The 70,625-nt window shown below is 39.7% G+C and overlaps 5 protein-coding genes and 2 long non-coding RNA genes across 7 annotated transcripts; 2 read left to right on the top strand and 5 right to left on the bottom strand.

Annotated features, from left to right (window-relative positions):
- The first annotated feature begins 7,532 nt into the window (after positions 1 to 7,532).
- wbp2 (WW domain binding protein 2) lies at positions 7,533 to 14,170 on the top strand. The gene is made up of 8 exons (XM_041973325.1): positions 7,533 to 7,783; positions 8,780 to 8,888; positions 9,003 to 9,138; positions 10,560 to 10,652; positions 10,837 to 10,983; positions 11,086 to 11,208; positions 12,728 to 12,804; positions 12,891 to 14,170. Exons 1-8 carry the CDS (start codon positions 7,725 to 7,727, stop codon positions 12,936 to 12,938), a joined length of 792 nt encoding a protein of 263 aa, XP_041829259.1. The 5' UTR covers positions 7,533 to 7,724; the 3' UTR covers positions 12,939 to 14,170.
- A 2,212-nt stretch (positions 14,171 to 16,382) lies between these two features.
- Positions 16,383 to 24,467, bottom strand: trim65 (tripartite motif containing 65). The gene is made up of 8 exons (XM_041973316.1): positions 24,284 to 24,467; positions 23,410 to 23,861; positions 23,168 to 23,263; positions 22,693 to 22,923; positions 20,884 to 21,052; positions 20,691 to 20,780; positions 20,383 to 20,600; positions 16,383 to 17,775 (listed from the first exon to the last, which is right to left on the bottom strand). The coding sequence occupies exons 2-8, from the start codon at positions 23,836 to 23,838 to the stop codon at positions 17,467 to 17,469; spliced, it is 1,542 nt and encodes a 513-aa protein (XP_041829250.1). The 5' UTR covers positions 23,839 to 23,861; positions 24,284 to 24,467; the 3' UTR covers positions 16,383 to 17,466.
- A 136-nt stretch (positions 24,468 to 24,603) lies between these two features.
- mrpl38 (mitochondrial ribosomal protein L38) lies at positions 24,604 to 28,383 on the top strand. The gene is made up of 9 exons (XM_041973321.1): positions 24,604 to 24,721; positions 25,649 to 25,837; positions 25,945 to 26,076; positions 26,165 to 26,370; positions 26,473 to 26,545; positions 26,655 to 26,700; positions 26,835 to 26,993; positions 27,923 to 28,059; positions 28,142 to 28,383. Exons 1-9 carry the CDS (start codon positions 24,637 to 24,639, stop codon positions 28,276 to 28,278), a joined length of 1,164 nt encoding a protein of 387 aa, XP_041829255.1. The 5' UTR covers positions 24,604 to 24,636; the 3' UTR covers positions 28,279 to 28,383.
- A 2,362-nt stretch (positions 28,384 to 30,745) lies between these two features.
- fdxr (ferredoxin reductase) lies at positions 30,746 to 45,101 on the bottom strand. The gene is made up of 12 exons (XM_041973317.1): positions 44,668 to 45,101; positions 44,194 to 44,297; positions 41,086 to 41,181; positions 39,470 to 39,592; positions 39,271 to 39,384; positions 38,995 to 39,096; positions 38,164 to 38,271; positions 37,432 to 37,516; positions 35,541 to 35,740; positions 35,289 to 35,460; positions 35,034 to 35,207; positions 30,746 to 31,717 (listed from the first exon to the last, which is right to left on the bottom strand). Exons 1-12 carry the CDS (start codon positions 44,759 to 44,761, stop codon positions 31,587 to 31,589), a joined length of 1,503 nt encoding a protein of 500 aa, XP_041829251.1. The 5' UTR covers positions 44,762 to 45,101; the 3' UTR covers positions 30,746 to 31,586.
- Positions 45,102 to 45,414: 313 nt separating this feature from the next.
- On the bottom strand, positions 45,415 to 47,434 carry LOC121632136. The gene is made up of 4 exons (XM_041973326.1): positions 47,250 to 47,434; positions 46,269 to 46,634; positions 46,054 to 46,178; positions 45,415 to 45,973 (listed from the first exon to the last, which is right to left on the bottom strand). The coding sequence occupies exons 1-4, from the start codon at positions 47,323 to 47,325 to the stop codon at positions 45,830 to 45,832; spliced, it is 711 nt and encodes a 236-aa protein (XP_041829260.1). The 5' UTR covers positions 47,326 to 47,434; the 3' UTR covers positions 45,415 to 45,829.
- Positions 47,435 to 52,026: 4,592 nt separating this feature from the next.
- Positions 52,027 to 57,376, bottom strand: LOC121632146. Its single transcript, XR_006008887.1, has 3 exons — positions 57,284 to 57,376; positions 53,893 to 53,984; positions 52,027 to 53,805 (listed from the first exon to the last, which is right to left on the bottom strand). It is a non-coding gene; the product is annotated as an uncharacterized LOC121632146 (long non-coding RNA).
- Positions 57,377 to 58,079: 703 nt separating this feature from the next.
- On the bottom strand, positions 58,080 to 61,647 carry LOC121632140. The gene is made up of 4 exons (XR_006008881.1): positions 61,568 to 61,647; positions 59,786 to 59,877; positions 59,384 to 59,686; positions 58,080 to 59,289 (listed from the first exon to the last, which is right to left on the bottom strand). It is a non-coding gene; the product is annotated as an uncharacterized LOC121632140 (long non-coding RNA).
- Positions 61,648 to 70,625: the final 8,978 nt, after the last annotated feature.

Genomic DNA, 70,625 nt, shown 5'->3' with positions numbered 1-70,625 from the left:
ATGAGATTTAGAAAGTGTAGTGTGAGGATGATGTTCGTTTGCTTGTGGAATTTTTAAAATAGTTACAACACAGGACAGCCTGGAATATAAAGCCATCCCAAGTTCGTCCTGATCACCAGGTGACCTTCCTTCAGTCCTAACACAAAGGTTCTCCTGTATTCTCACTAGGGTGAACAAATACACCCTTATACCACCTCAAGTATATAAGGGGAACACACCACTGAGACTTTACATCATGCAGGTCAGACTCAATTTAGGTCTGTGATATGTGTCTTGAAAAGCTGTCTGCATTCAAACAAGGTAGAGTTGGATTAAATGCTTTATTGATTGGACGCTGACGTGCCGTTGGTGGCCGTCGTCATCATCATGTCGCCGGCTGACGTGCCGTTGGTGGCCGTCGTCATCATCATGTCGCCGGCAGACGTGCCGTTGGTGGCCGTCGTCATCATCATGTCGCCGGCAGACGTGCCGTTGGTGGCCGTCGTCATCATCATGTCGCCGGCAGACGTGCCGTTGGTGGCCGTCGTCATCATCATGTCGCCGGCAGACGTGCCGTTGGTGGCCGTCGTCATCATCATGTCGCCGGCAGACGTGCCGTTGGTGGCCGTCGTCATCATCATGTCGCCGGCAGACGTGCCGTTGGTGGCCGTCGTCATCATCATGTCGCCGGCAGACGTGCCGTTGGTGGCCGTCGTCATCATCATGTCGCCGGCAGACGTGCCGTTGGTGGCCGTCGTCATCATCATGTCGCCGGCAGACGTGCCGTTGGTGGCCGTCGTCATCATCATGTCGCCGGCAGACGTGCCGTTGGTGGCCGTCGTCATCATCATGTCGCCGGCAGACGTGCCGTTGGTGGCCGTCGTCATCATCATGTCGCCGGCAGACGTGCCGTTGGTGGCCGTCGTCATCATCATGTCGCCGGCAGACGTGCCGTTGGTGGCCGTCGTCATCATCATGTCGCCGGCAGACGTGCCGTTGGTGGCCGTCGTCATCATCATGTCGCCGGCAGACGTGCCGTTGGTGGCCGTCGTCATCATCATGTCGCCGGCAGACGTGCCGTTGGTGGCCGTCGTCATCATCATGTCGCCGGCAGACGTGCCGTTGGTGGCCGTCGTCATCATCATGTCGCCGGCAGACGTGCCGTTGGTGGCCGTCGTCATCATCATGTCGCCGGCAGACGTGCCGTTGGTGGCCGTCGTCATCATCATGTCGCCGGCAGACGTGCCGTTGGTGGCCGTCGTCATCATCATGTCGCCGGCAGACGTGCCGTTGGTGGCCGTCGTCATCATCATGTCGCCGGCAGACGTGCCGTTGGTGGCCGTCGTCATCATCATGTCGCCGGCAGACGTGCCGTTGGTGGCCGTCGTCATCATCATGTCGCCGGCAGACGTGCCGTTGGTGGCCGTCGTCATCATCATGTCGCCGGCAGACGTGCCGTTGGTGGCCGTCGTCATCATCATGTCGCCGGCAGACGTGCCGTTGGTGGCCGTCGTCATCATCATGTCGCCGGCAGACGTGCCGTTGGTGGCCGTCGTCATCATCATGTCGCCGGCAGACGTGCCGTTGGTGGCCGTCGTCATCATCATGTCGCCGGCAGACGTGCCGTTGGTGGCCGTCGTCATCATCATGTCGCCGGCAGACGTGCCGTTGGTGGCCGTCGTCATCATCATGTCGCCGGCAGACGAGCCGTGGGTGGCCGTCGTCTTCATCATGTCGCCGGCAGACGTGCCGTTGGTGGCCGTCGTCATCATCATGTCGCCGGCAGACGTGCCGTTGGTGGCCGTCGTCATCATCATGTCGCCGGCAGACGTGCCGTTGGTGGCCGTCGTCATCATCATGTCGCCGGCAGACGTGCCGTTGGTGGCCGTCGTCATCATCATGTCGCCGGCAGACGTGCCGTTGGTGGCCGTCGTCATCATCATGTCGCCGGCAGACGTGCCGTTGGTGGCCGTCGTCATCATCATGTCGCCGGCAGACGTGCCGTTGGTGGCCGTCGTCATCATCATGTCGCCGGCAGACGTGCCGTTGGTGGCCGTCGTCATCATCATGTCGCCGGCAGACGTGCCGTTGGTGGCCGTCGTCATCATCATGTCGCCGGCAGACGTGCCGTTGGTGGCCGTCGTCATCATCATGTCGCCGGCAGACGTGCCGTTGGTGGCCGTCGTCATCATCATGTCGCCGGCAGACGTGCCGTTGGTGGCCGTCGTCATCATCATGTCGCCGGCAGACGTGCCGTTGGTGGCCGTCGTCATCATCATGTCGCCGGCAGACGTGCCGTTGGTGGCCGTCGTCATCATCATGTCGCCGGCTGACGTGCCGTTGGTGGCCGTCGTCATCATCATGTCGCCGGCAGACGTGCCGTTGGTGGCCGTCGTCATCATCATGTCGCCGGCAGACGTGCCGTTGGTGGCCGTCGTCATCATCATGTCGCCGGCAGACGTGCCGTTGGTGGCCGTCGTCGTCATCATGTCGCCGGCAGACGTGCCGTTGGTGGCCGTCGTCGTCATCATGTCGCCGGCAGACGTGCCGTTGGTGGCCGTCGTCGTCGTCATCATGTCGCCGGCAGACGTGCCGTTGGTGGCCGTCGTCGTCATCATGTCGCCGGCAGACGTGCCGTTGGTGGCCGTCGTCGTCATCATGTCGCCGGCAGACGTGCCGTTGGTGGCCGTCGTCATCATGCCGCCGGCAGACGTGCCGTTGGTGGCCGTCGTCGTCATCATGTCGCCGGCAGACGTGCCGTTGGTGGCCGTCGTCATCATCATGTCGCCGGCAGACGTGCCGTTGGTGGCCGTCGTCATCATGTCCCCGGAATCATGCCAACCAATTCCGCTCTCCAATTTTACAGCTTGGTCATGAGCCTTAAAACCAAATGGCATCTCAGCTTCCACTTCATTGGTTTCCAACAGCACTAAAAGAAATGTTCCAAGTAGTTCCAGTCACAATACAAATGAAGCTCTGATTAAATACATTTATATTGTAGGACAGGCTGCTCACTTCTAGTATTCTGCTTCCACATGGAATCCAATGACTGGAGGAAGGCAATTGTCTTCTTTAGAGAAATCTCATTAGGAGAGAGGACTGCCATACAAGAAGAGCATACTGTTAGATCACAAATGGTTGTTAAGGAACAGGGAGGTTTGAACATTCTTACTCATTTTGGTCTTCTGCACTTCATTTAATCCAGTCTCATCAACTGGCATAGGTGACCCTGTAAACATTCCAATGTCAGCAGTTGTTTGGTGACCTAACATATTACAGGACCCATGTATACTGAACATTAGCTGCACTGTAGAGAGTTTAGTCACAATTTTAACCAACCTCAAGCTACACAAAGACCCCTCCTTTATTTACTTTTCTATAAGCTGCAGACTACTTCACAATTAATTTAAAAGGAAACATATAATACCATACAAACCTTTCCCAAACCAGCTGATCAACACACAACTAACCAGAAACTGAACAACCGCCATCTTTCCAGTAACCAACTAACAGGGAAAAGGGCATCTGAAGTTTAAATAATGCTCAGGTTTCAGGTGCCACAGCTGTTGTTCATCAGCTTTAATTGCTCATCTTTTCCAAAGAGTTAGTGGCTCATTGAACTTCAAACCTTCCTCTAACCACAATGAAATCATAATAATCACCCTTCAGATTTACTTTTCATGGTATTAATTTCCTTTTCAAAGCATGTCTTGCATTAAAGTAATCTTATTTTAGGTTTTGAAACTATCTTAGATTTGAAATAAAAGTCATGAAATGAGAGGGGAACTTTTTCTTTTTTAATTGTGTGTCAGAGGTAACGATTTCAATTAAGAGAAGGGCAGCTGCACGAAATTTACAAGGCCAGACCTGAGAAAACTGGGAAACAAATCAATCTTTTCTGATTTCCAGGACTGAACAACAAGTTCATTTAGAAGCTAATTTAGCTAGACTTATCTTGTTTTGGAAAGTTGTGTCACCTTTCAAAAACTTAAAAAGTCAAAATACTTATAGACCATAAAAGGTCAGTTAGCAGGTTGAACCCTAACCCCTTTAGCTGAACAGTGCTGGAGATAATCTTAAAAATGCACAAGTAATAAAGAACAGATACTTCTTCCCACAGTATTAAAATAGGCAGGTACTAATTTCCCACTTTCCTAATGAATCAGGTACTGTTCCATACATTTTCTTTGTGCCTTTCTCTTCAGGGTCTTCTCCTGCGTGTTCTTTGATGGATTAAAATATGACAGACTACTTCTCTCCGTTAACTAATTTATTAATTACAATTGATATGAGAAATGTGCAAATACAGAATTCTGGATTCCTATTATCTGTCCCCTGGACTAATACAATATGGAGTCTGCTGCTGTTACAGTCAGAACTCCCTCTAACTGATTCTGGAATCCTTTATATAGGTCTGATTATACACAGTTTTGCTGACTAATGCTGCAGTTGCAGAAGTCTGGTTGGCTGCAGTCACAGGTCGACCACATGCAGATCTCTACAGCCTTCCTTGTGACCCCCATCTGCTTGTGTCCTAAAAAACAGGAAGAAGAAGACAATACACAGACTAGAAGATTTCCTCTGGACTCCGGTTAACTTAGACATTTCCTTTAAGTGTAACATTTCACATGTTGTTTTACCAGCCGAAACAATTAATCAGCCCCCACATGTTCTTCTCACTCACCCCATATGAAGAGTCTCATTGTTCCTTAAACACACTAGCACACTGTTAGTAAGTATATGAGCTTAAAGATAAGAGATATTTAATATGATTAACAGAGTAAGAATATAAATTAAAATAAGTAGCACACTTAAGTAATTCCTTGATGAGTATCCTAATAAATTTATTTACAACAATGACCTCATTGTGATACTTATTTATTCTAGACAGGTGGTGACGACTTGTGGAAACACATCTCTATCTAACTCCTTTAAAAATTCACAACTCCTTTGATTCGAAAAATTAACCTCTAAATTTGTTTAAACGAACTAATTTTTAAAACCTAATTTGCATTTTAAATAGTCATTTTTCATGCAAAATGTCCAAATTTCCTAAAAATGTTTTATCACTTTGCTCAGTTCATTCTGCCAGTTTAGTTAAAGACAGTATAAGAAAGAACTAGCCATGGTAGATACTCGATCATTTACGTTTGTCCTAAAACTCCACTGGTGTTCATATATACAGCCAAAGGTAAAGACATGATCAAATGTGTATATTCTAAGCATTTTAGATGAACCCAGTTCGTTGTTTCTGTATGTACACAAGAGTAGTAACTTGTCCGACACCACTGTGAACCTCCAGCTTCTTTATTGTAACGCCTCTTTGTTTCTTTCTGGATTAGTCACAGCTTGTTCAGTGCTACTTCCTCCACCTTGTCATCCTTGAGCACCACATCCTCAACATCAGTCATCTCCTCCAGTATTTTGGTCTGGGTTGATTCAGCTGTATCAGTCTGTCTTGAGATGGAGCCGTCAGATGGAAGATGCTGAGTGTGAATTTGATGCACATTTCTCCAGCGTCACCCATCTCCCAGCATTAACTTGTATGATACTGGTCATGGATGTCGTGATTCCTGGAGCCCACTTATGGCAAAAACCAAAGTTCTTAGTCAAAACTACATTTCTCAATGTGAACCACTCTCCCTTTGCTTTTTCGTCTTGGTGTTTGATTTAAATGTTTGTAGTTTAAAGAGTCACTCTGTTGCTGAACAAAACCCTTGCTAACTTAGCTTAGAAAGATCCCGGACATTTTTTTCTCCATTATTTTGAAAATTTGCACCCTACGCTATGTGGCTGGTAGACATCCATCCCTTTTGAATGTGTCTATATCTGTCCAAAAAGCAGTTTTTTTTCTCACGAATGGACCTGCATAACCCATGCAACAGTGATTTCTAGGAATTAATTTAGGCCAGTCCCAAGGGAACAGTTGTAGGAACATTTCTGTCCTCCTGACAGACACCCTGTGGAGATCATGATCATGCTGTGGAGATCACCCTGATCATGGTCGTTGGGGGAGCCCCTGCACTGCAGCCCTGGGTTAAGTGTTAGCCCCACCCTGATCTGATGTAGGCGGTTGTGGTGGTGGCCCCCTCTATGGTCACTGGTGAGCTGTCTCCTGGTGTGGATAGATCCCCAAGATCTATATCTTATATTGTGTTTTCATTTTGATGTTTCACTTAAAGAGACAGAAACTACAAGTGAGAGTTTATGTTTATGCAAAGAGGGGCGTGGAAGGGTTGGGCGTTTTATTTGTGTGCAGTGTGGGTGTGAGTGGGATGATGTGTGGGAAAAAGAGAGTATGATCAGGTGTTTGAACTTTGATGTTTTATACTTGAGTGTGTGATGGTTTGTGTCTTTCCTTTATATATATATATATATATATATATATATATATATATATATATATATATATATATATATATATATATATATACACATACTGTAATTCCCACATGAAACATGCTATATGCATCAAATTATACATGTATGACGACAATCTGATCATGAACACATCTACATTTTTTTTTACCACTTGCAATTGCCCTGTCCTCTGGTGAAGTCATATTTTTTCTCAAAGACCCTTTCTCTGATCTTTGAGTCCAAATGTGGTCAGATAGCACCAAACAAGTTGATGGTTTCTGGTGAAAATTGTTGCTCTGCGCTGCAGGGCGTGTCCCTGATGGATGGTGAATTTCAGTACAACGCTGTGATGTCATAAATTTCAATAAATCACTCACCCGACAGATTTCCTGTCTAGGTCTTAGCCTTGCCACTTTCAACATGAGGTTTTTTTTTTAACACTGTGGTGTCCTGCTTCTCAGTGATTGACCCAACATAGTTGAAAATGCGGCCTATTACATTTATTTACATGCATGCAACATCTCAAAGCCTTTTCTGAGGAGAGAAGAGAGGCCCCTGTTAAAATTCTCCCAGTGAACCAGTGATCTACTTGCTGTGAGGCAACGGTGCACATCACCATACCATCGTGCAGAAAGAACTTGTTAATCATTCATGAAATTTCAATACAAAAGATCATAGAAAACTAAAACACAACAAAACCCCACAAACCACGACATTACCTTTGTTATTATTATTATTATTGTTGTTGTTGTTGTTTGTTTGTTTGTTTGTTTGTCTGTTTTGTTTTTGCAGATATTTTACTATTTTTTGTTAGTTGGTTTTGTTTTTTTGTTTTACAGATATTGTCTAAAAAGAAATCTAACTGTGCTGTAATGGAAAGTTAATCCTTTTTTAAGGCAAAACTATGAGCCATCTTGTATTGTGGAACTTACCATTACTACCATTTTTATAAGTACTCACAGCTTAAACCCCTCAGTTTGGTATAGAACCCAGTAGAAACTTCTGGCACAGTAACGCTTACATCACACATTATTTTACACCAATCACTTAATCCCATCTCTTCCAGGGCATATTAAATACTGGTTTACGTGCATGCCATTACACTGTCAGTGAGTTAAAGTAAATAGGCGATCCTTCTTACATACAAAACAAAATTATTTTAGTTAACGTTTCTAAGCAGTCGTGACGTCATGTTGTGGGCGTTTCTGACTCGTGGCGGAAGGGCAGGTGCAGCTCCAGAGACACAGCAGCGTTTTCATAACAACCGTTACCAACGAGAAGAGAGAAGCTAGTGAAGCTTTTGAAAAGCCTGTAGATTACGTTTTTCCAGATAGCGTAACTCACCCTGTGTTCATTACTGTGAGAGCGACTGGGGGGCCGTCGCCATGACTCTGAACCATAACCACTCGGAGTCCGGCGGAGTCATCATTAACAACAGCGAAAGGTAACGTTAGCTGGTGTTAGGCTAGCAGCTAATGGTTACACTCATCCACACCAACCATTGTATCAAAGTCATTTTAACATATTGTGGCCCTGACCGATAATTAAATGTTTATTTAACAGCAGTAGTGCACATTTGAAAATATTTACCAGAGTAATACACGCAAACGCACACACCAGGCTGCTAACTGTTATTATTCTAACTTTTACCATCAGATTATCCAACACGTCTGTCAAAAAATGTGTTTTGCTGACTACACAATGAAACCCGTTTATTACATTAGATAATTCAACTAAGCCCTGTTTGGTACATGACACAGAAACCGACTTAATAATCGCGAGACAACAATAACAACACCTGAATGCGTTTTGTTTTTAATTTAACTAATAATTGCCTCGCGTGGTACAGGACCGATTCAGTCTCATAGCCCAAACATGGCCTTCAACCTATTATATCATCACCGCCGACTCACAATTCATGCTTCACGGGAGATACTAGATAAATTAATCGTGAAGGTATTATATGTATAATTTGCTCCATCTTTGAGGATGTTATTTATTGTGAGTGTAGCAGGAGATTAGCATGTGGTGCATTGCTTTGCTGTGCTGCTGCACAGATTCCACCATGCGCGCAGTGGCCTGCTCCTTCATAAAATGTTTTGTTTAGTTTCATCCACAGTTTTTGGAAACTCTCACGAGAGATTCTTCTAGAACAGTCAGCAGAGAAATAATAAACCCTGTGAATCAGTTGTAAGCTCTGTCACTAGATGGCAAGAAAGTCTAATCCTTTTACTATACTGAGAGCAAGTGATGAGCCATGTTTAGCTTCTGGACAGTTGCACAATAACCCAATGATCTCATTTTTAAGCTGTTAAGTCAAGGATTATAAAAGTGGGGCTTGAGTAAATTGTTTTGTTTAACAATATTTTGTATAAATCTTGCTTATTTTCAGGTCTGCCATGTTTAGTGTTATATTTTAACAGTATTTTTCTGTCACCAGTGTGCTGATGAGCTATGACAATGTGGAGATCACCTTCTGTGATGCGGAGAGCCTGCCTGAAGCTTTCAAAAAGAGCAAGAAGGGCAGCGTTTACCTGACTCCGTACAGGGTAAGCGAGGGGAGTCAGGTGTCTGCAGAGCTCGGGTTAAGTTGTGTCTTTAAGGCTTTGAAGAGGAAAGTTCTGAATGTTGAGATGATGTTAACTGCTGCTGATTTATCCCAGGTGATCTTCTTGGCTAAAGGACGGGATGCGCTGCAGTCTTTTATGATGCCCTTCTACCTGATAAAGGGCTGTGAGATCAAACAACCTGTTTTGGGGGCCAATTACATTAAGGGCAGTGTAAATGCAGAGCCTGGAGGTAGGTGTTTGTGTGTCATTTAGTCTGTGGCAGCACATGGACATGCAGTCTTCTGTGTATTATATTATATTATATTATATTATATTATATTATATTATATTATATTATATTCAGCTTTATTTGTATAGCTCCACTTCACAACAATGTCATTTCAGGGCACTTTACAGACTAATCAATTTGAGCCAGTTGGTAATAAATAACAGCCAAATTAAGGAAAACCAAGAGATCGAGAGTATTGAATCTTGACTTTGATCCAATCCCCCATCCTGAGCATGCAAGAGGCAATAGTGGAAAGGAAAAACTCAGTTTTAACAGGAACAAAATACCTCTGGCAGAACCTGGGCAGTCATCTGCCTTGACCGGTTGAGGTGCAGAGGACAGGAAAGAGAGACCAACAGACACTGCAACTTTTAGCTAGGAAGACCTCCTGAGAGAGGGGACGATGCCATTGCTGTCATATGTTTATAGATAAGAAGGATAGAGATGAAAAGGAAGTACTCACTGCATCATGGGACGTCCCTCAGCAGTCTAAGCCCATAGCAGCATAACTAAAGGATGGCTAACCACCCCTAACTATAAGATTTATCAAAAAAGGAAGGTTTTAAGCCTGATCTTAAAGGTAGAGAGGGGGACTGCCTCCCAAACCTAAACTGGGAACTGGTTACATGAGAGAGAGACCTGATAGCCGAAGGTTCTGCCTCCCATTGTACTCTTAGAGATTCTGGGAACCACAAGTAGACCTGCAGTCTGAAAGCTGGAACTATGAGAGCTTTGATATATATTGGTGTCTGGTCATGGAGAGCTTTATATGTGAGGTGAAGAATTCATTTTTTTTATCCTAGATTTAACAGGGAGCATTATATTATTACAATTTAATTTTATTCTACATCATGTTATCATTAACCAACTGTTCATTTTAACATATATAATAGTGTATTGTAGTGTATTACACTGTATAATATAATACACCACTTATTATGATTATTATAATTAATACTGTTTACACCATATACTTTATTACATCATTATTACATAGTGTACTGCACTAGTACATGATATACTATAAAATATATTACACTATTGCTATGGAATATAGATTATACATGTCATACTACTGCACTATACTATATCAAACTTTATATTTCTATCACGTTACTTTCTTATCTTTAATTTACTGTTTATATTTACACTTTTTTTTTTACCATAACTTTGTGTGTTTTGCCCAAATTTCATAGCTGCTTGTTTTTACTAACCCGCTTCTTGTTGTTTTTTTGTCTTTTGTTGTTTTACTTACCATATATCATGAAACCTGAAAACTACTCTGTGTGCCACAAATTTCTTCTCAGGGACAAATGGATTAAATTGAACATGTTTTTTTTTTGTTTGTTTGGTTTCTTGCGTGTGTGTAATATCTCTTATAGGTGGTTGGGAAGGCAGTGCAACATTCAAGCTCATCTTTGCAGCTGGAGGAGCCATAGAGTTCGGCCAGTACATGATGCAGGTTGCATCCCAGGGTATGGTAACAAAGCAGACAAAGAAGAAGAAGATAAAAAAAGTAAAACTGGAAATTAGATTTGGCTTAAAACAAATCCTAGATATTTTTTTATTTTTAGGTCATATTGCCCAGCTCTAAGCCAAACTGCTGTTGTTTCACAGACCTCTTAATTGACCATCTAATGCTTAGCTTATACATTTCAGCATCTAGAGGACAGCCTGTGACCCCTGGCTTTGGTGGATGCCCCTACATGGCTAACGGGGCCTACGCTTACCCTCCTCCCCCTGCCAATGGCATGTACCCTGCAGGACCTCCACCCAGCTATTCCTACCCCAACCCTCCTCCTGCAGGTAAAGACAATCAGAACTGTTATTGTGTCATCAGCTGAAACTTTGTTTAAACCCCCCCTGAAAATGTGGTCTTCTTTGCATCTCTCTGCTGCTCCTATCCAGGTGGATTTTACCCCAGCCCTCCAGCGTTTGATGCCTCTGCAGGCTACGTACCACCTCCTCCTTATTCTGCTCCTCTGGGTCAGCAACCACCACATGACCCGGACCTCCCCTCCTCAGCAGCAGGTCAGTCTCAGACACAGAGGCTCCAACAGATATAATAATAATAATAATAATAATAATAAATTGACTGTGTGCTTGTTCTCAGTTTCTTCACAAAATATTCGTTCAATGTGAAAAAAATAGACGTTATTTATCTTTTTAAGTTGCAAAATTTCTGCTACATTTAATCTTCTTAATAGTCTTTAGCTGCTGGTGTAACTATATATAGTGAATTTAATTGTAGATGGTTGTAGTAATTTGTGTTTCACCTGTAATCGTGCTGCTATGGATGTGCAATACCAACAGTTCTAAGTTCGATACAATACCATTAGTTTATTGTCCTTTTTAATCAGTATTGATGCCAATACTTTTTGCCCCTTAAAGGAAGATCGCACAATTGTATAGTGTGCTTTACAATCTTTGTATTAAGGGTAATATGAAATTTAAAAAAGATAAAAAAAACATGGATATAAATACTTGGAAGAAATTCTGTTTTTTGAGTAAATGAGTAAATTAAATATAACATTAAATTTAATTATTTAAAATGATTATAAAATAATTAGACTACAAATTAATATGAATTAATTACATTTCTTATATAGAAATAACACAGAATTAGAGTAACCAGTAAAATATATTTAAAACACGTCGTCATCATCATCATCATCATCATAACATCTGATAGGCTACTGTAGTCATGTGACGTGGAAGAAATGCACCAGCTGGTTTAACATGTGATTTTAGTGCCTAAAACTCTCAGAAGTGAAAAACCAACAGCATGTTTTGTATGAGCAAAGTGTAACGACATTTTTAAAAAACTATCAAATCCAGTTTTAAAGGGCAGATATTGATTCCAGAGTATGGATACGCCCGTGCCGACATGCAGCGATGCTTCCTATAATCAGGGCCAGCCAATCATTCGTTAGACCGTTTGTCAGTGGTGTCACATAGTTTTACACCATCAGCATGAAATGTGAGTAAAATTAAAACATGAGTGACGGTTTCTTCCGCCTTGAGGTCCTGACTGTCTTCCAGGTCCCTCTGCAGTGATCACGTGTTGCTCACATAACTGAGCTGACTCAGCATGTCAGCTACACACACACCTGAATACACAAAGAAAAACAACAAAAAAATGAAAACAATAAAATATATATACTAAAATAGGCCATTAGTAAGATGCTCCTTTCCTCATGATAATCAGGTCTTGGCGTTCATTAATGATTAGTCAGTGAGGAGCTAAATTTTCCACACTGCAAAAAGGACATTGATGCCAAACTATTTTGCCAGTAAGTTATAATTAGACAGGATGGTCTTTTGGTGTAACATCACCGCTTCGAGGTCCAAGCAGTTAGCAGTCAATGACTCAAACGTAATTTCTGCATTATGTCAAAGGCAGCTTTAATATGTTGGCTCAGAAGTCAGATTTTAGCTGGATGTTTCAGCAGGATAATGATCCTCACACTGTTAGCAAACAGCAAATATCCCAGTTTAACATGGTCCGTGTTTCATTAAAGACCTTTTCACGTCTTTCTGTCCTTCCCAGCGGAGGCCAAAGCAGCCGAGGCAGCAGCGAGCGCCAGCAGCGTCACTCTGCCTCCCACACATGTGTACCTGCCACAGGTAAGTTCCCAACACATCTGTCTGAACCACACATGAAGGTTTATTTAAATCCTGAGCTGATTTAGTCATATTTAATCTCTCTTCAGGACAAGCCTCCTCCCTACTCCCCTCCGGAGGACAAGAAGAACCAGTAGACCTGCTTGATATAGTCCTCATCCTAGTCTCCTCTACTATCATGTCATTAACTGGACATCAAAAGGGTCGAAGTATTTTCTTTTTCCAGTTTTCTTAACACATTCTCTCTTTCTTTTCTTTCTCAGAACTCATCCTCCATTTTTTTCTTATTGCTTTCTTGCCTCGTTCTCTTTACCTTTTGCATTCATGTTAATGCAATTGTCTTGTCATTCATTTCCGAAGCACCTTTACTTGATGGAAAGGAGCAGAGAACAAGTGTTAATAGTCTTTTAGAAAGGCCAAAGTGGTTAGGATTTATGGGCTTTTTGTCTGAATCTGACAGCTGGTTTAGTATTTATTGCCTTTCAAGTGTCCCAAGAATCATACCGCCACCTTAAACTATAGATTCAGCAACTTCTAATTTTCTATCACTATTAAATAAGACTGGATCTGATGATGATAGTTTGCTAACCTGTAAGCTGAAAGCAGTTGTTTATTTTTCTATTATTTGTGTGTACAGGCTTTTAACTATGTAGACTTTTAAAAGGAGATATTTTCTCAAGAACACGGACCTAAAGGGAGAAATAGGTTTTGTGTATGGAGCAGATTTCCGCTTTGACATACTTTAGTGGGTGAGACAACCACAAAGATTAGAGCGGCGTCCAGCCCCAGCACCGAGTCCCTGATCCTGGATTAGATCAGAGAGCGACCGGGGCCAGAAGGGACCAACTGCCAGGAGGGATTAATCTTTACAGTGTGCAAGAGCAGAGCAGTCACCAAAAATGATGTCACTTCCTGTTTTGTCATACTCCTATAGGCTTCAGGAAAACACATGGTCAGACTCACCGCCAGCCCGCTTCACCTTTCACCCCTCCAACATCCATTTGGACCATTGTAGATAGAAACAGAAGCATTCGAGGACTTTCTCACTTTGTAATTTGTGTGCTTGTGATCTTGACTCAGCAGTTTCAGGTCTGATCTGAGAAGCTCAGTATCTGATCGTCTACTCTTCCTCTGTGGTCACTAATCTATTTATTGTATCTGTAACACATCCCTGGCTGATTCTCTGCTATGCATCGGGCTCCCGTTTGCTCTGTCATGGCTGTATGTACAATAAACAAAGCTCTGTATTTATTTCAAACTAATTTATTGAATAATTTGTGTAAAATGGCTCAAGAGGGGAAAAAAAGCATGATCTCAACTGATGCATGTATGCATTAGATTGGATTTTAATAAATGGCTTTTGACTGGTGGAACAGAATTGTCCTTATTTCTATGCTCGGCATCGTTGACGGGTGTTAAATGTCCACACCGACACGTACTCCGCCATCAGCAGAAATGAGCAACGTGCCAGGAAACGTGCTCGTCTTCTCCCTACCAGTCAGTAGTCCTTGTCTGCACTGTTTGGACCAGTTGTGCAAATCCACAGCAGTTTTCCCAATGATGCAGCCTCAACATGCCAAAGTTCACAATTATGCTCAAAGTGCTCAAAATCTAGGTTTATATATATATATATATATATATATATGTATATATATATAAATAAGGAAAATGGCCATAAACACATATTCCAGCAAAACAATGTCCACATCTCAGGCTAATGACTCCAGTCTTAATGATTTGTGTGTTCATGCTGATAATTTGCCTGATGAGAAGTACTGATCTGTCCCTTTTCATCCCTTTAACCCCTTGATGCCTGGTGTTGCAAATTTGCTACAAATTACATCATTATTTTTATCAATTTACTTAACTGCATTTTATTCAAGTCTTTTTCTTTATTTTACTGTGTTTTATACCATTACAAATGTAGGCATTAAGGGGTTAATTTCAGGGAAACATTTTTTATAAAAAATCATTTAAAAATAATTCAGACCTTCATGACATCTTAAAGCAAAACAATTCATACATGTTTAGAAAAGGGTTACATTAAAAAAGTCTAGTTTAATCATCACCACCTCAATGATTCTCAGTGTCTACGTGGCCCAACAGATGAAATATAAATTAATACAGTCAGTTCAGTGTTTCTCACATAATGTGATCATACTTTCAGTGGTTTGGTGTGGTACCGTTATAATGTCTTCAATCATTTACGTGGCAACAGAAGAATACCTGTCAGCTGTCTCCATTGTCTCACTGGTCAGACTGGTTGAGTTTCCACCACATTTAAGTTTATACTTTTATCAGTAATAAAGTGAAATTGTGTTTCTGTCTCTGTGCTTTAAGGAGAAAGGAGCTGCACATGAAACACCTGGTCGTGTATAAAAACTATTCAGGCTTGGTTTCTAGGTGTTTTTTTTCTGGAAGGTTCTGAAAAAGGTCTTAACCTTCGTTAGTGTTCATAGAGGGCGTTATTCCTGTCTGCTGGTCCGGTTTGTGCATTAGACAAGGAGTGGCTGATATACTGTGTGTGTGGAAGAAAAGGTCAGAGGTTTTGTCAAAGCTCTGGAGTAGTAGATTGTACTACTTTGGATTGTAAAAAGTAAAACGTGAGCGGATGTTGGATATATCTGGGACGTATGGGTAAAAACATATTGAAGGAAATCAAGCAGTTTCAGACCAAATTTAATGCGACCAGATAAATATCAACCACTAACTGCCTCAGGTTATTCAGCTTTAACTGATTGCAGTTAAGAAGCTGAATACTGACCAATATCAGTGTTAGGCTGAATATCTGTACAGATATCCCCAATGATGAAACTGTGTCAAGCCCACTTGCTAGTACCAGGCTGGACCCCTTTTCCTCCAGACCTGCTTTAATTCTTGGTGTGATAGATCCAACAAGGTGGTGGAAACATTCAGCGCAGAGGTTTTGCTCCATATTGACGTGACAGCATCACACAGTTGCTGCAGGTTTGTCGGCTGCATCCATGATGAGAATCTCCCGTTCCACCACATCCCAAAGCTGCTCTACTGGACTGAGATCTGGTGGCTGTGGAGGTCGTTGGAGTCCAGTGAACTCATCATCATGTTCTAGAAAGCAGCTGGAGATGATCTGAGCTTTGTGACATGGTGCATTATCCTGCTGGAAGTAGCATCAGAAGATGCCACACTGTGGTCATAAAGGGATGGACATGGTCAGCAACAATACTCAGGTAGGTAGGTTGGTACTGAGGAGCCCAAAGTGGGCCAAGAAAATATCCCCCACACCATTACACCACAAGCAGCCTGAATTGTTGATTCAAGGAAGGATGGATCCATGTTTTCATGTTTCTCCAAAATTTTGAGCCTAGCATCTGAATGTGGCAGATGAAATGGAAATTTGGTTATCTGACTTCCTGTTGTCTTTCTACCATCTCCAACCAGTCTGCCCATTCTCCTCTGACCTCTGACATCAACAAGACATTCTGGTCCAGACAACTGATGCTCACTGGATATTTTCTCTTCTAGAGATGGTTGTGTGTGAAAATCCCAGTAGATCAAATGTTTCAAAGTCACTTAAATCCTCTTTCTTCCTCATTCTGAAGCTCAGTTTGAACTTCAGCAAGTCGTCTTCACCATATTTACATGACTAGATGCACTGAGTTGCTGCCATGTGATTGGCTGATTAGATATTTGTGTAAAGCGAGCGGTTGGTGGGTGTATGTTGCAACAATATCCAACAGACCAAAGTCATTAAAATGGAGCAGTGGTCTTTTTGTCTTGGACTTCTGCAGATGAAGCAGGAATTTGAAAAGCACAGAGAGGTCTGAAGATGTAAGAACATAATTATTCACTCTTACATGCACTCATACAGAGTAAATAAAGGAAGTGATGAATGACTAGCTCAGACTTGCAAAGAATGCATGTTATCAATGTGACTGAAATTCTGCATCTGTGTGATAAGGGTGAAGCAGAAACAGAAAAACAACAATCAAAAAATGTAGGTGAAAGAGCAACACGTGGTGGTTGTGTACCACATAAACATCTCAGCTCACTCGTAGCGATGCTTAAAGTCAGCTGGAGTCAGGCACAGTCAAATCTGACCTACGTGCAACTGAAGTTGGCAGCGTACACCCTCATCCCCTCATGAAATTTTTAAGACCATCTAAATTTACCACACTCCAACGAAAATACTTCAGTAGTGTAAGATATAAGTGTTAGTTGTAGTCCTGTGCTCACGCGTCAACCAAACACACTCATACCAGAGCTCTTCACTTTTATGGCATCATCTGTAAATCTAAAAAAAAACATTTTGAAAAGTGGCATTAATTATTAGCAACATGTTCTCCAGCATGGGAGGAGATGAACTTTTTGTAATTTAGGATTTCTTTTTAATCGTACTTTTTGCTTGTAAGCCCAACAACCCGTTTTTAAAGTTTTTAGAAGGTGAAACAAACCAGATGAAAATGGTGTGAACTTGAGCTGTAGTCAAGGAGGAGAGCTGAAGTTGTGGGGAAAGGAAAGTCTACCAGACTCAGCTCCTGTTTTTAACTATTCAGGAAGGCAGCTGTTGTATCAGAGGAAGAAAAAAAGATGAAAGCTTCCTACAGGGAGAAAGGGATTCTCTGTGCTGAGTCAGCTTGTGGCCATGATTCATATTGCTTCCTGTGACTAAACTCCCTACATAGCTCATGTGGAGCAGAGGGTGATGCAGACTCCCTCTCCTATCCAGCAGGCGGGGAACAGCTCTTGGGTAAAGGCGTAGTGGAAGGAGTGGAGCCTGGTCTGCCCGTCTCCGTAGTAGGTGAGCGTCCCAGCTTCGTAGTCCAGCAGCATGCCGATGCGGCTGTGATGGGAGTGGCCGGCCAGCGTCTCCCGCCGCCCGTTGTGCCAGGCGCAGAGCTGGTGCTCGTCCAGCTGCAGGCTCCACGATAGTTCGTTCATACCCACCATGCATCTCTTTCCCTTCTCCTTCCTGGGGATAGTCTCGTAGGTTACCTGGTGAGAAGCAGAGTGTGGATGTAAAAATGGGGGAAATGAACATTTGTCACCTGTTTTGTCATGAGCTGGTCAAAGGTATACAACTCCTGTTTCTGTTTCTACTTTTGCTCCACTAACTCAAAACAAAAATGATGCTAATGTTTAGCTAACGTAACACTGAAATGAAATATTATCGTGTTATTTGCTATTATGTTATCATGTACGACTCCGGTTGGTCTTGCAGCGTAACGTGACGTGTTCACTGAATGTTATATTATACAGATGAGGGGAAAAAAACTAAATATGTCTTTTGTGATGGATAGCATTGCTATTACAACATAATCAACCCAGCATGATGTTCATGGCTTTTAGTTGTTGATGTGCAACAGTCATAGTTTGTAGAAAAAAGGTTATTTAATTCTAGATATGTGTTCTTGTTTCTGTATTTCCACTATTCCAGTTTCATTTATGTGTCAAACAGCAGCTATTCTGCTAAAGGACAGCTGGAAGCCAAAGCTAGCTAGATTTTTGTCTGTGTTTCTAAATTTCTCTACTCAGGTTAAAAAGAAATGTTCAAAACCATTTTCACAATTTAGTTTCCAGAAAGAAGCCTCCCAAGCCCAGGTAGAGGTCCTGTAGCATTTTCCATCTGTTTTCTTTGAGATAAGAGTCTGAGAGTTCATGTGAAGTGTCACGTCCCCAGGCCTCTGGCCTGAGACCGTGTTTCATGCAAAGCCGGCTGAACAGGAACATTTCGACCATTGGCTGTCAAGCCGGTTAACAGCCTCTGCACCATCCTCCTCTGTGATTGGCTGCTTCTTCCTCCGTCTGCAGACCAACCCTCCTTCGTCAGGATTGGACGCTGCCACTCCCGCACTTCCTGCCTCGAGACCTATCCAAGAACACCTGGATCTTTAAAAGACTGAATGAGGCTGCATTCGTGGCAGCTGTGATCCATTGAGACCCACAGTTTGCCTTGGGATTGTCGGAGACGCTGGTCTGTAGTAGTATTGTTTAAAGCCGTTAGATTTCCCTTTTTTGGTAGTTTGGATACACGATTGTGTAATTTTGTAGAGAGTTGAGAAGAGACACTCTCATAATTGAATAGCTGATTTAAGTTTGTATTGTTAACTAGTCTCAATAGGAGAGCTTTTTGTTTGTGTTTTGGGAGATAAGACATTTAGTTTGTTAAGCTGATTGTTTTGGTTGTTTTCTATTAGCTCTACATTTGTTGTGTTAAGTTGTAATTTGTTAACCTTGAAATAAGGACACCTTTTGTTATTTGTTTTGTTAATTGTGTGGATAACTGAAAACCGGACTAATAATACCTAGGACATTTTGGTTTATTTATTTTTGTGTATATAGAGATTGTTATTTGCCTGGGGTTTTGAATAAATACTGGTATATCTTTTAGTTTGAGTCCGGTGGGTTTTTTGTTATTGACCCCGCTTCCCCTAGTTCTAAAAGGGGTCATAACATGAAGGATTTATTTATTCTTTACAGAACAGAGGGGATAAAGTTGGAATGAGACTTCTTGGTTACTTGACATTTTTATATTATTTTGTTGGGTTGGCATGAAAACGTAGAAATACATATAACTTAAAGACAGATAAGAAGAGCTTATGTGGTTTTACATGTTATAGTGCTGGGAGGATGTCTGTATTTCCCTCCTGTACCAGCTCCCTCTGCAACCTGATCTTGGATAAACGGAAGGAAAATGGACGAACCTGCCATTGGAAAATGGTTTGGATGTATCTATTTCGATCTAGTCAGCTACAGATGGTTACATCAGTACTGTATAATTCTTAAAACACAAACATGTATAAAATTAGATCTGTCTGGTTAGGTGGCTCTAGCCCTGTTAATGAAAGTTATCTAGACAGTGGTTTGGCTAACTAATGGAACCATTAAATTATAAAGTAAACAGTTATTTTACAGTCAAGTTACTTAGCACCAGAAAGTATAGTGTCATATTATTTTAATTCAAGTATACCTCATTGAACCGAACTGCCAACAAAGTTTGATCAGTGGCATCAAATGTGTGTATCTGCAATGCTAGCAGCTGAAGAATCAGCGTTGGGGAAATTTCTTCGTTTGCACTGCAGGTTTCTCTTCTCTGACTTTTCTCCCTCACTGTGCAGCACATTTCCAGAACAGCTTATTAGCAGGTAGCTTTTTAGATACTTGTGTTTTGTACGGCAACACTTTGACTTGAACAGCTGACCAACAGAAACAGACTGAGCACTTTTGAGACAAAATATGCTTCAGCATTTTAAAGTAAAAGAATAATAATGTGTTTTTTCTGTGCATAAAAGCATGTAAACATATTTGGGGACAACATTAAAGGCAAAATAAGTAGCATTGACACCTAGTGTTTCAAATCAGAACTGCAGTCGAAAGAGAAAAACATGGAGAGCGTCCGTTCCAATTTACTCTACTAATACATCCACACATTAATTTAATGAGTGCCGAAAAATAAATAAAGCTTCCTTTTATCCCTCGCAGCAAATGAGAACATTTTAAATTATTTTTAAGGAATAAATCCTAATTATTCAGCCTTTAAAATATAATTATGCTCCAGTTCATGACTTTAGTTTAGACTCAACCACAATAAGCGGTCATTACCCCAAGGTAGGCCCACGGTTTGGACACCTCCAGCTCCCAGTAGTGCCGTCCATGGGTGAAGCCCTGAAAGCAGAGCACCTGCCAGGTGTGATCAAAGCGGGTTTCATGGGCAGGCACAGGACGTGGTCCAGAGGTCAGGTGCTCCGCCCTCCGATACTCCTGGGACAGAAACAGGTGTTCGTTGGCTGTGCGGGGGTCAAAGGTCAGAGAGCATCGGTCTGTAAGGAAGAGTCAGAAAGATCTCAGAGATCTACCAAATCAAAATTTGATATATTATAAAAATTCATAAAATATCTTGCAGGACTCACAAGCACCGAGGCCTTCTTTCCCACCAGGATGGCATGGAGCAGCAGGACTGGGAACCACAGCTAGAACTGGTCTCTTATCCTGAGGAGAGCCTGGAAAACCACAACCAACATGAGATTACATTATGGGTGTTTATAACGTGGATAAATTGCTGGCAAACTTGCTACAGAGAAAACACTCTCAGAGGCAGATTACCGTCTTGGTCCTGACCCACAGCTGAACTCACAGCCTTCTCCAGGTCCTCAGAAACCAGCTTGGAGACTCGGGACAGGACATCTGTGACGCAGTTTAATCGATCCTGCAAGTTTGGCGAGATGTCGGTGGGAATTTCCTTGAAACGTGGAACTTCTATAAGTGTTGATTCCTGTGAAGATATAAGCATTTAGGAGATGTGAATAAAAAAGGTAAATGTCAATGATAATTAGAAAAAGCTGAAAGGAAGTAGTTATGGACCATTAAACACATAGTATATTTTACTATATTACTATATTTGTTTTATTAGATATCAGCTCTGAGTCCTGTCATCTGCAGAAATACTCTGATTACTCTGCAGATGTGGGGAGTATCAGTGATGGAAAAGAAGCTGAGTACAGAGAACTGGTCAGTTGACTTGTAAGATGGTGCAGAAACAATCACTCATCTTGAACACAAACAAAAAAGGTGTTTGTGGATTTTTGTATAAACATGACTAATAAAAAACACTGTTTACATCCTGGGAGAAGAGGTGGGGGTAGTGGAATACAAGTGCCTTGCAGTTCAACAGAAACCACCTACAAGAAGGGACAGAGCAGACTCTACTTCTTAAGGAAGCTGAGATCATTCAATGTCTGCACCAGGAATGTTGCATATCTTCCATAAGTCTGATGTGGAGACTTCAACCAGCTTTGCAGCATCTGCTGGGGCAGCAGCATCAGAACCAGAGCTGCTGGACCTGATTGTCCAGAGAAAAATGCCACACATAATGGACAATAATTCTTCACACCCTCTGCACCAATGTTTCTCAGTCCTGGTCCTCAGGCCCCCTGCCCTGCATTTTCTACATGTTTCTGTGCTTTACCACGCCGCACTGAAATTAATGGCTCATTAGCAGGCTTGCAAAGAAGTTGACGAGCAGTCAATCAGGTGTGCTGGAGTTGGAAACCTCTAAAACATGCAGGGCAGGGGGTCCTGATGACCTGGATTGAGAAACAGTTTTATATTTGGGGGGGGGGGGGGGGGGGGGGGGGCTGTACTACAACATTATAATTTCCTTCAGGGGAATAATCAAGTGTTTCTAATTTCATTTAATCATGAGGTCACTGAAAGATGCTAGAAGGAACTTGTAAAGTGTTAGAAAAGGAAACTGTCTCTGCTACGAGAATGTCCCTTATGACTGAAGTCATAATTAAAGCTATTGCTATCAAACTATAATTGCTCCAAAAATAAACTACAAAAAAGTCCTTAGTTTGTCCTGACTGTTGTTCCATGTAGGTTTAGGTCAGCTTCAGCTACACACACTACTAACAGAAAGTTATCGATATTCAGCTTTTTGTATGTCAGAATGAACCTAAAATGTACTTTAAACTTTACAGCGGAACTTAATTAGACTTTTTCTAAACTTTTAAATGCATATTGTACAACTGTTTAATGTAAAGTACGTGTTGTATAACATGCTGTTCTCCAACAAAGTGATTACCACAAAAAGGTCTACATTTTATGTTGTGGTACACCTGGAACTTGACAACATGCCAACAGTCAGGTGTGTTGCAGCAGGTAAACATCTAAAACCTGCAGGACTGTAACTCTCGAGGACTGGCGGTGGACGTCCCTGCTTAACACTCACCAACCTTAAAAGGTATGGTCAATTCAAATCTCAAAGTGTCCAACAAAAATCTGCTTTTAGGGGCTCTTTGTGGTGAGACACCTGCCAAATCCTTTTTTTTTTCACAAGTTCGAGTCTGATTTCAGGAATGAACTCCACAAAAGCAAAGCATTTAAATATTAGCCTTTGTCAGAGGTACAAACCCTGATGAGGTCTGTGTCAGCGAGGTTATGTAGAGCTGCTATTTGCTCATGGCTCTCTCTGAGTTTCTGGGAATATTCTTCAAGTTGGGCTAGCCGTGCCTCCGCCTCCCCAATGACCACCTCCTTCTGCTCCTCCATGAAGTGTTCTGTTGCCTCCTGCTTCTCAGCCAGGATTTTTATCAGGGTGGAGAATTTGACGTTCACCCAGGCTGAAGTCTGTTCAAGAGTCACCTGTTGATGGAAAATATTCAATCAATGTCTGCTTTGTGGTTAATGGCGTTCTAGTAGAATGTCGTGATCCTTTGGGTTACCCACACAACATCTAGAGCGATCATAAACACTTCTGATCTCTGATTATAAAAAACAAATAAGTTGTGAGAGATATTAAGCAGTCTTTAAGTCACCTTTCAGATACGAAAAGAAAACTAACCTTTTTTAAACTTTCGTTCTTTCACATTAAAAAAATAGGAGTCACCTTAGCTTGACTGATGTTCTCAGCCAAGTCATTTATATTTTTCTGTGTCTCTTCAAGGAGTTTCCCCACTTCATTACTCTTTCTCTCCAGTAGTAGCTAAAAAAGAGAACACAATGGACTGAGTGTAGTGCCTATTTTAACATGTAATTGCACAACTATTACCACTTTACTACAGTTGGGGTAAAGTAAGAAGTGCTCTGATTCTATACTAAGCAGTCTGTAGTATTGTTGTGTTAATATACCTCTTGTGTTTCCCTCTCATGCTCCAACAAGACTTTGTCATGGTTTACACACTCAGAGATGGCACATTCACAGCACACAGACATTTTGTCCTGCCTGCAGTAATAAACCAGAGGCTTCTTATGTCGATCACACAGCAACATGGCTCTCGCCCCATCAACTCCCCTCACCAAAGACTCCCTACAGGACATGCTGGTGCTGTTTGCAGCTTCAGTCAGGACCGACAGGGACACATTACGCTTGAGAATGGGCCTTGTTTTAAACTCCTCATTGCAAATGGGGCAATGAGGGCCGATGTCAGACTTGCTCTTGGTGTCCCAGTGAATAGTGATGCAGTTTTTACAGAAGGTGTGACCACAGGGGATGGTTACTGGGATTTTAAAGCGTTCCAGGCATATAGCACAGATTAAATTTGAATTCTGAGACTCCATATTTGACGAGAAAGCACACACATCTGCAAGAAAAGAAACATGTATAAACAAGCAGTTTTTTTTTTGTTTTTTTTTACTATTTTTAATATGACAGTACAACAGAGATATTACAAACACAATAGCAAGCACTAACACTCTGAAATTGAACAGTGTAACTGGCTTCTTAGACTGTCATATTTCATTCAATTGACAGCTGTAAGACCAGAAAACAATACACAACGCTATGTCCAGGTGGCAACATGAGCCACATTAACTTAGCCAAGTGGAAGGGAACGCTAACGTTAGCGACCGTTAGCCTTCATTTAAATCATTTCATTAGCTAGTATTTTTTGGGACAAAACTATCTACAATATTAAAACAGTCGCGTAATTTAGGCCGAAATAAAAATTATTCGAATATCCACAACTAAGATATAACACACAGATAATACAATAGATGTTCTTACCACTTTAGCAGACACATCCGTGGACAGTATGAATGTGGTGAATACAGGAGATCGTTCTCTGATGACGACACACGTAAAAATGATGCGTTCAAGTGCTGTCCAGAAAGTAAAGGATGGACAATATTACGTTACATTATGCATTTACGTTGTCAAACGTGTTGGATTCACAAGCTCACCTCTGATATTGTATCTGATAATCAGATTTTTTTTAGTTTTGTCAAAATATTTGCTTGAAAAAGAAAGTTTATTCTTTTGATAATTTGCGAACACTGCTGCGATTTCACGGCGTTTAGATTCATTTGACTACTCTCAGCTACCGTAGCTACCAGGAAAAAAAGGCAAACCCCTCCAAGATGGCGCTGCGCACGGTTTGCTCTACTACCTTGCGAATTTGGCAAGATTTAGGGGTCAGTAATGCGAGGACGTTAGTGACAACAGGTAATTTAAGAGTTTGCTGCCTCTTATTATATTTACAGTTAGAAAATTAATGCTTGGTCTTCTTTCTCATAAAAACGTCACGTATCAGATTTTTAGCTTGAAGCAAATCCCCGGTGGTACATGCTGTACTGCTCCTCCTCAATATGACAAACTTTTATTTAATGTTCGTGTCGCTTTAAAATGAAGAAAAAAGTTTGTAATGTATACTTCAAACTAACAGCGGCGTTATTATTAGAATGATTATTTTAAGCAAATAAACAGGTGACATCAATCAAATACCAACTTCAGTAATCATTTGTCATCAGCAGTCACTGTAACAGAAGTCAGACAGGAAGAATGCATGGTTTAAATATTATAATTCCTAATTCAAGAACATCTTAAAATAAGGTAAAAGGGAAAGTACATTTTTCCAACACAGGAGTCCTTGTCAGTTCAATGACTGCAAGGTGTCCAGGTCCTTTAGCTGTAAAACAGTCCCAAATTATCAACCCCCCACCACTGTGCTTGGTATGAGGTGTTTCTCCTAATTTATATGATTGGTTTTATAATTTATTTTTAATTTCATTTATATGTTGTGTTTTGACCGAACATGGTGCTGTTAATGAAATGATTTTGTTTAGCAACATCTGGCAGCTACAGTATGTACCCTTTTAATTCCTGTTGAAGCAGTAAAATTGTACTTTGTAATTAACACACTTCTACATCTTTATTTTTTGTTAAATGATTGACAAGCTGTGATGTGTCATGTGTTGTTGTTTACATTAGGTTGTATTTAACTAATGTTCAAATTTTTTTTATAATGTTCTGATGTGTAGAATTGAAAGAGAATATCATCTCTTTTTCACACAACTTTTGGTATAACTGAATGATTTTATGGATTACATAACATTATTTGTGATGTAACTTTATTGCTTTCTGCCTTCCCAGCCATCCTCTGTAAACGGGTACCTCCACTGGGTCCCATGCCCAATGAGGACATTGACGTTGCAAAGCTGGAGTCATTAGAGATGTATCGTAGCTACACCCGTTACTTCAAACAAGCTGAAGAAGCCAAGAAGAAATCTGTGTGGTGGAAGACTTACAGAAGCTACATGGAAAACGCTGATCCTGAGCATGGTGAGGACTAAAAACTCATGGTGCTTTGCCAGCAGGTTCCGGTGACATGGAGAGGGTCTTAACATGTGCAAGCTGACTTCATCAATGAAATCTTGTTGTGTTCGAAGGTGTTGAGCGAGTGGACATCGGACTTCCGTACTATCAACTTCACACGATCAAAAATGTGAAGGAGAGGAAGCAGGTGATGGAGGAGAATAAGAGGAATGTTGAGTTGGAGAGGGCTTCTCGTCTGCGCACCTGTAAGCACACCAGTGCTGCCAGTGAAACGTCTTTATTAACTTATCATTCAGTGACTGTGGTTGACACTTGTCTTTTTTTCCCCACCAGTGAAGATCTCCCTGGATCGAGTGCAGGAAACGTGGGAGAAGAGCAGCGCCCCCTTTCACATAAGAAGACTGGCAGACCACTACGGGGTCTTCAAAGATCTCTTCCCAAATGCTTATTTTCTACCTCAAGTCATGATCCACATCAGTCATGGCCAGGAAAACAGTGGACAACATGTGTATTATGGGAATCAGCTGACACCTACTGAAGTATGTCGAAGAAACAAAGAAGAACTTCCTGAAATGTCTGTTTGTGTTTTCAACCCATCTTAAAAATCTTCTCTAGACTGCATCTTTTTCTTTTATCTCCAGGCAGCATCTACTCCAAACATTAGCTTCGATGCGGAGGAAGGGTCACTGTGGACCCTCCTGCTCACCTCTCCAGGTCAGCACTAGACTGTGATAACGAGGGTCTCTGTTTCAGGAACAAGTAACCAGTAGATTCACTTTTACAGATATTTCATCCATTTTAAAAAACATCTTTTTTTTCCCAGACGAGCATCTGCTGGATAATGAGGCAGAGTACGTCCACTGGCTCGTGTAAGTACTTAAATCAAGATTAAATTTCCTGCTATCCACATTATCTTCAAAATATGCAGCAATCAATGTAAAACTAAATAAATGGATGGAATTCTGTCAGAAACAAAGGTGTTGAACAGCCTGTAAATCTGTAGGGGCAACATCCCAGCCGGAGCAGTGCAGGCAGGACAGGAGCTGTGTCACTACCTGCCCCCCTTCCCCGCCAGAGGAACAGGCTTCCACCGTTACATTTACATCCTCTTCAAGCAGGAGGGCGCCATCGACTTCCAGGAAGACATCAGGCCGTCGCCATGGTGAGCAGCAGGGGTTAAATCAGGAGTTTGATCACAATATCCCAAATTCTGTTACTTCCTAAATCCATACATAATTTTAAGCTTGAGTAAATATAAAAATATAGTAAACATGAAATACATATTGAGTAAATATAGTTAATAGAAAGAATATCAAATTTGAAGTCTTAGTTCTGGCCTGCTAGTCAGTCAGTGTGACATTTACAGCTTAGAAAGAGCCCATCATGCTGAAGTGATTTCAGATAAATTACCACACATTCTCCAACACTGACTGATTCTACTCTCTAGTATATATATTTTTCTCATTTGTGGAGTCAGAAGATATCTGGTAATGTTCTCCATCCAAACTCTTTCCATAGGTCTGAGCTTGAAGGACAGAACTGGGATTTCCACGTATTTGTCCAGTCTTCATTAGTTAATGTCACCTTGGCCACTTTCTCCCATTTTAATCTGATATAAACAATCCGCAAAGGTTGAAATGAACTGAAAGGGATTGAAACCTCTATGGGTTGCAGTTTATAGGGGTTGGAACTGAGTACACTGATGCAGCTATTTGTAAATCATGTTAATGCTACTTTATATTTTACGAGTGCAAAGATGGCAGGCTTAATGTTACGTTTGAGAAATTTGACACTCTTGAAAAACGCAGGCTACAGAAATGTTTGCAGATTATTACATAAGCGTTCAGCAGCCCCTGGGTCTGTAGTAGTAGGCCTAGTAGTGCTTTAAAATGTGACCATGTTCTTGTAATACATGCAGAATGGGATTTAGCTTTAGCTTGCTGAAACTATCAAGACCTACCCTGAAAAAGTCAGTCAGGATCACAGACTCCTGATTTGAAGTATGGATAGACTGGACATAAATCAGAAGTAATTTTGTTTCATGTTTAAAACACCTATGAATACTGAGCACCTGTTGTCGCTCCTCTTCAGCCACTCCCTGATGGATCGCACATTTAAGACAATGGATTTCTACAGAAAGCACCAGGATCACATGACACCTGCAGGTCTGGCCTTTTTCCAGTGCCAGTGGGATGAATCTGTCACCAACACCTTCCACAACACACTCAGTAAGTCCCACTTTTTTACTTCAAATTGAATGATGAATGATATGCGGCCCATCAATACTCTCCCTTCATCTTCCTCCTGCAGACATGAGAGAGCCTGTGTTCGAGTTCATCAGACCTCCAGTGTACCACCCTCCACAAGTCAAATTCCCTCATGGACAGCCCCTGCGCTACCTCGACCGATACAGAGACGGGAAGGAACAAACCTATGGCATATACTGATCACGACACACACACACTCAGCTGAGAAAATGCAAACACATTTTCATTTATGTTGGATTTATGTTTGAAATATTCATGTCACTGTAATAAAGGCTTTTCAACTGCTTTGTGTTTGTATCTCCCTAATAAGACTTACAGCAGCTGTTCTTTGATTAGTCACAAAGCTCAGATCATCTCCAGCTGCTTTCTAGAAGATGACGATGAGTTCACTGGACTCCAACGACATCCACAGCCACTAGATCTCAGTCCAGTAGAGCAGCTTTAGGATGTGGTGGAACGAGAGATTCTCATCATGGATGCAGCCAACAAACCTGCAGCAACTGTGTGATGCTGTCATGTCAATATGGAGAAAACCTTTGAAGGTTTCCACCACCTTGTTGAATCTGTGCCAAGGATGCTACTGTTTACGAACCACTAGATGTCAGTGCTGCTAAAAGAATTCAAGTCACAGAAAACAAACAAACAAAAAAAAAAGACTACCTTTTTCTTAGCTCGTGATTACATCATTTCATCTAGTTGATTTGAAAACAAAACCCCCCAAAAAGCCAGATTATTCAGCTCTTTGAATAATTTTGCATCATGACTCTTTTTCTCCACAAAATAAATCTGCTGGATGAGCCTTCTTCAGGAGCGGTAATTGTATATCTGGAGGTTTACTTTCTACTTTAAAGAAGATACCTTGGCACCTGGTGTAAAAGCATTTCAAGCTTGCAGGAAGTGAAACAAGATACCAAAATATTTCCTGGCTTATTTGTTTCTACCCATTTCAGAGACAAGAGTACTACCAGTCTTCCTCCTGTGTAAACTTCTAATCATCATTTATAGTTAACCCGTTAAGGTCTATTTGCAACCAACGCTATTTACATATCTTTTAATGCATTTCCTCAGTTCTTTTAATTCAACCTATAAATAATTTCTCACCAATTATTTCTCCTGTCTGTGTAACAGTTCTAGTAAAACATAGATATTTACTGAGCTGATAAATCCTTATAAAGTAGATCTGATCCTTGCCTGGTGCTGACTTTGTTTTTAGTTTGGTTCAGTTTTATTTGACTGGTAAACTGAAAAGGTTGTTGGCAGGAGAGAGTCTGCAAAAAAGTTCAATGCAGGGGCATAGATCAGGAAAAGAGTGACACGTGTAAATTATATCTTTTAAAAAAGAAAAATAACTGATTATTGCAACTAAAGTGGTCACCTGATATAAAAAGTAAAGTAAAATGTATAAAAGCAAACAATAACATTTTAACTACATTTTTTTTTTTATTTAGGATGAACCTGCATCCTAATAAAACAGCATTGATGAAGCTTTAGAGATGTGGAAGCTGCCCACGCCACAGGCACTAATACAGCCCCATCAGAGATGCACTGGTAACAAGCTTAAGGTGACCAGAGGGTCCCTCCCATGTACTCACCCCTGTAACATAACGTATGTCATCGTGACCGTGTGGATAAATACAAATGTGTCCACATTCAAGGCTGCTGCAGTATGAGGTCTACTTTACAGTGATCTTTTAACATTTTTACTGAATTTATATTTCTACATAAAACAAAATTCTCCCCCTTCGCTAAAGATTCAAAGTGTAGATTTAAATGTATGAAAAAATATACTGAGTCTACTTTCAGCGTGGAGAAGAACAGTCTTTATGTTCGGTGCTGTCCCTTCATAAAGCAATAATGTAATAAATATATATAAATCTACACAAATACAAAACAACAACAAAAAAAAGAATAAAAGAAAGCCACGTCTTTATGCATAACTGTGGACTTTCAGCTTCCTGCTTTGCATGTCATGCATGGCTTGCCACACTGCCAAGATGAAAATGGAATTTTTTATTTATTTATTTTTTTTGTAGTTTGTCCATGAATTTACATTTCTGATTTTATAGCCTTCGTAGATCCTGGAACCTCAGATCTAAAACTCCTTCAACATTTTTTTCCCAAGCTGTCAAAGCCATCAGTCCACAGCATGAACCCTGTCAACAGTTCGTCATAATAAGGTGTTATGGTGCAAAACTGAGGACAAGATGAAACCTCTCACCGGGGAAAATTTGAATGACTTCACATACCCCACAGGTGCCAACCTCGACCTGGAGGCAGTCACACACACTTTGCAGTTTTGAAAAACACAAAATTATAGTGCGTTCAAGTTGTCTCGTGATTCCAACCATCTGAGAGCAAGTGGTGTTATCAGGTAACTGGCCTGTCTGCAGTGTGGCTCCCTCACCTTGGCAGTTTGTATTAGATGTTAATGGAGGGTGTTTGCTATAAAGGCCTAGATCAACAACAAAGGAGACGCTCCTCTCCCTCCCCAGCCACAGGGTGTCTGCCATACCGCCATAAATCTGTCTGGTATTTAGGAGTTTACAAGTGTTGGCTACAATTTTTATTCCTTTCCAGTTTTCTCCTGTTTTGTTTAGTCTATAGAGTTTATTTGTTTACAAGAATTCAGACAAAACAGGAGACAAAGTGTTTGTCATGTTTTATTTATTACAAAGAAATGTAAAAACATTTTAGATAACCTGATACAAATACAGCTTAGATTCTTCATTAAAAGTTTAAAATTGGAGTTAAGTGCAACAGGAAGCATCCTGCCAGCCTTTCAGTGCTTTTGACTGATGCAAAGGTACTCAAAGGTCATGATTCAGGACAGAACAGCATCACCAACAAGCTGTGCTCAGTGTAGTCTCTGAAGTAGCTTTCTTTGGGGTTTATCTACCAGTGTCTGCTCATAATTGTTGCTTGTGATGGTAAATACAAGACAATGACAAGGAACTGACTTTAATATGAAGGCACATACACCGGGGCTCAAACTCTAAAATTAAAATTTCTTTCCATGACTGAGTGTGTTGTCCAGTCATAACCTTCCTATGCACCTTTGGGAATCTGAATCTTTGAGGTATTTCTGTAGGCATGTCTGAGTCTGAATGAATACTGTAGCTAAATTAGTCATTTTGACAGCAGTAATCCGATGAGGAGCTGAGATAATCCTACAAACCAGCAGGACAGAATTAAGTGGTAAACCGCGGTATTACATTCAGGTGGAGCTGGCTCCTCTTGAAATGTGGCTCTGCTACCCTGTTTATCTTTCTGATCTCCACACGTTGTATCGCAGTTACATCTCTGTGATAATGCTTATCAAAATAAAAACTGGATAACTCAAGACAAAGTCATGAGTAGTTTTTAACTATGAATTAAATCCATGTTAAGCTCTTTATATCATTTCTGTTGCATCCCTTGTTTTCAATATGGTCCCCAGTGATAATGTAACAAGTACTTTCTGTTTTACACTACTTAGTTGTTTTCTTTAGTCATGTTCGAGCTGATTTCAGCATTTCCGCCACGGTCAGAAGTTTTTCCCTTGGTTTTCCACGAGCTTCCCCTCTCGTCGTCTCCAAACGGTCGATTTTCTCCCAGTCTGAAAAAGTCACTGGTTTCACTCCTACATGTGAGAGAAATGCAACCACATTGGTCTGAGGTTTGGTTGCATTTTTAAACAGCACAATCCAGAGGTAGTCAAGCCACTAACACAAAACAATAACCAAATCTAACAATGACAACATGAATGAAGTGAAATCAAACTCCAGGCTCAGGCTAAAAAGTTTGTACTTAAATATCCATGTGTAATTGTTTTGATCATCCATTTTTATTTTGTGTCTCCGTAGTTGTTTTGTTTATTTATATGTTTTTCCAAAGACAGTAAATATTGATTAGAAAAACATGTTAATTTGCTGCTGTTAGCCACCTGGGTGGTTTTAGCTGCTTTCCATTATCTACATGTTGGTGTAGATTCTCAGCCATCCAGCTCAGGGTTATCTGAAGAGCTTGAATAAAGGACACCGAACCTCTTTATCTTGGTTTTTGGTCCTTGAAGCCAAGAAAATCCAGCTGCCTTTATTCTAGCTCTTAGCACTAGCCACATGTTATTATGCTATTGAAGCAATAATAAAATGGCATTTCTTCTTGGACTCTGTTATTAGGCCCAAGCACCGTAGGCGGTGCAAAGGCCTATTGCTCTGTTTCTTCCTTCTTCTTCTTCTTAAAAGTTAAAGGCATTTTTGGGGACCTGAACATGCTCGAAAACCCACCATGTTTTGTGGTTCTTGGGACTGTTTGGGCAAAGTTGAACGAGAGCACCACCTATTTATGTTGCCCAGCCACTGCATGTCATCAGTCTTTATGAAATTAGCTAGACATATTCTACATGCTGTGACGCAAAAAAAATCCTCTTGTAGTATTGGCCGAAAACAAACAGGAAGTCGGCCATTTTGGGTCAAAGTCGCCATTTTGGCATTTTACTGACGTTCAAAATCTATCTCCTCCTAGAGATTTCATTGTACTGCCACCAAAATGGCTCAGGATGTTCAGAAGATGTGTGTCTTTAAAAGTTATCAAAAGTTTTCTAATAGGAGAAAGGGCATAGAAGGGGCGGGGCCTCAAAGTTTGACGTCTCGCCATGAAAAATTAAACTAATATAACTTCCACATTAAACAATATATCTGAACAAAAATGGACATGTATCATACTAGCCCCATCCTAAACACATCTACATGTCAATATTTGGATTATGATTGGGCCACACCCCCTGGCGACAGGAAGTCATGGTTTTTACTCGAACACTCATTTCTCGTTTTGGACACAACTGGGTCAGACAGCAGAAAACAAGTTGGTGATGATATCTGGTGAAACCTGTTGCTCTACGCTGCAGGGTGAGACCGTGGCGCCATGGCAGACTTCCATAAGACGGCATGACAGCATAAATCAGTATAAATCCCTCAATTCTCATTTAATCCCCATCAGACTTGCAGGGATTAATCAGGGTCTGGTCCTAAACAGATCCATATGACTAATTCCAGTCTAGCCCTAAGCCCCGCCCACTTTCAACAGGAAGTGTTTGTTTTTTTTAGATGCCGGGGTCCATCTCCTCAGGAATGAAACTTACACACTTAAAAGTGCTTCAGATCAGGTCAAACCCTTTCATGATACTACAGAAAAAAACCTCAAGTTCCTTCGTCAAGCAAAACCATGGCGAATGGCGTCCACCGCCATGAAACAGGAAATACTTGTAACTAACACAATGTACTCCTGATCTCCACCAAACTCGGCAGGGAAGAGGTAATATTGCTCTATAGCGCCCACTATAAATATTTCTATCAGCTCCAACCACTGCTTTGACTGACATTGATGAAATGTGGCGTATTTATATAACATGCCAGGACAAACAAAAAAGTCCTGATGTTGTCAACGCCATAGCCCTGCCCCCTGGGAACAGGAAGTCCCACCATTTTAACCCTTTAATATCTGTAAAACCAATTCAAACTCATTAATATCATCCTTCATGAACTCATGGTTAAAAAACTGACTTCTTGCAGCATTATGATTGAAATAGCTTCCTGTGATGGTTATATCATTCGCCATGAAACAGGAAGTGGCTTTAAACCTGCCATCAGTTGACCAATGGAGGTGATACTTTCCTGTTCTCATTAGAGTTCCAACCTGAACATGGTTCTACATGAAAAACGAGTATAGCACCACCTAGTGGCCACGTGGAATTTTCCTCTTTATAAAATCATGCTCCGGTTTGTGGGAATTCAACACAGTTTGTAAGAAACAAGGTCAAGAATGCTTCAGATGTCATCACATGACAGACTGAGGTGCAAGTTGATCCTCTCATGAGGAAAATCACCCTTAATGCAGACAACCTTTGGAAGAATGGCCACGTCTGCAGGCGAGAGCGGCCGTGCTGTCGGAGGGAGGTTGCCGGCTGATGGGGAACCGTAGGTGTGAGGGCCTTCATCGCTGCTTGCAGCTTTAATTTTGTGTTTGTCTTTTTCTTATTTACAGTTTTAAAGAATGACACTGAGCTATTTTGTAGTTCTTTATAGTTGTTTTTGCCCCATTTTTGTTTATTTTTTGTTTATGCAGCACTATGTAACTTTCTGAGCTTTAAAAATATGTTTCTGACTTGTTTCGATGGCATATTGACATTTATTATCGACATTCCCAGAGCTGTTCATTCCCAGCAGCGTCCATGTAAAAACAGCTGAGAAGCTGCACTTAACTTTTTCTTCTAGGACCTTAAGTCACTTTACAGCCGAGTTTCGCTTTACGCACCGCAACTGGATATCAACACACTGGCTGATTCATCAAAGACACACGAGAAGAAACGAGTCAACACCCCCGTGGCCTTTATCGAGCAGTAACTGGACAGGTTAGACAGCCAGTAAGAGAAACGGTGACATGCCGCAATGGGCCCAGGCTGGAACTCAGACCTGGGCCAAGCTGTGTTGAGGACTTGTAGCTTCCGTACATTTGGCGGCTGCTCAGCCTACTGAGCTAAATGAACTTGACGTAGCTGGATTAATTAAAAGCAGGAGGCTAAAGTGAAACAAATGCTTGTTGTAAGTGTAAACCACATCAGAAGGCTGACAAGACAAAACTGTTCAGCTGGCTGCAGGTGATCACATCTTTTCACCACACTATCTTTATTTCTACAAAAGGACAAAAATTCTGTCTGGATATGGATCTTAGATTTAAACCTGCCATGTTTTTCCCAGTCTCTGGCCCTACCCAGTCCCACAAAAATTCTCTAGACCCACCCCTGCATGAGTTTGCCAATTATGTTAACAGATTGTGAAAGGATATTTTTTCAGTGTGACAATTTTTATGATAACCTGTTAATACAACGCAACCAGTGCACAATTCTAAACAAGAAGGCTCGTCATTGGCTGGTAAGAGTCTAATGAGACTGTAAATACCTCTCTTTTCCAGCAGGGTTCTGATGCTGTGTGAACCAGGCTTGGCTGCAGTCACATCCAGTGTTCCTGAGTCCATGTCCTCCAGCAGCGATCGTGCCGTGTCAAAGCTGTTGTTCATGGTGGTGGCTATGACACCTGTGGGGCCTGTTTTCAGCCAGCCACTGCAATACAAACCTGAACACAAAGGTGGATTTATTCTCTTTTCTTGTTGTTGATATACAAGTGTTTGTGATCTTTACTGTTTCTCCTGATTACCTGCAGCTTGTTGAACACGACCCATAGAGTTCGGTACGATGGCTTTGTGGGAGTCAAAAGGCACCGATGGGTCGATGGGGAGGCTCTTGTAGCCAATACTGCTGATGACCAGACCGCAGGCAACATCCTCCACTTCTCCAGTAAGCACAGCCCGGGCTCCTTCTCTTGAACCCTAGTCGTAATCGAAACAATCAGCAGATATGATCAGTGACACACAAACAGGAACTTCCAGAGTTTTAAAATCCAGCTCACCTCCAGCGTGTTGACTGCCAGTCGGATGCCAGCTATTTTGTGGCCACTGGGATCAGCCAACACTTCAATGGGGCTCCGGAAGAATCGGAAACCCCAGACGCGGGAGGCGTTTTTCCGTCTCTCCTGCTCCATCTCTCCAGGGACCTCCAAAGCCGTCTTAAGCATCAGCTCTGTCAGACGCTTCCTCGGCCTCGGCAAATCTGGCACAGCAGAGACACCTTTGTTTCTCTCCATGTTGAACCCTTCAACTCCAAGCCGTGTTTTGCTACTTTTGGTCTGCCTGTTTTTGTTTTGATTTTTAATGTAAATGCATCTACAACCTTAACGCTTTTGTATACAGTCAGCATACAGACATGATGTTTGCAGGACAGCTTTAGTCATCAGATTATGAGGCTAAAATGATGTAAAACGAATGTATCAATAAATACAGGAACATAAAGGCTGACCAACCAACCAAACAGCACGTTGTAGAAATAACACACAGATCAACAGAGACCTGTGTATTGATAATAATCAAAAAGCAGTCCTTAAAATGCATTAAAATGAGGTGCTAAGAGCGGCCCTGGGAAAATTATTATGTTGCTGGTGCACCCAAATTATAAAGTTTGGCAACCAGTGCAAAAAGTTAGTCTGGAGCTCTGATGAAGGTTCCACTATGAATTACTTGTTATGGGTCCAGGAATCATGTACTTAGTTTTATATTGACACATTTTCTGTGAAACATTAAATATTTATTGATAGTAACACTGTTTTAATATACAAACATAAAAATAGTAAAAGGCCTTAAAAAGTTACTACTGCTTTCCCTTTTTTTTTGGACCATAAGGATTTTAAATAAAATGCCTGTTGGAAATGATGATTATGGTTTTTTTGTCATCGAGTATGAACTTTTATTTAATTTAATGCCATTTTAGTTCCTTCTTTTATTTTTTATGCTTTGTTTTCTTTTATAATGTTAGAAAAAACCTAAACTAAACTAATGTCTATGCTCTCTCTTACTGTGTGCTCAACTAATCTCTTTAATTAGATTATTTTATTATTCAAATACCCATTAATAAACCAACTAGTTCAATTCTTTTCTTTTTTTCCCAAACAGTGTAAAATCTCCAACCCGCTGCTGAACTTAACTTCATCTTTATGCATGTGTGAATTATGTGCATGCACATAAAAGCACAACTCTGCCAGGGGTTGCAGATGTTGCTTTTATGTGCAGAGATCAACTATTACCACCAAAAGAAACACAATCACATCCTCCACATGCACAGAAACATGATTCACACAGAATATTTAAAGTTTCTGGTTTTCATGAAGTTCCTGTAACAGCATGTTTTTTCATGTTACTGCCACCACAAACTTAACAAAACAGCATCAGAGTGTCACTTAAAATAAATATGAGATGAGTCCCCTTGATAATCTGCAGTCTATAAAAACAAGCTGATAAAGATCAACTCAATGTCACTTCCTTAGCAAGACAAGAATTAAACAGAAGGTCAGCAGAACCACGTGCTGCTAACACACACACATTCTTCTAAACTTAGGCTGAACTAATTTCTGTAAGCAGATATATGGACTGGTGAGCAGTTTCCATTCACGTCACCATATGAGGGCAAACAGTATATGGGCTATAGGGCCCTTAAAAGTACGCCTCAGCTCTTAACCACAACGTTTAACCACAACATGTTTCTTCCTTCCATCTGTACTTTTCTAAAGTCTCTGCATTAGTCAGAGATATTCTTGTGTCTTTGTCAGCTGCATGAAATCAGCTCAAAATGAAGAAAGAAAAAAAAAGAAATCTGATTCAGAAATATTAAAGCTGACTAAAACATTAGCACAAGAAGTTCCTATCGTTATAAGTTCTGCAGCGGAACAGAAACTTTCAATAGTCTCTGACCTTTAAGAGCTTCTGTGACTTCTTTAAAATCAGCTGCCACCATCTCAGGACGGGTGCCTGGCAGGTTCACCATCTCTCTGAGCTCCTGCAGACAGTGTGAAGAAGTAACATCTCTTAATTAAGACAGCTTATTTTCATCATGACAACGGCTGCAGCTCCAGACACTTCTTGTTTCTTTGTTTTTTTTTCCTCTGGGCTTTCTTTAACAGCCTTATGTTAGTCAATTTTATTTATCTAGCACTTTTTATTTACACAGAGCAAATGTCACAATATTAAAAAAATAATCATAAAATTAATAAAACTTTAAAACAATATTGAGAGCAAAGTAAATAAAACATAAACATAAAAAGTAAAATCATAAATCATAAAAAGGCCTGTTTAAATATTTAGATTTTAAGTGGCTCTGTAAAAGTGTCTACAGAACAGACAGATCTTAAACTGAATGGAGAAAGTTCCAGAGTTTTGGGGTAAATCTAGAGCAGGGATCTCAAACTCCGGTCCTCGCGAGCTACTGTCCTGCAGGTTTTGGATTCTACCCTGATGCAACACACTTAACTCAAATCACTGGGTCATTAACAGGCTTGTGCAGAGGTGTGTTGTAGTAGGAGACATCTAAAACCAGCAGGACAGTAGCTCACGAGGACCGGAGTTTGAGATCCCTGCTCTAGATTTACCCTGAGAGAAATGTCTTTTTTCAGCAGTGTGTCTCTGTCTTTGTCCTCTGGTTCTTACCTTGATGGTGCACGCCACCTGCATGGGCCCCCTCCTGCCAACAACCAGCACCCGGCGGACCCGACTTTCTGCCAGCGCTTCCAGAGCCGGCTGGGTGATGTCGGTTTTCTGCAGAAAAAAACGTTTCAGTTCAAAACATCCTCCTCTGGAAAACCCGGATCTCTGAGCGCTTTTAGACGATTCTTTCATTGTGATGCTGTTTGTGCAGTTTTACGGAGCTTCTGTGTTTTGATATAAAAAAACTGGGAAATTGTGGACTTCTTAAATTTCCAGCTGTTCCTGTGACGACTATGCAGATGGCACTCTACTCCTCACCTCAATCTTATGTCATATTTAATTTTAGGATCTTTGCTGAAGTTGTGATAATGTGAATAAAAAAAGACAAATCAAAGATAAATCAAATTTTTCATATTAAAATCCACATTTTTTTAAGGCTTGTAATCACACCTCGAGTCATTGGAGAAGCAGTTTGGTTGTAAAGAAGGAAAAGTGGTCAGATAGAGCATAAACGAAAGCTTTAAAAAGAAATGAATAGCTTGTGTCTGCTGTTCATCATCATCTTACTGCTTAAGAGCAACTGAAAGCAAAAGAAAGATAAGAAAAACATCCACAACAATCAACAGTTTCCCCTCTGGATGTAATCTTGAGATGATTTTGTCTGATAAAGTACCGGGTAAGCAGAAGAAAATGGATGGATGGATGGAAAGTACCTTGATATTTTCCTTCTCATATTATCATTTCAATCTGAATAACTGAAAAAGTTTCTCTTCCTTTTGTGTGTTTGCTATCAATTTACTGCCCTTTTCTTTTTTGTTTTTGTTAGTTTCTCACTTTAAGAATATCACAGGGAGAAAGCAGGATTCTTGCTACATCCAAGGCCACGTTGCCTTGTCCGAGGATGACGGCTGTTTCACAGCTCAGGTCTGGACTCAGCTAGAAAACAGAAAAGAGATCAGAGAAGAGAAAGAAACTAAGAGTCCATGACAGAGTAGATACATTAAAAAATAAACTTTTAATCTTAACTGATGAGGATTAACGTGAGATGACATTTGTTTTATTTTCTAAAGAACCAGTATTATTTCTGGGAAACAAAGTTATCATGTGAACCTGTTGACAGCTTGGCAGCCCGTTGTACCAGCCTACGAAGTCTTTGGCAGAGTACACGCCAGCCAAGTCCTCGCCTGGCACTCCCATACTCCTGTTTCCCTCTGCCCCATAACTCTGTCATAAAACATACTGCATTAGTCTAAAAAATATGATAATGCACATCTATTTTCAGGTGATTTTATGGTGCAGGGATTTTTACCAGTATGATGGCGTGGTAGGCTTCCTGCAGCTCGCTGACACTCACGTCCGTCCCAACGTTCACGTTGCCGTAAAAACTACAGCGTGAATGTTTCGCTGTTTGTGTGAACGTATTGATGACGTTCTGAGAGGAAGAAAAGATCAAATTCAGTTAAGTAAAAACAAAATTTTAAAGTTCAAAAAGTTGTAATTTAGCCCCACACACACATATGAGAAAAACTGATGATTGATATTTGAATGGGAATCTATTGCTTGTATTCAATTATGTGATGAACTTCTAGCAAACAAAGTGGTGCCAAATAAACCAAAATGACTAATGTTGTACAACAAAGATGCAGGATGTTGTTTGTTGATGAAAGTTCATGTGTGGGATTTTTTTTAAAAAGTGAAGCTATTTCATCGTCTGGACCTGTTTACGTCATCCAAGTAACATCTTAGCTTCGAACTGAGTAATACCATCAGTTCAGCTTCCAGAACTGAACTGATCTTATCTGGTGTTTCAGGTAACCCAAGCAGATGAAATCATGTAAAACCTTGGAAGCCTGTCAGCTTTTTTTTTTTAGTAGGAGATTAAGACCCTAAATAAAAAATCCTCAGTTGTTTTTGTTCTGTAAGAACGTATTATAGGGCACATTTACATCCGCCTTTCTGAGTCGAATCCTAGTCGTTTTCTTGGAAAGTCGGCTTCATTTGGGGTATTGAGAATGCAGACGAATTCTGATTCTAATCAAAGAAGAGGTGTCTGTCTGCTTTAAGTGGACCAACTACAGGATGCGGGCTACAAAACTAAGTGCATTCTGGGTTTAGCACATGGCATCATGGGAGAAATAGCTCGTGGTCAGACGTTGGAAGATTCAGAAGTTCTGATAGAAATATGATCAACCCAAGGCTGCTAGGACCTGATGCAGCTCCATATTTAGCGGTTATGTTCGCTGCGTCTTGTCTTGCCCTTTAATAAAAATTGGTGCAGCGCCACCTCTGGGGGAGAGTGGAACGCATTATTTGAAAGGCCTGAATGTTTGAGAAGTGAACGTAATCTCCATCTGGACGAATATTCATCACCCTCACATCTGATAGAAGATTAGGACGGTGAACAGTTTAATCTAGTTTTTTATTGCATTAGACATGAAAAATAAGACTGGTAATAATAAACTTATAATGTAGAAACTGTTAAAAACACAGAATGAGTCAGAGTCAAGCAATAATGAAACTCTAAAAGATGCTCATTTATCATACAAACAATTATTTATGGTTTAATTGTGTCTTTATTTTTATGACATGCCATTACGACAGCTCAATCATGATATAATAATATACTAAAACCTCAACAGGAAAAACAGATTTTATTGGCAAAGACAATTCAAACATGAATAAACTGTTTCTCTGTTTTCTATTCTGGATCTGTAAATAAATCTTCATACTGTTGTACGGATATACTTTCAGAGGTATTCACATGGTGGTAAATGAGCCTGTTTGTTTATCTTAAAAGCAAGTCTACTTTCTGTTTGACTGTCTCATTTCATTTTCCATTATCTGTGCCAGGAAAACTTGATGCAATCTCTGAACAAAGACCTAGAAAAACTGGTTCATGAACTGTGTGTTTTAAGCAGAAAGCACCTTGACTTCAGGATGATCAGGGGCCACTCCGAACCGGACGAGGCCAAAGGGGACAGGAAGCCGCTCGTAGATGTCGACCTCAACATCTTGGCGAGCCTGACAAGAGAAACAAACGATGTATAAGTTTGTAAAATTTATCAACAACTGAAAGATACAATAAGCAGATTAACTGGTGACAAGTTAGGGTGCCAGGACTGGGTATAAAAGCAGAATCCATTTTCTTGACTATGTTAGACGGTGCATAATGTACACTTTTTACATATGACTAAATTTGTCTTTCTACTAGCGCTATGTTTCCCAAATCGCTGCCATGTTTTATTATGTTTTTTATTCTATAATTGAAAATATTAGGCTGCTTAACACAATATTCTTCTTTATATTTATTTATTTATTATTTTGCACTTTGTCAGCAGTATAGAGAAAAGAAAAATACAACATCAAGCAAATGAAATTCAGGGCATCCCGGCAGGTCAGTAAGGGTCCCCTATGTCCTTGACATATAAGTGTTATTGGTATCATCCAAAGTAATTGTTTCCAGGGTATATTTTCCCCCTTCCATCTTCTTCCCCTTTTTCTGCACACAATATTCTATTATTGTACTGAAATACCGCCGTCTGCCAGGTGAATCAAGGCCTAATTCTTGAGGACCTGTTGTAATGTGGGAAAGCATTTATTATAAAAGACAAGTGAAAGGACAAGCAAGTCCAAAAGAGAAAGTACGCATGCTTTTGTTTTTATTGGTTTGAGAAAAGCAGTCGTACAGGCTGATCTTGCATCAATTTTCCAGTCCTTAAAGAAACTTCTCCTAGACCCGTTTTTCTTTTCTTTTCTTAAACAGTAGAGTCTAATCTAGCCTTTCTTTTCTTTAAGCTCGTGAAACGATTACACCTTAAGTGCTCATTTCATGGTAAATAAGCACTTAGTGACTGATAGAAAAACTCACGCTGAGTATATTGAGAACTTGCTGTGCAAATATTTTGAGCCACCTCACATTTCTTTATATTACAGGAAAATGGGAGTAAGATGCGGAACTGTATTTACACATGAATGGAAATAAGTAGTTTTCAAGAATTGTTCTCCAGACTTCTTGGAGGACCTTTAAAAGCTCTTCTTTGGATGTTGCTGCTTATTGTTCTGTTCTCTGTCCATATGATCCCACACTGCTTCAGTAATGTTGAAGTCCAGGATCTGGGGAGGATTCATTACTCTATCAGACTTGTTGACACTGATTTTCAGTCCAGTTCTTGTGTCATGTGGCACAACTCAGCCTTTTATCCTTGTTTCCCTTATTTAATAATGGCTTCTTGACAGCCATGGAGACCAGTTCTGATGAGGCTTTGGCCAGCAGTAGATGGATCAGCTGAAGGTCCAGATGGATCTCTTAGGTCTTGTGTCATTCTTTGATGGATTTGTTCTTGTTCCTTAAAGACATTATGTTCAGATCCTGTTTATGTTGTAGATTGTTTTTAGGTTTGCACTTCTTTTGTCCTCCATTGTAGCTTTGTAATGTTTACACCAAGGTTTTTAGCTAATAGCCCTTAAAGGTGCAACTTGCAACAAAAACAAAGGTCGATCGCAGAAAAATTCATATATCATTAAAAACTGGGTATCTTGTGTTTTCATTGTCTTGGAATGAGCCATTTATATCTACTTGCTGTAGGTCAGCATACAAGGCAGCTGTCACATTCGTGCTGCCATGTTAGCTACGGTGTCTTTAGATGGACAAACAACTCTGTGTGTGAGGTAAGAACCCTCTGAGCTTTAAAAAGGCTTTGTTGATAAATAAGTAGGCCTTAAACTCTACTAGTTAAACCGGCACATTTAACCTCCTAAAAGCCAAGTTTTAGTTTGACTTGCGTTAGAGTTTTCTCCTAACTATCTGAAGTTAGGAGGAACCAATAAATAGAATTTTATCATTTATAACTATACATATTTTTATAATTATACATATTTTATTTTACATGATATATATGATAGATATAAATACATTTTTAAATTGAAAAACAAAATCTCTGACACCACCAAATTTTCAGTGTAAGTGTTCGATAGCTTCCAGTTACACAGAATTTAGTATTATGCTGCAGACAACCAAATATGAGATGACCTTGTATGAAGATGCTAAGTCTCAGAAGTCAATTTCCTGATCTTGGTTTAACGTTATTTTTATTAGTTTGAAACTAAGATTTCCTGGATTAAACTAAGTAAATCTGGTGAGAGCAAAATCCCAGAATGGACTAAAAAAAGATCAGGTACTTGGGTGAATCGGAAAATAAAACAAAGGCAGAGGTAAAAATAAGTCTTTCAAAACCAAACAGGAGAGAAGCTGAAGCTGAAGTACTGATTTTTTATACTGTACATTAGTATCAATCAGTATCGATACTGACGTTAGCATTGATGTTTGGATCAATCTGCAAGTTGACATAACTGAGAACAAACGGTGCACTTGGCCATAGGTGAGAAAAACGCTGCAGGCAGGTTTTATTGTTGCATGTATTCAAAGACAGGAGAAAACTCATTTTGTGTACACAGAATAATTTTTTTTTGTTATTTGCTCAAATTCAGTTATTCTGGCAAAAATATTTCTGGCTTAAAATATTTGTTTGCAATCAGAATGACCGTCTGCTTACTCAGGAAAAAGTCACAATAATAATGTTTCTATAATGCTAATCATAAATAATGAAGTTGATTAATAAATAAATAGTAAAATAGCTTTTTTTTCTCAGACTTCAATCATCCAAGCTAATAAATGTCATGAAACAAGAGCAGGTTTGGTAAATATTTTAAGGGTGCAGCGCACAATCTTAACTCTTCTGCTAAACCCAGAGATGCATTTTCCTTACAATGACAGTTCCATTGAAAACTAGTTTTCCAATTGTATAAGAACTATTGCAAAGAAGCATTGTTACAACAAAGAAATAGCTGACCAAACACAAATGTATTAATACATCCTGGTTAAATGGTCTGGACACACCTATCCACTAAATTTGAATGGGTGGGTGTGCGTGTTTGACTTCTACATTATATATGATTGCACACACCAGAAGGGTTTTACCCACATTTCCAGCTCCTGATGTCAGGCCTTTTCTGTATAAAAAAACATATACACACCTTGATAAGATGCTGTGCAGTGTAGAAACCTGCTGGACCGCTTCCAACAATACACACCTTTGGATAACTAGAAGACAAATATGCTTTTCCACATCCACCAAAGCCTGTAAAACCAAGAGAGAGGATGATGCACTCTAGCCTAGATATGAATGAAGATGCTTCGGTACATGACAACAAAGTGTAAATAGCAGGAAGTTCCATCAGTGACATATAAGGCAAAGTGATGCTACAGTCACGTTTCAAAAGTCGAATACTTTCATACTACAGGTGTATTTATACACAAAGGTTACACGTTTTATATGCCGCATGTCTCCGTGAAGACAGTTTGTTAGAAATCAAGCATCTTTCAGCTTTGCCAATACACAAAATTAGTGATCTAAGATCGTCTAAATATTCTACCAAGTTCAGAGGGGGTACACACTAGAAGTAGCATGCTAAAACCGCATTAACACTCATAATTTCCGGGTGGCTTACCTTCAAGAAGTCGACTTGTCCATCTATTTTTTCCTAAAGTCCATAGCTTCAGCTCGGAAAACATCAGTTTATAGCTGCTCGTGTTTTTCCACATGGTTAAAGACGAGCTGCCGGATATCGACTACAAACTAGCTTAAATCCTCAGAGTTGTTTTGCTGTAATTTGACAGCAAGAAGAAACACATATCTGCCCGTGGTTTGAGCTTTGGACACTTACTCAGTGATACTGCGATCAAAAGCCAAGGTTGAAAACGTTTATCTTTACTGGCCAGTTGTCACCGTCTGAGTGCTCTTAGCTTGTTAGCTAACGCTAACAGTTAGCCATAGGTCCGGGTTTTAATGTAAATTTAAATAAAATTTAATTTATACAGTCAAACTTGATGATTAAATTATGTAAACAAACATTTTTTCAAGGCAACACCGTGTGTTACCTTAAAAACAGCCCGTGGAAAACTAACAGTTCATCACGGTAGTTCCACCAGCCCAGCTTACACAAACTTTTAGACTTAATTAGCAAGTTTACTAACAAAACACTTAAAAATACTGATATCAACGCTTCATGTTAATAAATGTGTCTTTGGGTAAGCCATATTTTGTTAATTTTATTTACCAACCAAGATATAAGTGTTTAATGCACCCTTAAAGATGCATTATTGTAAATTGAATTGAAAATATGCAAAGAACTCATTGTGGACATCACAATGTTAATAAAAATGAGCACCCCAAAGAATATTCAAGAAAACAAAAACATTGTTAAAATAGTGGGTTTAATGCACATATCAAAATAGGCACAAAAGTGTAATGTATGTCAATTTCAAATCCCTTCGTCCAAAATTAAAACAACAGCTACAAAAAGTTCAGTCCTTTAAAAACATCTTCAGAGCAAAATAATATTTTGCATGCAAAGAACAAAATGCTTGTGTTGCAGTTTTCCTTAACACATCACAATTGAATGACACCACATCATCCAGGATGTGGTACTTCAAGCATGTTTCAGCAGACAAAAAAGCATATTTGTATCTTAAAAGGAAGTGAAAGAAATAATAGCGAAAAAGTGACTAGGAGACATTCAAGATCCTTATTTCAGTCATCTGTTTTGAGATAAACGTATTGTGCGGCTCACAATAATTTTTCCAAGAAAGTTCCATATCTCATCAGCCTCATCACAGAATCCCCCGGAAGTCGGCCCTGTTTCCATATGTGATTAGGTATGAACAGTTATGGGGTGGCTGCCGAGGACAGATGTGCGGAGGCCTGTCAGATCTGGATGGTCTCTCAACTCTGGCAGGTTTAAACTGTTTTCTAAACTGTAAAAACACAGAGAGAACCTTAATTTAAATAGTCTCATATGTTACTGTGATAGAAAGTTATGTGGATTCATACTTACTTTCCTGCATGTGAATATTATCGCTCCGATGAAGAAGGACAGTATGACAGTCAGTGCTGTTACACTCAGGGAAATGAAGGTGAAATCCAAATTGGGGTCCTCGCAATGATCCGTGGGGATGCTCTCTTTGACAATAATAATAAGAGAAGGTTAAATGAAAACAAAGTTAAGTTACAGATGTTTTGGTGTAAATGGAGTGTAAAATAATTTTTTACCTCTGACAATGATGACAGTGCCATTGCTGGTCAGGCTGACAATCCGTGAGTTAGCATAAGTCCAATGACAGTAATACAAGTCTGTGTCCTTCAGCCCCAGCAGAGACAGCTGCAGTGTGAAGCCATGCTTCAACCCATGACCCTGAGGACCATGACTTATGCGAATCCTGTCCTCAAATTTTTTATCAGTTGTAATCTTTTTGATAGCTCCATTTTCCAAGGAAAGATACACAACATTGTCGGTTTTTTTCCATTCGAATCGCCTACGCAGAGATAGTGTCAAGGGCTCCGGCAAGGACGTAGAGCACATGATCTCAACAGATGAGTTGACTTTCACCTGAGAAATGGTCGAGGGCTTTTGTACAGCTGTCAGGGAGAGATGGTTAGAGGAATTTAAAACAGCTGCAGATGACTGATTTGAACACTAATTTTAGTGACTTTAAAAAAAGACATTTTACACCACTTCAACCTAATTTCATTCATCTGGTACTTGTTACAATTAATGCCATCATATGCAGCCTTTGCATACTTTGAATGCCAAATTTTACACTAAATTTAAATGTGTCTGAAGCTTCAATAATTTCTTAACTAAATATGCACAATGCAAAAGCTAATATATATATATATATATATATATATATATATATATAGGAAAAAAACATACTGTCCAATCACATTTTTTTTGTTACCAAAAGGTACCAAAGCCCCACCCCTCCACACCCCTTCACATTTGGTATCATTGAAAAGCCTCAAAAGTTAACTCAGTAGAATGCAAGTTTACAAATGTCCCCCACAGAGGACAAATTTGAACTACTGGTAGTCAGGAGGATATAGATATATACGTAAAAACACCTAAGCTAAAAAAGATGAAGATGCAAGCAAACAGGAATAGATGAGTCAAACTCATTTTTGAAGACATCTGCAGTATATTTCTTTGCATGAAAACCTACTAATCTTTCTTTGGCACTTGAAAGCACTCACCTTGCAACTCGTTGAGTATTACCTCTGTAGTCATGCAGAGCAACCCTAACACGCAGCTCCACCAGTAGGCTTTCATCCTGCAAGCTGCCACATACAGCACACACACTCCAGATGCTGCAGTCTGACAAGCAGACTGTTACATGAATAGTTTAGGTGTGGTGTAAAAAGGAAGTGTGAGCGTGCTGACTATTGCTGGTGTCTTAAACAGCTGTGTGTGGGAGTATTTGTGTTGGGTTCATCAAAGATGAGGAAGCTCTTGTTGACAACGTTATCTGAAGAAATATTCCATCACTCTTCACTGTTTCATATGAAGAGGCTGAGTTTATCTACATTGAGCAGTTGAGAGGAAAAGGAAATAAATCCCCTCTCAAGTCTAATATTTCATAAGCTTAGCACAAAAATTAAATAATTTTGTGTTTGGTTGATCTTTTTACCACTTCAGTAATACCAAATGATATGGTCTGATTAGCCACCTTTACATCAAGGTGTAGCTTGAAAGGATGGTGCATCTGCTGAATGAGCAACACAGCTCATCGTGTATGTAGTACCCCCAAAATCTCGTTCAATACTCACCTGATGGGATTCACTTCTTTTGAGTTTCTTGGTGGACTGGATGGTTGCACTCTCCCACAGTGAAAAAGGAAATTTCTATTATACTTTATTAAATTTCCACTGTAAGGAACTTCAGATCCATTCACAGCCACAACAGCTTGGTACCTCCTCCTCATGCTGGTCTCATGTTGTCGTGGGACAGCATCCCATCCTTCAACTGGGAACCAGCACCAAATAATTTTCCAGCTAAGTGCCCCCTAAATCAGGGGTATCAAATTTGATTTTAGTCCAGGAGCCACATTCTGTGTAATCTGATCTTCAGTGAGCTCGACCAATGAAATAACATTATGATAACCTATAAATTATGAAAATAATTTCATTCTCTACTTAATTTCTCTACTTGTTTTAGTGCAAAGAAGAACAAGTAGATTATCAAGATGTTTAAACAACCTGAAACTTCAGGAAAAAAATTAAACACAGTTTCAACAATATTTTGCATCAGTTACATAATGTTGTTATTTATGTGTTTAATTATTATAGCTTTATGTATGATTATATATATATATATATATATATACACATAATATATTTAGAAACCAACAAATTTTTATGTATTTTACATTTTCATTAGCATTCTCTCTCTCTCTCTCTCTCTCTCTCTCTCTCTCTCTCTCTCTCTCTCTCTCTCTCTCTCTCTATATATATATATATATATATATATATAATGAGGGGGATTAATGGTTAAAGCAGTTGGATTGTTTTCTTTTGATTTTTTTCATGTTTGTAGCCAACTTGTAGCATGTAATATTTAACTTTTATTTTTTTTAGAAACAATAAAATGCTGTTATCTTATTTTAATAGATTTTATTATTATTTAATTACATAACATGATAATCACATCATAAGTCACATCATAACATGTCGACCTGTTGGACATTTTTGAAACAAGACTTAAATAAGATGGACAATTATTATCAACAGCACTAGTTACCATGGTAACTCAGCTGGGACTTATTTTAGCCACAATGTTGGAATAGAAATTCCACTTTGATGATCCAGACTTATCAAAACAAGTGAGACCTACCCTTAATCCCACTTTGTGGAATACCCCTCTGATCTTAAAACAAGTTATATGTAGTGTCATCGCCTGAGTTTTTTGTTGTTTTCAACTCTGAGAGTTTCTCTTTTGAGGGTTTCCTTTTGTATGATAAGTGATGAAACAGTCTCATGTGCTGTCATTCACCACTGTCTCATATATAGAGGCCATGTTCACCTACATCATTCCGTTTTGAAGAAATAAAAGTAAATCCCCTTTCAAGTCTAAGGTTCTATCTGTGAGAACATCATAAGAAAAAAACAAAACAACAACAAGAAGGAAACATCTGGGCCTGTTCCAGAAATCGGGTTATGTTGAAAGTTTGAGTAGGTGAAACCTGAGTTTGGGGAAACTCTGGGTTTTCTGTTCCAGAAAGCAAGGCAAGTCTTACTCTAAGACTGTTACCATGGCAACTGACTTCATGAAGTAAACCTCCTCCTTGCTGGCAGGTTCACCATTTCTACCTGTCTCCTCCCACCTGAAGCAACTGTCAGACATGGTGGTTTGTACTAATGTTATTCCAGATATTTAAGAGCTGAATTAATACACAATGATTTACATAAGGTGAAGATTTTGTAGAACTTGAACATATGTGCTATCATTCTCTGATCAGTTCAACTTCAATTCAGTTCATCTTTCTTTGTGTAGCTGTATAGATAGATAGATAGATAGATAGATAGATAGATAGATAGATAGATAGATAGATAGATAGATAGATAGATAGATAGATAGATAGATAGACACTTTATAAATCTCCTGGAGAAATTCACAATAATGCCAATTCATAATAAAAACTAGCCTAGTCTAGAAAAAAAAACAATAGATTGCTTTAAATATTGACTTCAATCCAATCCCCCATCCTGAGCATGCAAGAGGCGAGAATGGAAAGGAAAAACTCTAACAGGAAGGATAACCTCCAACAGAACCCAACTCAAGGAGTGAAGCCATCTGCCTTGGCCGGTTGGGGTGGAGAGGTCAGGAAAGAAAGACCAACGCACACTGCAACTTTTAGCCAGGAAGCATGTATAACGTGAAAAGTATTGGTCCAAGCACAGAACCTTGAGGAACTCCATGACTTACTCTGGTGTGTGAGGATGCAAGAATCATCATTTACATTAACAAATAGAAATCTATCTGACTTAAACCAGCCTGATACAAGTAAGTCAACGGTACTGCCTAAATGAGCCTAAAGCTAACTTTTTTCATTCGCTTTTGTTAGACAGTGTTGCTTGTTACCATGGGCAGCATATCAGTAGTTTCTGGTAAAACACACCAGCCTTGTTGGTACAGAAGTGTATGTTTACGTGGTTTCTGTCGCTTTCATAGTCACGGTAAACGCTGGCTTTCAGTCAGGGTGAAGATGGACTAAAAGCTGGTGGGAAGGCTTTATGAGCTGGTTTTATTGTAACAAAAAGCCAGTGTTGTGTCAAAGCCGGTTTCCCTGTCATGATCTGTTCCTTCTGTGAGAATCATTCTTCCTTCTAAACACAAAGGAACCATATTTGACAGTGAATTTCAGTCCACCAGATGTTTTCCCCCTGACCAGTTATGATCCAGAGGGAACTTGTTCACCTGAGTGCACACTCTGTTAACTATCGGATGACATGTCTTCATTGGTGTTGTCGAGGCTTTTTGAGATACGGCGGATACCGTTGTTGCAATACGTGTTTGAGAAAGTGAGAAACTAGAATGAACCATACGTTAGAATGCGATACAAGATTCCAACGTTAGATGGCTGTAATTCTTACAAAATGTCCACTTAATACTAACAGGATCCTGCAGCTAAGTTTCTGTAAGACAAAATAAATCCGTATAATGATCACCAAGCAGGTCATTGACTACCAGAGACTTAATCTGATATTCAGGGAACCACATTTAATGGTTTTATTTTTTTGTTCTGCTAAATATATTGTTTTGATTTTTGTGAGTTTGTCATGATTTACTCTGCATAGCTTTTTGGTGTATTAATTCTGGGTGGTGCGGGGGGTCAAACACAGTCATTGTGGGGTTCTGGGAGGGTTTTGGCAGGTAGGAGACTGGGGAGGGATATAAGAATACAATATCTCCATCAAAAATGTAAAAAAAATGTCAAAAGATCAGTGCAAAGTATACCCATTGGAAACAATGTTTTTTAAAGCTAAATTAAACTCTTTATCATACTGCAGTAGGCTTGAATGTTTAACGTGGACACTTCTGTATGTATCCTCATGGTCATGATGCCACGTGTTACCCCTGGTCCTTTTCAGGTATTAAAAGTAAATAAAACATTGTATTCTGTTGGTGTTTATTTGTCATTCTGTGCAAGGCTAAGTTAAGTTCATATTGGGTTTTCTGTCTGTTTTCATGTCCTTTTTCTTGTTTTACTTCCTCAGTCTATTTCTTGAACTGTTTCAGTTTGGGGTACCATGGTATCAGTTTTTATTAACTTTTTAAGTATGAATAACTTTCTAAGCTTTACACAAACGTCAGCAACGAACTACTACTACATTTTTAAGTTAAACCTATTCAAATGTATAAACATCCAGCTTTCTCACCAGATGGGTGCCATGACTTTTGGCAAAAACAAAATTTTTAAGCTATTTGATTTATTTTTTTAATTAAAATGAATTTGTTTCAGTCAATTCTCACTCATACAGGTTGCGTCAAGCTTGAATATATCTCCATCCCAAGGGCAAGGTACACTCTTGAGAACAGTTATACTGGACTGAGAAGACAGATGGTTTGAGATGTTGAACTATAAAAAAACAACACTTTAACAGAGGTGGGGGACACAGTTATCTACCACTGAACATTTAAATTCTTTTTACACTGTTCAAAACAAACTACTCACACTCTGGCTCTGGAGTTTGATCAGCTCCAGATCAGCTTCAATGGTAACACAACACCTGGGTGCATGCTAATTTAGCTAGAAAGGAAATATAGGCACAGCTCACTATTTCTTTACACAAGCGCACATTTAATCCCATTATGTGTCCTATGGAGAATCTGAAAATGATGGCAACAACTACAACAAACATAGATTAGAAAAAAAAAAACAAACAAGAAAATAACCATCATTAATACAGCTGGAAGCTTGTTTTTTGTCCTGTGTGGGCTTGACATCCACAGAGAGGATCGTGACTATCAGGTAGCAGAGGTGTCAAAAGTATTCACATTCATTACTCAGGTAGAAGTATAGATGCTAGGGTTTAAAAAGACTTGTAGAAGTTGAAGTATCAACTCAAGCTTTTTATCCAAGTAAAAGTAAAAATACTGATTTCAAAACTCCTTAAAGTTTAAAGTAGAAGTAATGAAAGGAAAGAATTGCCATAAAGGACAGCCTATAGAGCACTACCCCACCCCCAAAAACAAACAAACAAACAAACAAACAAACAAAAAAACATTATTCTAAAGACCATATTGACCATAATTTTATATTCAAAATGTCAATGTTGAAAATATAGGATGATATAGACTACCTGTTCTCCTGGGTCTCTGCCTCATATTTGTACTAGGCTACATATGTTTGGGCAATAACGCAAGTATCACAGATACCGATACTGATACTTTTTGCTTGAAATGTCTCATTTAATGATTATGCCTTCGATTATTGATGATGATTATGATCATAATAAAATGCGATATAAAGATTTTAGTCAAATAAAACATCTTAATAACAAACTGGCTAAACTGAGAAATTTAAATTTAAGCTTTTTTTGTTTGTAAACAATATAAAATAACATCAACAATGTAACAAAATAATAAAAGAACTCTGTTATTCCTTTTTATCACACACAATTGTTTGAGAAAAAAAATCTATCTCAACACGCTGGTATAGAACTATAGTTCTATAGATATTAGCATTGCTACTGATATTAGGATTGATACGCCCAGCCCTACTGGTTGGACTGTGATGTAATTTGTGTCATGTGCAGCTGGATCATGGACAAACCAATAGGGTGTGTGTAGTTTTTTTTTTTTTTTTTTATTATTATTTTGAACGATGACAAGCCGGAATAAAAACAAGTTAAAATGAAAGAGTAACAAGGCTATTTTAAAAATGTCAGAAGTAGAAAGTACTGATAATTGCGTCAAAATGCAAGGAGTAAGTAAAAGGTCAGCTGAAAATAATTACTCCAGAAAAGTATAAATACCCAAAATTTTACTTAGGTAAGGCAAGAAAGTATTTGTACTTTGTTATTTGACACCTCTGTCAGGCAGACAGTCTGTAGGATGCAGTTTAATACCCCTCCTTTATGTTTTTGTACTGACACACCTGTCCCACGGGTGGTACAGCAGAAGTATACCACACCGGTAAAGTCTACCTTTCAGACGGTGAACCGGCCACTACATACATTGTGAAGGGATTTAAGCTTGGTTACTCATGTTTGAAAAAGCTGTTGTGAAATATTGTGTCTGATATTAAACAGCTTTAGGCTGAAACTTTGACTCTTCTTCCCTTTTGCTCCTTAGATCTTGTGAGTTAGAGCTGAAGTAGCCTTTGGGATGACAAGCAGCATTTCTTTAAATGTCTCTTTTGGTTTTATACAAGAAATATGAAATACCCCAAAATAATAATAACAACACCAAGCATGATAGCTGTCCCAGGAGTTCCATTTCTTAGATCCCCAGATGTCTTAGCTGTTGCAGAATAAACCTTTACTGTGGTACTTTCACCCATACCACAACCCATCACAACATCAGCTGTGACAGTTTCTTCTGTTGTGGCTTTTACGATGGTCAGCAACACGTAAGTCTTGTTATCCCATTTACACATGTAATTATTGTTTTTACACAGGTCAGTTCCCGTTTTGTTTTTCCAGCTGAAACTTATGCCTTGACAGTCGGGTTTGGTGGATTTTATGCTGCAGTTTATCATCGTGTTTTCAACATTGACTTCCACTGTTTGGGGACACATCAGTTTCACTACTGAAAGACAAAAACAGCAAAAAATCTTTTATTTCTATGACCCAAAATGAATTTAAAGTGACTCTAGAAGCATCTATCTGAAAATACCTTGATCTGATAATACGCTGTGGTGTAGGACAAAGAGCAGACTCAGACTTATCCAGAGGCAGGACATCCTGGTGGCTTTGCTGTCTTCAGAGCTAGAAGAAAGGGGATAAAATAATAAGGCCCTGATCTATTAACGCTTTGCGTGTACTAAAACAGGTGCAGACGGCTTTGCTCCGCTAAAATCGGCCCAAGCTTATCTATCAAAGCCGCAAACATGGAACTGCGTCAGTTATCCTGGCAAAACTGCGCCGCTCTCCACTTTGCGTTTCTGAAGCTACTGCATATGCATTATGGGCGTTCCGGCCAGAAATTGCACATTAGTGGGAGGAGACTATGCAAATAAATCTGGTTTGCGCAGCAGTGGGATTCATGTAGCCCGCAAATAGTTTGCGGTGTTTATGTTTGCTCTAAAAATAGCGTTTCTGAAAAGCAGGTGCTAATTGGCACAACAGTATAACCGCAATGGCTGCAGTAATAATTTTAAGGAGGAGGCACAGACACCATGAAAGGCGACTAAGATAATGCATTTTTTTCTATTATATTAATATATTTAGAATGCCAGAGAAGAGGATTGTGGAGACGATCCAGCGTTGCAATATTAGAATTGCTGGATAAATTTAAAGACTTTATCATGCCTGTCTTTTATTATTATTATTATTATTATTATTATTTCTTTATAGCTTTTAAACCTTTATTATTTCTTATTTGTTCCTTGCATGTTTTTATATGTACAATACCTTGGTTCCTAAAGGTTGTTGTTAGTGTGCCTTATAAATAAATTGAACTTGAATATGAAACTATATTGCAGCATTTCTGGTGATATTTAAATTCTTCCCCTCTAGCTCAGCTAGATTTTTGTTTGCCTCCTCCACTAATATTTCGACTTCAGTTGGCTCGAACTTCATTTTACGTTTTCGTCCACCTGGCTCTCCGGATCCCTCCATGACGAAGCAACAGCGCCGCTAAATCCTCATTTAAATACTGCTGTTTGCTCCGCAAATGATAACAGGAGCAGTCTTAATAGATCAGGCGCTAATCGTAGAAACATAACCAGAGCAAAACTGCGCAGCAAATGTTAAATAGCGCAGCAGTTTTGCCCTCGTCATAACTCAGCCCCTAAGTGTGCCGTCTAAACAATGGGAACTCAAAGCCCTTGAGATGAATTAGATAAAAATCACAAACTCATCTAATGAAAATTTAATTTGAGGAACAGTTACTGTGGTTAACTAAGTCGTTCAACTTCTTCCTTTTTATTCTGCATGTCTGTTTTAATTCTAGTTACAGTATAAGAAAATAAGAAATGAAAACCTTACTAGCTTTCAGTTTTAAACCTGTGCCGGGGGTTGATCATTCTAACAGCACAGCAGCTTTTCAGAGATCTGACTGAACTAATCAAACATAAACACCTCTGCAGCTGCTTTAACCTTTGTTAGATTAAAACCATGTCCCATAAACGGTGAGAAGAACTCCTTTTCGTTTGTGTGAGAATCTAATTTTGTGCTTTCATGGTATAACACAGTATAATCTGAGAAGCATTTTCTTAGCCTGAGCTAATTTATAAGCCTTACATACTCTGCAAGAGCAAATAACTACTTTTATTCTCAAGGTGGCAAAAACAAAAACAAAGTTCATTTTAGCCTGGTTATTTCATTCTTCATCCGTAGCCGGGTGGTTTTATGTGTGAGGGGTGTCTCCTTGTCTTATATGCCATACGTAATTTTTAAAAAATTTCCCACCACCCCAAAATAGCTGTTCCTTTAAAACTACTCATTTAACATCAGCAGAAAAGCGGAAATGACAATTTTCCACTTCCCTCTTTTCTGAATTAACCACGCTCACTTTAAATTTCCAACCATGATAGTTCTTGGACACCACATAAGAAAAAATAAATTCAGTAGATGAAGTGTCCAGAACTAGATGAAGAACTCTCGATCCAGGATTCCCAGAACAAGAACATAGGTCTCTTTCTTGAAGAGTCTGTAACGGCCTTGACTCAACAAGCAGCCAGGATTGCTTCCAGTATGACTGAAGGTGGTTCTTTTAGATTCAAAGCAGGAATTTTCAGCTGCTGATTGCTGATTTTGCTCATAATTAGTCTTGTAAGCCAAAGAAAGAGCAGACTTTAGATTATTTTGTTTGTTAATATCACAACAGAATTTGTAGAATAATACTGATATTTCTTTATTTCAAACAAAAACAAAGCAAATTATTACAGTTGCAATAGAGTCCGAAAAGGAGCAGGACGAAAAATAAAAACAAAAAACGTATTTATTCCTGCCCCTCTTATAATCATAATTTTATCTTCCTTACATTTGTCACATTAATCCCTTAATTGTCCTTTTTCAGTTTTTTTAGTGTGTTTTAGAAAAAAAGATAAATATAGAAAAAAATAAATAAGTATAAACATTTACCCATACATACTCATGTACATATCTGCATATATATGTACAAATGTACACACACTTACACAATGCAAAAGAAATACACATATGTAATTGTACTGGTTTACATACATTATTTTTCTTTATACTTTTCGAATAATATTTCTTTGAATTTTTTCTTAAACTGAATAATATGCTGCAGATGGTAAGTGATACAGATCATTAGATGCAAGGTTTATTGCATGGGGGCGGCGTGTCCTTGGGCAAGACACCAAACACCTAATTGCTCCTGATGGGTTGTGGTTGAACGCCTTGCATGGCAGCTTCCGCTATCAGTGTGTGAATGGGTGAATGTGATGTATGATGTAAAGCGCTGTGGGTATCGTTCCAGGTACAGTAAAGTGCTATATAAATACAGACCATTTACCATTGCATTTAAATGCCAGTTACAGTTTCCTAAAGATATATATATATATATATATATATATAAAATAATAATAAAAACATAAACGTTATGAGTAACAGTTGAAAGTCAAACCCATGCAGACATGAATCCAGGCAACAGTCATTGGGTACATGTATGTTTTTTAATCATTCTAGTTCTAGTTCTAGTTCAGTCTAGTTCATTCTAGTTAAATTATTAGAAATCAGGGTGGATGCGATTCAGCTCACAGGACTCAAGTCACAGGACAGCAGCTTTTCTATTAAAAAAAAAAAAAATAATAATAATAATAAAAATATATATATAAATGAATAATTGATTAAACATCTGCTCATCTTCCACCAGGAGGAGATGTGACTCATGACAACACACTGCAAACTGGAAAGTCTAAACAGGTAAATATAATATTTTTAAATGAAAGTGAAAGATATATAACTTAAAAACAAAGTAAAACTACAAAAGTCTCTGAGATAAATGGTTGATTTTTTTCAGGATTTCAAAAGACTTAAAGAAGGCCAATTCTTTTTTGTATTATTATAGCACGATGATGAAAGTGGAGGTGACTTACCTGAAGATTACCTTTCAAGTGAGAATGACACTGGGAACAGTAGAACAGGTTCCTTATGGCTGAAGATGGCATGTGTGCAGGAGTTTGCTGTTGGCCAACTTCACAGAGATGACAGGAAATGTGAACAAACAACAGTGTGAAAATGTTTTCACTGGCACTTTTCCAGCAGACATGTTGGTGCCTGTTGTCATTGCTACCTGTTTACTGGTAAATGAAAGCTGATGGGACTGTAACAATTCACCCTGATGAAGATATCATTTCAAGTGGGACATAAAATAAGCAAGAAACAACATACTTGTAGACATGGAATAAAAGAATGCAGATTATCAGTGAGATTTGGTGTTTTTGAGTGTTTTTAGTTCTGATTAATCTTCATGCTCTTAGTTCATGTCAAGTTTCCAGTCTGTTTTCTTTTTTATTTATTCATTCTGTTCCCCAAATTGTCCCAGTTACTAGTACCATTTAATAGTATTTTATTGTCTCTTTTTTTCCCCCATTTGTTAAAAGTTTGCAAACGTTTTAAACGTGGGAAAGCTTTAACGGTGCTCTGCTACATAGTTAGCTCATTTTAACATGTTTGAACATCTGGCTTAACAAAAAACATTAATTGCAGTAATTCATTTAATTGAGGACGTCTTGGTTTGTGGCTATTTCAGTAAAGTGAATTTTCACAGCACAGCCGTTAGCTTTAAGTTACAGGAATAGTTATTTTGTCAGATGATGCAGTTACAAAAACAGGACTTTATTAGAGCAAAGTGATGGTATGGAAATACACAAAACAGAATACGTGTAAGTGAGGGCAGCTTTATTTGGAATTTGACTTTGCAAATATAAATTTATACATACACCATATCAAACCAAACCCAGAGAATGATTCATCTTCTCCTTTTCTGTTTCTTCTTCTACATTTCAACACCACATCATTTTCTCTGTAGATAGAATTTGATAAGGCAAAGCAGGTTTATTTGTATAGCGACTATAGTACAGTGTACAACAACAGGCTGGCTATCAGTGTCCCAAAGATAAAGTAAATTCCTGTTGTGGATTAAGAGGTGTTAAACTGGAAAAAGCCATTTAAAACAGAGGAGCCATTAAAGCTCTTTTTGCGTTGGTTAAAAAATAAATAAAAAAAAAACCTCCTTACACTCTGGCTCTGCAGTAGATGTGGAGTTTGATCAGCTCAGCTAAGCTTCAATAGGAACATAACACCTGGGTGCAAGCTAATTTTGCTAAATTAAAAATGGGTACAGCACACTTTTATTTACACAAGCACTAGTTTAATGACCATAATGTCAGAATAATGGAGAATCTGAAAGTGACAGCAACAACTACAAACATAAATTAGAGAGAATCTCTGTCGTCAAGACAGCTGGAGGCTTATACTCTGTCCTGCGGCATGGGCCTGCATCCACAGAGAAACAGTGTGTAGGATGCAGTGCACTGCCACTTCTTTATGTTCTGGTAGTGACAAAAACTAAAACATTTAGTCTTCAGAGTACTAAACACAAACCAACCACCACAAACAGTGAGAAAGTGTACCCATATTTTAAAAATCAGTTTTAAATGTGCTACATTCGGAATAAAATCAGCTTTGACTCGACAACAATTTGTATCTTGGATCTTGTGACCAACACGGTCGTCGGGCAGGTAAAGTCCTCACAGGTCAGCATGAACTAAGCGACCCAGAGAATGATCAGGTGGGATCAGTTTGTTAAAAAGTCTTTTAGATGACAGGTGACACGTCTTCAAAATAAAAAGTCCAGTTGTCCTCTACTCAAAATCCTGGACGGGTGAATATATTTCTTCTTGGTTTCCTCTCAGCTGTGAGTTTCTGCATTTTTTGGCTTTGTAAAGGAAATATGAAATTACTCCAGCTGTGACAAAAATACCAAACATGATGAAGGCGACATTCATTTCTGCCCCTAAACTGATGGCTGATGGATCTGTCTTGTTAAAAGCTGTGTAGCTTCTTGTTGTAGGAAGTGTACCGATATCCCTGATATTACCTGTCAAATATAAGACACCCATTTTAAATACAATTTGTTCTGTTTGTTCACATAAGACACATACAAAGATTTTAAAATACTGAAAGTTACTCACCTCGAATCTTTACTTGGATTTCAGCAGTGTCCATGCCACAGCTTAAATTAATCTCTACTGTGACATTTTTGTCTGTTGTGACTTTTTGGATGGTCAGTGACACATATGTCTGGTTATCCCACTGACATATGAAATTGCTGTGATTTTTACAAAGGTTGACTTGGTTTGAACCACTTTGATCTGAGACATTCCAGGTAAATTTAGTGCCTTCACATCTAGAGTTAGTGTCTTGTATGCTGCAGTTTATCGATATAGATTCTCCAGCTCCAACTTCCACTGTTTGAGGGCAAAACAGTTTTGCAACTGAATGAGAAAAACAGCAAGAATTGATGTCATCATTAATTTATAATTAATTTAAAGTTATTCTAGAAGCATCTACAGAATATTAACATCTGAAAATACCTTCATCTGATGAGACGCTGTGCTGTAGGACAAAGAGGAGACTCAGACTCATCCAAAGACAGGACATCCTGGTAGCTTTGCTGTCTTCAGATCTAGAAGAAAGAGGATAAGATAATAAATGTGGCATCTAAACAGTGATCACCTGATGTTATAAACCATTTCACACATTAACTCAAAGAGCCCTTATCAAGGTTGTACTATTTGCAACTTTATAGTGAGTAAAAACCTTCCAGATTTTTAAACACAAGCTACATTCAAAGGCCAGAAATGTCCTTTTAATATCTGCTGCTGCCTTTTAACATGTTGTGGGTGGAAGATAGTCAGTATTAAAAGTGATCTAACTACTGAAATGGTAAATGTGTGGCATAAACAGTGAAGAGAACAAGAAGATATAGTGTGTTATTTAAAGCATGTTTAAGAATAGCAGACAAAGTTACCAGCGTATTTAGAATAAAAAAGTTATTATTAGATCAGATTAATAATAAACTTTTTCTAGACTTATTATTAGATTTATCTGTGATTTACAAATATAAAGAAGCCATGTTGATATATTTTACACTGCTTTAGATGCATCATGTAGACAGGGTTTCTGATAGTTAGAAACTCAGATAATGAAGATGCAGACTGGTTTTGGGGAAACAGTAACTTCAGTTATAACTGACCTACTCAACTTTTTGTTCTCTGCATGCCTGTTAGAGTGTCAGTAAAAGAAAAAAACAAAGAAAAAAAGAAGAAATGAACACCTCAGTCTGCCTCTGCTTTTAACTCTAGCCAGGGGTTATTGATACAGACAGCACAGTGAAGAAAAAGAAGTCAAACATAAGCTTGTAAACGTCCGATCTCAGCTGTGGCTTCAACCTTTGCTGTAAAAACAAGTTCCAGCTCGTTAGTTATCACTGAATCACAGTTGCACCTGAATTTAGACAAAAACATGCCGCACTCTGCAGATGCTTCAGAAAGTTAAACAGATTATTAGATGCAATGCAACCCCTGGAAAAAAATAATTTGCTTTTCCTTAAGTTGTTAGAAGTATATCTAACATACACATTGTTCTGTCTCAGACCTTTAAAGATTCATAATCAACTCATTAAAATGCAGAAAGAGTCACTGTTTGAGGTCAAATTCATGTAGCCATGAATCCAAGCTACAGTAATTATGTGCATGTGCTTTTCTAATTATTCTGGATTGATAATTGTTAGATATCAGAGTGAATGTGCTTCAGTCTAATGCATTCAGTAGCATTCAAATTTCTTTTTTAATACAAAATGTTAATTTTGTATGAAATGTCTGCATATCTCCAGCCAGGAGGAGTGACTTTTGATAACTCACTGCAAACTGAGTCTAAACAGGTAAATATAACTTATACAAATGAAGTAAAAGATATATTTTTTAAATACTTTGAAAGACAAAGTAAAGCTGTGAGATAAAAGGTTGATTTTTGATATTCTGGAATTTTAAAAAGACTTAAACTGGGATAACATTGACTTAATACATTTAAAATCACTCGAACATACATAACCTCAACATGATAAGAAATGAATGAGGCATATTAGATAAATGACACATTTTCCACATATTAATGAATAAACACTGATGGATGTTTTAATAATTAATGTTGATAAATTGCACAATGCACATAATGAGCATTTTAAGTGGTGAAATTTAGCATTTTGCTTTTGTCAATTAACCATAAAAGACACAAACATTAAAAGCAAATATACCATCAACTTGAGAGACTTGTGACTTGTTAATGAAAAAAAGATTGAGGTAAACTGAACTTACCTGAAGGGAGATCTTGTCCATGAAGCATTGGGAATGATGCTGGAAAAACACGAACAGGCTCCTTATGAATAAAGACTGCATCCCACAAAGTGAAACTTTATGGAGCTGAAGAGATTAAATAGAAAAGTAAAAGTGAAAAAGTGGTAGGAGACAAAAAGGGAGGGTTTTTGTCATATTGCTCAATACAAAGTTCTTCAGAAACAACAGTGAGATAAAAAAAATGTTATATTGATATCACTGGCAGCCGTTGACATGTTGGTGCCTTTTCTGTCAACATTGACTTTTGTTTTGTGTAAATGGAATTTTTGGGATTAACAGTTCAGCCTGAGGAAGGGGATATTTAAGATGAGACATGAAATAAGCAGGAACCGAAGATAAAAACTTTCTAACATAATAATTATCTGGATTCTTGATTAATATAGACGTGTTTACCTTTTTATTACTAGTTGTTGATAAGTGTATTAATACACCCCACAGCCCGCTTCCTTGTCACTTCCTTCATTGCTTTACAGAAAAAAACAAGCGTGTGGTGTGTATGGAGTAAGCTTACTGTCAAAAAACATGCATGCGTGCAAATAAACATATGTGCATATTCATCTGAAGTTGGGCTAAAATATCTTTAAGTAAATCCTCATTTATGTAAATTCATATAGAAACTTTTAGTGTATGTTTTTTCAGTGTGAATACAAATCAAAATGTTACAATAAAGAAAAAAAAGAACACCCTGTCGCTAGTATTAATGTTGGTTGGAGGCTTGTTCTAAACAAATGTTTATGTTTATTAGCTGCACTCTGGGATAGTTGGTGTCTGCTGACCAGTGAGCGAGAAAGATGCTAACACTGTTACATCAATTAAAACAAATATGGGTATTCAAGACTGTTGTCACGTGAAACAATGGTAAATGGTGTGTACCTATCCACTTTGTCAAACAGCCAGCAATCACACTTTATAATATAAAGACTGAGATCAGGTAATGAAAGTACCTAAACAGCGATATGGCATATGTTCAGCACAGTGGATCACATTATACGCAGAACAACAGTGATGCTCAGTGCAGCACTGATGCTTTCATTTTGATCAGAGAAACCGTATGAAACCCCAGAACTACATGTCAGAAGTTCCAGGCCTCAGCTAGCATGTTAAATAATACTGAACAACTAGGAGCGGGCTAGTGGAAAACCAACATGGTGGTGGAGAGCTGATAACATAAGGAAAAATTGATTCTGCAAGCTGGTGGACCAGGATGACTTTTAGGTTTCTGTTATGATAAATAATCAGACTGTTGTCATTCATGTGTCTTTTACTGATTTGTCACCAGTTTTGGGAATAACGTGTTTCAAAGTAACAAAGTAAAATAATGCATTACACTGTAAATATCCGTAATGAAATTACTTTACTGGACTACAGTAATGTGTTTTTCTGCTTTACTCGAGCCGTGTTTGCCTATGTGTAAAGTTCTGATCTGTTGTAAGTGGAACACGCATGCTACTGCTTGCTTGTGTGCTACCCCTGCACTGTGCAGACACGATGATTTGGCTATGATGTTTGTCCATGTCTACACGGTGAATTAAGAAATGGTAAAGTAAAGTAATAAGTAGTGGTATTACTTTACAAGTAAAGTAATTTCCTAACAATTTACAGAAAGTAAATCCCTCTCAAGCCTTGTGCAATAGAACCTCGTCGTCTGTGAGGTTTGTTGTTTTTGGCTTAGTTTTTTTTAGTTTTTTAATTTCCATGTGTTTGTAAAAGGCTTCATGAAGTCCATGTTGGGTTTCTGTCTGCTTTCATGTCCTTTTTCAGGGTACCAATGGAAAGTTTTTCTTTTTCAAGTTGAAAGCCAACGAACTTTATTACATACGTTCCCATTGAAATATAAAACTGTTTATCATGTTCATGAAATGGGTGCAAAGACAAAGAAATTCAGCTCTTTGTTTTCATAAAAAAGAAGATTAAAGATTAGACTTCATCAGATCAAATCAAATCAAATTTACTTGTACAGCACATTTAAAAAACAACCAAAGTGACCAAAGTGATTAACCATCATTAGAAACTGAAGGCAACAATAAAACATTTATAATAAAACAGATGCAGTAAAAATAATAATCTGGGTAAGTAATTTTTTGAGAAACTAGGTTTTGTACTATTTCATTTACTAAATACTAAAATACTAAATACTAAAACATTTAAATGATTTTAAAAATCAGATATTGATTGAATTCATTCATAATTTTGATCCACTTCAGTTTACAATAACTGACAATGATTATAAGCAGTTCACTTAAATACTTTTAAACCACAAAAAAAAACAACAACAAAAAAAAAACATAGAAGCTGAGAGCTTTAAAACATCTCTAACGTTGATGTTTTCTGAGTTAATTATTTTTAAAATGTCCAATAAAGACCCAGGACACGCTGGACAGACTACATCTCTCGGCTGGTCTGGGAACGCCTCGGGATCCCTTCGGATGAGCTGGTGAATGTGGCCAGGGAAGAGTGAAGTCTGGGTTTCCCTGCTTAGGCAGCTGCCCCTACGACCCGACTCTGGATAAGCGGAAGAAAATGGATGGATGGATGGATGGATGGATGGATGTCCAATAAAACAAGTTGTTAGAGTTCAATAAAACTATAAATGGAGAATAAAAACATGCATGTCTCAACTTAGGCCTGGGACACATAAAGATAATCGGGCTGTTTTTGTGTGGATTTTGCTCCTTCCCGACCAAGGACAGCAAACACCCGATTATCGTGAGTGTTATCAGAGTTTCTTGTCAAATGATCTTTTGTCTGAGGTGTGTTAAGAACATATTTGTCCCAACAATCGGCTCTGAACGGGTTGTGACCGAGAATCGCATGTTTAATATTTATGGCCAAAAATCTTCATATGTGTTAGGAACGATGACGACTTGTGCATTGTGTCTGTGTAGATGGTGACGTGGAACGGAATATAGCCAATCAGAGAGAGAGCTGACTTAGGCGGGAAAGGAAGGAAATAAAGTCCGTGTTCACGTCGTCTCCAGTCTGTTATTTTTTTCAGTTCTGGATTGTCTGTTAACAACAGTCCCAAGACCACCATCATTCCCCTGTCCTATAATTCCCCCTCCATGCTGTGTGTTGTGTTTTCCAGATGTTTCCATGGTTCTTTGTCTTCGTTTTTCCGGTTGTTGCTATGTTTCTTCTTCGTAGTTATTTTAGATCACGTTTGATCACGACGGCTTTCTGGCTCTGAGGACTAGATCGTAGATCAGTTGAGGGAAAGCATCATTATGTGTGTGTCGCTCTGTGATTAGATTATCAGACCTACCGCACACATTATGATCAAAACTGTTTAATGCCTAATTTTTTTCTTCACGTTTGAGGTCTCGACCAGATTAAAAATCTCATCAGATTAAAAAAACCTTATGTGTGTTCCATATGTGTTCCAACCTTATGTTTAGATTCCTTTAGATCAAACCACTTTGATCTGAGACATTCCAGGTAAATCTAGTGCCACATCTAGAGTCAGTGTTTTGTATGCTGCAGTTCATCGTTGTAGAGTCTCCAGGTGCAACTTCCACTGTTTGAGGTTTTACAACTAAATGAGAAAAACAGAAAGAATTGATTTCAAAATTAATTTATAATTAATTTAAAGTTACTCTAGAAGCATCCACTCAATATTAACATGTGGTACATTCAATGTGCATGAGCTTTTCTAATTACTCTGGATTGATAGTTATTATACATCAGGATGGATGAGCTTTAGCCAACTTTCTAGCAGTTTTGTTGTCTTCAAAACTAGAAGAAAGAGGATAGGATAATAAATGTGACCCCCTGATGTCATAAAACATTCCACATATTGACTCAAAGAGTCCTAATCAAGGTTGTAGTATTTACAACTTTATAAAGGCAAAGGAAATTTATTTATATAGCACCCCTCATACTCTGAGGCAATTCAAAGTGCTTTACAGAAAAAAAGATATTAAAAGATAGAATACATATGTTAAAAAAGAAAATAAAAGCTATACAGTGCAGTAGGTGAAACCAATGAAATGGCACAGGAAACACATGAGATTTCAGCTGAGATTTGAAGGTGGTAGAGGTGGAGCTCATTTAAGGTCATCAGGAAGCTGGTTGCATCTGTGTGCTGCATAGTAGCTGAAAGCGGCTTCACTTTGTGCTTTAGTAATAATAACCGCAGGCAATCTTTGAAAATTATATAAGACTTTTTAAAAAGAAGAAAGCAAAAGTAAAAGCTACAACCAGGTTTAGTATGATGCCTGACGCGGATCCAACTGAACGGGTTCTGCAATGTTTACTAATAAAAGAGCCATTTTTCCACCACAAAAGAATATAGCTAAGGGCCGCAAAACCAGGGACCTTAAACCCCGTCCAGGTCCACTGTCCTGCAAGTTTGACATGTTTCCCTGCTTCAACCCACCTGAATTTTTTTGTAGAACTTGACACAAATTTTTGGATCCATTTCATATAAATGAGGTGGCCTGATTCATATGTGTCATGACACTCCACAACTCAGCTGTTGCAGCCTGATGTGTCACTCGTATTTTCACCTAATTGTATTATTAAAACAAAACACACATAACAATTTATGTTGCTAAGCTCTTCTTGTCTTCCTCTTACTGTGATCTTTCTGCCTGCATCTTGATCCTTTGTGGTTTCCTGTTTACAGTCATAAAGATGAAAAAGTACACGCTCTTCCTGTGAGTCGGACATGACAAATAAATATTTATTTTACTCAGTCTATCTTTCAAGTACCTATGCACCACTAGAAAGCTAAGACTAGCTAAGACTCTTGATGTATACCATTACAGTCTACAATCCTCACTGTATAATCAGTAAACACCTATGTCAGACCAGCCACCAATACAATTTATCTCTGAAGCTATACTGTACTCCAGTAGCATATGACACTAACAAAAACAGTCCTGTTACATCAGCAAGGGTCCAGTAAGAGTAGTCCAGTAAAATAGTTGGTCCCCAACAAGTCCTATCCATAAAACCCTGTTTTAGGTGAAAAGTATTTATCAGTATATAGATTAGATTCTGGGATATAAGCAACTCTTATATCATGACCCCAGATTAATACAAATCATTGCAATTATATTAAAACCAAGTATACCTTTGGCAGTTTGCTGGTCTGCAGCATTTGGTCATCTGATAACACGATGCCAAGGAGGAAAGACATCAGAAATTATTTTAGAGAAGCAATTACTGCTGATCATTGATGTGGGAAGGGATACAAAGTCATTTCCAAACATGTTGGAGTCCTTTATTCTACAGGGAGAAAGCTGCCAATCTTCCCAGCAGTGGACGTCCCAGCAAGTTCAGCCCAATTACAAGAAATTACAGGCCTCAGTTAGCATGTTAAATAAGACTGAACAACAAGGATGTGGGCTAGCAGAAAACCATCATGATGGTGGAGAGCTGATAACATAAGGAAAAAAAAGATTCTGCAAGCTGGTGGACCAGGATGACTTTTAGGTTTCTGTTATGATAAATAATCCCATGCTGTCATTCACATGTGTTTTACTGATTCATCACCTGTGTTTTAGAAAAAAAAAATTACCAGGAGTCTGGAATGAGTAAAAGTATAAAAAAGTTTATTACAGGAAAATTATTGAATACAGAATTACTTATAATAATAATGAGAGTGGTCATCCCGACTGATGTCGAGAGAGACTCTGGGGAGGCAAGAGGAAAAACAATAGATATACATTTCTGTAAGAAAGCCAAGCAGAAGGCGCCCGCCAGCGACCGGCTTTCTGTTGCTCCATACCGCCAGCTCCCTTTTCCTTTCTCCCCCACGTGAGCACGCGGTGCGTGCATGACAGCTCGGTGCTTCAGCGGAGCGGAGCATTAAAGCCGAATGAACATGTTTTCCGTGCGTAAAGGACGATAAAGTGAGTGATATGTTCCCGAGTGTGCTCTACTTATATTATGCTGTTGTATTTGCTAATTATAATGTGTTTATTGCTACGTTTTTGCACGTGTTTCGGTCGCCGCATAGTAGACCTCATATACTTGCCGAGCCAATTTATATTTGTGCTCTTTATTGTTTTGTGCTCTTGATACGCTTTATGTAGCCGAACAGCAGTATTGTTGCATATACCATATGTCTGTGTGTTTACATATGACTGCTAAATACGTACCTGTTTATTGTAATTGTTTACAACAACTATGTACACATATTCATTATTGTTTACTCTGTTTGTCATTACAGCCACGGAAACATCACACGAACACACACGACCACATGAACCCACACAACACATATTCAGCTATAAACCCCAGCATGTTCAATAAAGAATCTTAAAGGCCTCCTTCTCCAGTCCTAATTCTCTAACCGGAATTAAGCCATACTGTACCGCCTCAAACCAGTGAAATACAGTAGCGGGCACTACAAATAAAGTGCCACCGCTTCATTTGGTCCTTCGAGCCGGATTGAGAGCTCCCCAGTATACAGCATGGCAGAAGCAGCAGACGACATATCCGAGCCCCAGGAAAGGCCACGCAGAGACCGCCGCCTGCCTTCATACCTAGAAGAATATGATGTTGGATATAGACCACTACTGCCTCATCCTACAGCCGCTTCATCCCGCTCCAGCAGCCATCGTCGAAGCCAAGCTAGGAAAACAGTCAGTAGTAAAGCTAGCTCCACATCTAAATCTAGCAAGAGGGCGACAGTTTCTTCTATCGGCCACTATCCTGATGAAGCTCTCGACAGTGTGCAGGCTGCTCTTCTGGAGGAAGGGATAAGGCAAATTGAGCTAGACGACCTCAAGCAGCAATTAGCCGAGGACACCACAGCTGATTTGGAATATCAATGTCTGCAGATTAAAGTTAAGGAAGCTCAGCGTGCACAAGAGGAAGCACTCCAGGCTAAAGAGGCTTTATCTAAACAGCAGGACAGGAGCCGGCGTTTAAAGGAAGCAGAGAAAAAACTAAAGATGGCTAAACTGGTGACCTCACTGCTTACTACTGATGTGGACAGAGCTGCACCCGAGCCACTGTTGACTCCTGACAGCTACATCCCACCACCTCAACCAGGAGTGAGTAACCCACCAGCGTCCACTCAACAACCTAGTATTAATATGCAGCGGGCCACTGTACCTAACACGTCCACCGCCAATGTTGCTGCTCAACCTCCTACCCCTCCAATAACTTCATCTGCTGCCTTGGCAACACCGAGTCTTCTCCAAGTGTCCCGGACGTTAAAGGACTCCCCCTCCTTTATCACAGTATCTGGGGCCTATGTACCATATGGACAGCCTCATTACACCTATCAGCCTGCTCCAGCTCCAGCTGCAGTCATAGCTACACAGCCAAGGGTGATACCACCCCCGGTAATGACAGCAAGCGTCTCCAGCACCACTTGGCCAGTCCAGCCTCTAGCAACCTCCGAACTGCAGACATACCCAGTCCAAGCTCCACCCGAAACTAATTATGCACCGCAGGTTTACCCCCCTTCGTCGTATCCAGCTGCCACAGTACATACAGTTCCCCAGCCTGGTCCAGTACCACCACCCGGAGCTGATCTACTGATTGCCTCAGCATACGGCATTCCCAGACCCTCATTGCCTTTATTCGAAAGTGGACGTGAGAGTGACTTTGCTTTACTTAAGATGGCTCTCGACAACCTCCTGAGTAGCCACAGTCATCTCAGTGAGCAGTACAAGTACCAGGTGTTGCTCGGCCAGCTAAAGCTTCCTAGCGCTATGCAATTAGCCAAAGCACACATGTATCATCCTCAGCCCTACACTGCTGCACTTCGGGCACTCCAAGACAAGTACGGTCAGTCAAGACAGCTAGTCCAGTCTGAACTCGGCGCCATCTTAAGCATGCCAGCATTCAAGCCAGGAGACGCCGCTGCATTCGATGCCTTTGCTCTCGCCGTTCAGACACTAGTGGGCATGCTGAGGACACTTGAGGGTCAAAACGGCTACGAACTAATGTGCGGCTCACACGTAGACCGCCTCCTCAGCAAGATGCCGTCACACCTACGTGACAGCTTTGTTGAACATTGTCTAAGTCGTGGCATACTGCAGACCGGTACAGACAGGACATATACGCTTCCAGACCTAGCGTCGTGGCTACAAGTTAAGTCACAGGCAAAGCGAATCTCCAGCCGCGCTGCCACACTATTCTATGCTGAATCCTGCAAGCCCACGAAGACAAACAGGACCGGACAACCTAAAGACAAGTCCACACCGGTTCTGCTGACACTCAGTGGTAAGCCACCACCAACCACTCCACCTAGGGCTAATGCTAAGCCCAAGCCCTACTGCCCACACTGTAACAACACAGACCATTATCTCAACTCCTGCAATGAGTTCAAGAAACTCAGCACAAACCAGATAATAGCCTGGATACAGAGTGGGAAAAGATGTTGGAGATGCGGACGTGATCATGCAGCAGCCACCTGCAACTTGAAGCGCACATGTAAGGTCTGCAAGGAGACACACCTCACTGTTCTTCACGACTCAGTCCAGGCCACATCCGGAGCTGTTCTCATGGTCAACATCCCCTCAACACAGGTCTATTTCGATCGCCCAAACAGATCCCAGAGAATTATGTTGAAAGTGGTCCGTGTCCTAATACACAACGGTGACCAGTCAATGGAAGCGTACGCTGTTCTCGACGATGGTTCGGAAAGAACGGTCGTCCTCCCCCCAGTGGTACAACACCTGGAGATTAAAGGTAGCTCAGAGAATTTAGCCCTACGCACAGTGCACCAAAGCGTGAAGCACCTCGCCGGCTCATCTGTTTCCTTTGACATCTCAACCACAGAGAAGCCATCAGAGAGGTACCGCATTAGTAACGCTTTCACTGCTAAGGAGCTCAGCCTCTCCGAAGTTACATACCCCGTCCAAGCTCTGCAGCAGCGTTATCAGCACCTTAAAGGGCTCCCTCTACACCCGCTGAGTCATGTGCAGCCGTTGCTTCTGATCGGATCAGATGCACCTCACTTATTAACCCCTATTCAGCCAATACGTCAAGGACCAAACGGTGGACCAATCGCTGTATGCACATTGCTCGGATGGACCCTGCAGGGCCCAATGAGTCC

This window comes from Melanotaenia boesemani, chromosome 21, assembly GCF_017639745.1.
Source record: "Melanotaenia boesemani isolate fMelBoe1 chromosome 21, fMelBoe1.pri, whole genome shotgun sequence".
NCBI lineage: Eukaryota > Metazoa > Chordata > Actinopteri > Atheriniformes > Melanotaeniidae > Melanotaenia > Melanotaenia boesemani.
This window is presented reverse-complemented; position numbering and strand designations above follow the sequence as displayed.

Coding starts and splice junctions, on each gene's coding strand:
- wbp2 (XM_041973325.1), top strand. CDS start 7,725: ATGACTCTGAACCATAACCACTCGGAGTCCGGCGGAGTCATCATTAAC. Junction 8,889..9,002: donor TTTACCTGACTCCGTACAGG/GTAAGCGAGGGG, acceptor GATTTATCCCAG/GTGATCTTCTTGGCTAAAGG. Junction 9,139..10,559: donor TGTAAATGCAGAGCCTGGAG/GTAGGTGTTTGT, acceptor TATCTCTTATAG/GTGGTTGGGAAGGCAGTGCA.
- trim65 (XM_041973316.1), bottom strand. CDS start 23,838: ATGGAGTCTCAGAATTCAAATTTAATCTGTGCTATATGCCTGGAACGC. Junction 23,264..23,409: donor ATGAGAGGGAAACACAAGAG/GTATATTAACAC, acceptor TCTCTTTTTTAG/CTACTACTGGAGAGAAAGAG. Junction 20,781..20,883: donor TGTGGGTCAGGACCAAGACG/GTAATCTGCCTC, acceptor GTGGTTTTCCAG/GCTCTCCTCAGGATAAGAGA.
- mrpl38 (XM_041973321.1), top strand. CDS start 24,637: ATGGCGCTGCGCACGGTTTGCTCTACTACCTTGCGAATTTGGCAAGAT. Junction 25,838..25,944: donor AAACGCTGATCCTGAGCATG/GTGAGGACTAAA, acceptor TTGTGTTCGAAG/GTGTTGAGCGAGTGGACATC. Junction 26,546..26,654: donor CCTCCTGCTCACCTCTCCAG/GTCAGCACTAGA, acceptor TTTTTTTCCCAG/ACGAGCATCTGCTGGATAAT.
- fdxr (XM_041973317.1), bottom strand. CDS start 44,761: ATGTGGAAAAACACGAGCAGCTATAAACTGATGTTTTCCGAGCTGAAG. Junction 39,097..39,270: donor GGCTGCCAAGCTGTCAACAG/GTTCACATGATA, acceptor TCTGTTTTCTAG/CTGAGTCCAGACCTGAGCTG. Junction 37,517..38,163: donor AGGTGGCGTGCACCATCAAG/GTAAGAACCAGA, acceptor CACTGTCTGCAG/GAGCTCAGAGAGATGGTGAA.
- LOC121632136 (XM_041973326.1), bottom strand. CDS start 47,325: ATGAAAGCCTACTGGTGGAGCTGCGTGTTAGGGTTGCTCTGCATGACT. Junction 46,179..46,268: donor CACTGTCATCATTGTCAGAG/GTAAAAAATTAT, acceptor TTATTGTCAAAG/AGAGCATCCCCACGGATCAT. Junction 45,974..46,053: donor TAATATTCACATGCAGGAAA/GTAAGTATGAAT, acceptor GTGTTTTTACAG/TTTAGAAAACAGTTTAAACC.